General features: G+C 35.3%; 3 protein-coding genes, 1 long non-coding RNA gene and 1 other non-coding gene across 8 annotated transcripts; 3 read left to right on the plus strand and 2 right to left on the minus strand.

Annotated features, from left to right (window-relative positions):
• The first annotated feature begins 6628 nt into the window (after positions 1-6628).
• On the plus strand, positions 6629-6700 carry TRNAT-UGU. The gene has a single exon. It is a non-coding gene; the product is annotated as a tRNA-Thr (tRNA).
• A 4799-nt stretch (positions 6701-11499) lies between these two features.
• On the plus strand, positions 11500-11792 carry LOC109154315. The gene is made up of 2 exons (XR_002049679.1): positions 11500-11601; positions 11683-11792. It is a non-coding gene; the product is annotated as an uncharacterized LOC109154315 (long non-coding RNA).
• A 13367-nt stretch (positions 11793-25159) lies between these two features.
• LOC109154313 (probable disease resistance protein At1g59620) lies at positions 25160-42032 on the plus strand. 2 transcript variants are annotated; one of them, XM_019302136.1, is made up of 4 exons: positions 25160-27472; positions 27556-27806; positions 41571-41574; positions 42022-42032. In XM_019302136.1, exons 1-2 carry the CDS (start codon positions 26471-26473, stop codon positions 27781-27783), a joined length of 1230 nt encoding a protein of 409 aa, XP_019157681.1. In that variant the 5' UTR covers positions 25160-26470; the 3' UTR covers positions 27784-27806; positions 41571-41574; positions 42022-42032. The 2 variants fall into 2 exon arrangements, with proteins under 2 accessions (XP_019157681.1, XP_019157680.1); XM_019302135.1 differs by lacking the exons at positions 41571-41574; positions 42022-42032 and adding an exon at positions 29094-29132.
• LOC109154314 (potassium channel KAT3-like) lies at positions 28036-32784 on the minus strand. Its single transcript, XM_019302137.1, has 9 exons — positions 32572-32784; positions 30995-31210; positions 30563-30782; positions 30163-30480; positions 29381-29617; positions 29172-29270; positions 29055-29087; positions 28510-28932; positions 28036-28355 (listed from the first exon to the last, which is right to left on the minus strand). Exons 1-8 carry the CDS (start codon positions 32766-32768, stop codon positions 28702-28704), a joined length of 1551 nt encoding a protein of 516 aa, XP_019157682.1. The 5' UTR covers positions 32769-32784; the 3' UTR covers positions 28036-28355; positions 28510-28701.
• Positions 34049-39500, minus strand: LOC109154311 (potassium channel KAT3-like). 3 transcript variants are annotated; one of them, XM_019302132.1, is made up of 12 exons: positions 39191-39500; positions 37246-37461; positions 36934-37153; positions 36532-36849; positions 36211-36447; positions 35549-35647; positions 35441-35473; positions 35138-35323; positions 34793-34873; positions 34588-34648; positions 34333-34494; positions 34049-34209 (listed from the first exon to the last, which is right to left on the minus strand). In XM_019302132.1, exons 1-12 carry the CDS (start codon positions 39394-39396, stop codon positions 34106-34108), a joined length of 1923 nt encoding a protein of 640 aa, XP_019157677.1. In that variant the 5' UTR covers positions 39397-39500; the 3' UTR covers positions 34049-34105. The 3 variants fall into 3 exon arrangements, with proteins under 3 accessions (XP_019157677.1, XP_019157678.1, XP_019157679.1); XM_019302133.1 differs by having other exon boundaries at positions 34333-34488; positions 34588-34647; positions 34789-34873; XM_019302134.1 differs by having other exon boundaries at positions 34333-34488; positions 39191-39499.
• Positions 42033-60948: the final 18916 nt, after the last annotated feature.

A 60948-nucleotide genomic window follows, 5' to 3' on the forward strand; every position in this document is an offset into this window, starting at 1 on the left:
GACACTAATCTTAGTCTCACAGGGTTCAGTGATGCTGACTGGGCCGGAAACGCCGATGACAAAAAAAAGCACGTCCAGTGGGTGTTTCTTTATAGGAAAAAATCTAGTCGCCTGGCTCAGTGAAAAGCATAATTCAATCTCACTCAGCACTGCAGAAGCTGAGTATATAGCCGCGGGAAGTTGCTGTACACAGCTTCTCTGGATGCATCAAATGCTTTCTGACTATGGTTTAGATCAGAAAAATATGACCCTTTTTTTGCGACAACACCAGTGCAATAAACATCTCCAAAAATCCGGTTCAGCATTCCCGAACGAAGCACATAGATATTCGCCATCACTTCATTCGTGAACTAGTATAAGAAAAATAAATAAATTTAGATTACATTTCTACTGACAAAAATCTTGCAGATGTATTCACGAAACCATTGGACAAATCCCGATTTGAACTACTTAGAGCGGCTCTTGGAGTTTGCAATCTCGCGGACTAAATTTATCAGTCAGGTATCCTTTAATTTTTTTATTGAATTTTTTTTTCTAACGAGTTTTTTTTTTTTTTTTTTTTTTAATTTTGTGTGCCAATCAGATTTCTTTTGGCTGGCCGAAATTTTTATTGTCCAACGTTATTTATGGACCATCTTACCTTATATTAGTCAATCTCCTAAAGATTCAATTCAAAACAAACACCTACTTTTTCTCCTACTCACACTCAATAGCCTAAACATAATCACCTACATCTAAGTCTTCTAGCCATCCTATCACTACACGACTTTTAAGAAGGCCATCACCTCAACATTAATTTTTTGTCTCCTCTCTTGCCTCCACTAAGCCGAGACCACACTCCATCATCATCTTCAACCTCTCATCTTCTCACCATTGTTACTCACAAAAGCTTCATTCATGGAGAACCCGTTCATCACATTCGTCTCTTCATATGCACGGGCTCATCTCTTTCGCCAAATCATTGATGCCAATTCTCCACTCTCTCCTGAGGCTACGGATCGAGTTCTTGCCACCATCAAGAGCATGGATTTAAGCCGTATAAGGAAGAAATTATTACCTCTCATGATAATGTTTATCAATATGATGATCGTCTAACTCAAAAGGGCCACTATGATGATCGAGCTTCCTGACATTCCTCCACGTGCTCCACTAGTTTCTGCTCCATCTTCATCTGCTGACCCTGTTCTGCCTCTCAACCGGGTTCCAGACTGGTTCCCAAAGAGCCTTAGACGTTAGTTGATCGTAGGCAGATTGTGGTTACACTTGAGGCCTCAATTGCTCAGATTCAACACTCCGTGGCTTCTCAACAAGCCACTATTTCTGGCCTAGAAAACTTACGTGATGCTCAGCTTAAGGAAATTTCTCGCATGGAGGAAATACATGCTCGGATTCTGGCCGACACTGGCGTTGGTTCTTCTGGTTCAGGTTCTGACGACGATGATGATGATTCGGTATCGGGCACCCCGTCTGCATGTTAAAAATAATCCACTATTATGATGTTCACCTTCCTTACTTTGTCATTTATTTGGTAAAAAGAGGGAGTTTTTGGAGTAAGGGGGAGTATTCTTGGAGTATGAAGGTATTGGTTTTTGGAAGCTTTTAAGGTATAATTTTAGTAAATTTTTATGGAAATAAAAGGATCATTATGTTAGGGGGAGTAGTAGTCTTTATGGTACTTTTGGATGATGACATATGTATGGTATGTTTTTGAGCTACTACTCGCATGAACAAGATTGATGGTAAAATCTTCTACTTTTACTTATGTTATCAACTGCTGCTCTTTCGCTCCTACTGTGTATGTTCTACTCGTGGTTGTGGTTGGATACTTGAAGAAGTTTAAACAGGTATCTTGTTGACATGTGGTCCAAAAGGAATTAAGTTTATTGTTTTCTTTTCATATTCTTTGTTCAGTACCTATACTAAGGGCTCTAAATAAAAACTAAACTGATTATGTTTAAATTTTTGCCCAAAGTTTTTGATAATTGAGTTTTACCAAATAAAATGTCAAAGGGAGAGATTGTAAGTGTAAAATTATTCTACACGTTAAACCTTATTGGCTATTTTATTTAGTAGTGTTGTTATTAGAATTAATTAAGGGTTGTTAGTGTTAATCTTCCTTTGGACCACTTGATAACTATCAAAGTATTTTTGAGTGGACAATATGCATTGTCAAATGAAAAGAAATTCAGCAACATCGCACAAAAGGAAGCTTTCAAACAAAGAACATGTGGCTGTGATTTATTTGAAAAAGAAGGAGCTAATATTAAGGATCAGAATGAGGCTTTAATATTTGCTATAAAAAGGAAGCTACACCAAAGAGGAAAGTTGTCAACTTTGAGACTACAATTCTGATCACATACTTTTCTTACAAAGCTTCTTAATTTAATATGATATGTTATTCAATTGTTAAGAAGAATTAATCTGGGATACTTGATCTGTACGTGGTACTGCTGAAGCATTTTGTGAAGATTGTTCTGGCATACGTGTTTCAGTCCTGAATAGGTGTTAGAAAGAGTGGTAGTGGTAAAGGCTGGAGGCCATTTATATTTACCTCTTGTAATACTCCTTTTGGTGAACATCTATAGTGGATTGGGCAGACGTGGGTTGCCCCGCAGACGTAGGAGGAGTTCCGAACTGCGTAACAATTCTTTTGTGTTTTTACTTTATTTTATGCTTTCTGTCTTCGTTATTTATATTTGTTTAAACAAATTAAATTAATAAACGTAACTGGTGCATAACTTACAAAACAAGTAAAAATACGTTACATCTTGCTTTCAAGACTCACTGTGCAATTTCACATCTATTCCAACATCCCACATTTTTTATTTGTTGTAAAAAAAATAAATCAAAAGTATAGAATACGAAGCATTACTCAAATTCCTTACCCCAGGAAGAATCCCCAACCCTAAGGGCCCCCCACATTCCGACTCGACAGAGCATGTGGGAGGATGTAAATCACGGTGACTAAATGGGTTAGTAGACAAGGCCAAATGTTGGTGCGCACAAGAAATCTGCCCACTTTGGACATAATTCCCACACTGCCGTCGCCAAGGTTTGAACCTTGGTCTCTTACTCCAAATGTTGCCCACTAAACCATTGAGCTAAGCCCGTGTGGGACACTACTCAAATTCCTTTTGACAACACGAGGAAGAAGTATTTTGCCCAACTTCAAATGTTGGTACATGTCGTTGCAATTTTGATTTGTTAGATTTTGACTCTATAAATTTTTAAAAGAAAAAATGGTACTTTTCGCCATAAATTATATGCTTATAGTGATTTTCTTCCTTAAATTATTCGTGTATTCATATTAGTCCAATCAATTATTTTAAAAGTAGAGATTTTTCCCCTTTTATGTTAAATGGGCGTTAAGACTTAAAAATATGGGCAAAATATGTATTTCATTTATTTTTTCTTCAAGTGCATATTCTTTTGCCTTCAAGTGCACAACTTCTAGGCAGTATTTGTTATATCTTGTGCATTCTTTTCAATAACATATAACTAAATTTCTAATGAAATTTGTGAGATTTTTTTTTGGGAAAATTGTAAAAATTGCCCTTCTATAATATGACAATTATCAATATCACCCCTGAATTATGAGTGGTGTAAATGTTGCCCCTCAATTATCAAAATAGTGCACATATAGCCCCTCCTGTAACGGACCTGTGGTTCGCCACCGCTGTCCATTGCTGGTACTTCGAATCGAGGGAGGGAAAAAACAACTAAATTACATATTTAATCCGACTTAATGGTGTCGTACACTAACGGGGAACCACATGTTCGTTACGGGAGGGGCTATATGTGCACCGTTTTGATAATTGATGGGCAACATTTACACCACTCATAATTTAGGGGTGACATTGATAATTGGCATGTTATAGAGGGGCATTTTTTAAATTTACACCACTCATAATTTAGGGGTGACATTGATAATTGGCATGTTATAGAGGGGCATTTTTTACAATCTTCCCTTTTTTTTTAAGAGCAATGAAATTTGTGAGATTTATAAACGATTTGTATGGGTAATTGGTTTAATAACACTTAGTTGAATAACCTCACTTTTTGGTACCATGAATTGCATCAATTGCACGTCTATTTACCTTCGAATGTCATTTTTTTTTTTTTTACCTTCAAGTGCATTTTTTTTTTACCTTCAAGTGCATGGTTTTCAACCTTCAAGTGCACTAATAACCGCATTTTCGCATGGGAAGTGCCATGTGCACATGATCCTAAACCTATATCTACTATACTAATAAGAGCCCAAGAGAGTTAGGCCTATAATGGATAGAAAAAATGGCGGTCACAGATTTTAATCAAATGAATGGCTCAGATTGATTGAAAGATTGATCAGATTTAAATTTTACACTAAAATTTCCTAAAATACCCACACACCGTTACTAATTCCGTTAAAATTTTAAGAATTGCCGTTAGTTCACCGTTAACTTACTCATTAATTTCAATAGAAAAAGGTCTTAGGTTCGAATCTCATCCCAATCAAAGTTGACATAATTAGTACTCTATTTTACTCTTATTAAATTATTATATAAATAATAATTTAGTAGTTACAACAAAAAATAATACATATGCATTTCTTTAATTTATAATTATGTGTCCACAATGCCCTTATTAAAAAAAAATTATTCATTATCAATAAATTAACTAAGAGAAATAATTTTATTAGTTATATTGTCTTTATTTTTCTTCAATATAAAAATTTTTTATATTCAAATTTATTAATTGATTATATTCGCTACATTATCCTTACAATGTCTTTATTCAGTAAAAAAAAATTATTAATTATCAATAAATTAATTAAAAGAAATATTTTCATTAGTTATATTGTCTTTATTTTTCTCAAATGTAAAAATTTTTACATTCAAATTCATCAATTGATTATATTCACTACATTATCTATTATCTTTTTTTGTGCACCATTTTTCTAATTAAATATCAAAGTTATAATACAAAATAATGCTATATATTTATTTACCAAGTATTTTATTAATACCATGAAAAAATTAAAAAAATATAATTAATAAAGTCAACCATATTAACTACTTGAGAGATTTTGTGACAAAGAGAGTATTCAAATCACACAACAAATTGAAGTGAGAACTACTTCGCAATGTCCTTGTTTGACAATCAGCAGTTAGGGGTTAGCGTTAGCGGATTTGACCAGCGAATTTATTTAATTATTAACATTGGGTAGAAAAAATGACCGCCAAATTATTAAATCAAATGAATGGTTCATATTGTTCAGGTTTTAACTTTTTTCTTTTAAGATTTTCTAATTTATCCTTAATTATATGATTATCCATTTAATTTTTCCGTTAATTCACCGTTAGTCTAATTCTAATATTAAAGTCTAATATAGAATTATAACTATACCATTAATCTAATTCTAATATTAAAGTCTTAATAGAAGTTAACTACAAATCCTAAAGTCGGAATCTCCTCAAACAATATTAGTATATATTTAATATTTTATGCCCTAATTTTTATTTGTTCTCCCTTATGTTCCGTATTTGGTTTCAACCATACCTATACAATTATTTTATTGACAATTATAATCAATCTTGACTATATTATCTTGCATTTGTAAACTTAGAATTACCTATTTAACTCGCACCGGCTTAGCTCAATGGTTTAGTGGATAGTATTTGGGAGAAGAGACCAAGGTTTGAACCTCGGCGGCAGCAGTGCGGGAATTATGTCCAAAGTGGGCAGATTCCTTGTGCGTATCAGCATTTACAACCTCCCACAATGCTCTGTCGGGTCGGAGTGTGGGGGGCCCTTGGGGTTGGAGACTCAACTTTTGGGAGAAGAATTACCTATCTATGCATGAACAATTTCAATATAATCCTGCCTTAATATACTTTAAAGTACTTATTTAAAAAAAAAAAAATTAGGCATTATCCCAATCGCGCAATGCGCGTAAAAAACTAGTATATATATAATGGTGCATATGATATTGTGGTGTATTATTGTTAAATAATAATAATAATAATAATAATAATAATAATAATAATATTATTATTATTATTATTATTATTATTATTATTATTATTATTATTATTATTATTATTTTGATAACCATTGGTATTATCGATCGTCCCAAAATACTGCGTACTACAAATATACAATTATGTCGTTGTTTTGGCCCTTCATGTCTGGTCGTTCATAGCAATAAAACTATAAAATTAGTTAAAAGTTAAAACCAACGCAAGATTCACTTTGTTCCCATCTTTGGGAATTTCCCTATACACCCTCTAAGCTAGTGGGTAAATATGTCAAGTTGGTCAGACAATTTATTTGGTAATTACAAGATTTCAAATTTAACTCTTCATAGGAGTTGTTTATTGGTCTTCTTAATTTAAATCGATCAAGTATGAGTAACATAGACTAGTTTAAATATCACTCCTAGTTCCGATCCCCAGCCATTTCTGGAGGTCCCAATTTTGACAGGAACTGCTTTCATCAGTTTATGTTAGTCTCAATCGTCTTTGCTTTTGCATATGGTTTTCTCTTATTTCAGTAGTTTCAGTTTTCGTATTTGTATCCAATCGAAGCTATAACAACTAACCTGTTCTGTTCCGTTTTCATATTTGTATCCAATTCTCATGCATACCCAGCCCTTATAGCTCAGTGGTAGAGCGTCAGTCTTGTAAACTGAAGGTCTGTAGTTCAATCCTGCATGGGGGCACAATACATAATCATTAAGATCTTACAAAATACAACTTATTCTATCCATTTAGCCTTGCTATACTTGTAAAAGTTTGGATTTTCCATCCTTTGATATGTATGGAGTAATAAATGAACTTGATTAGAGGTCGGCTTTGGTCATGGGTTTGAACTTCAGGAAGCGGTATTGACTTGTTGAGTTTTAGAAAGTTGAAGAAATACTACATGTAACAGGGTCAGTAGTATTCAAAAAAAAAAAACTATAACACCCTCTACTCTAAAATCCAATAATAATGAATTGAATGGAATTAAAGATAATTAAATTTATTTCTAGGTAAAATTTCAAGCTTAAGTCTCATGAATGAAATAACATGCACAATTCTTCTTGTTTGTAACCTAATAGCAGTTCAATTCTAGATTAATCAAAATTTTATGTAAGTATTAGAGAGGGCCGGGAGAGCCAAATAGGAAAGGGCATGTACGTGGTTTAGGAGTTCATGGTTTAATTTTCCTATTTTTGAGATAAAAAAATAAAAATAAAAATCAGCTCCCATTATTACTTCATTATTCATATGTAACATTAAACATACAGAGTAATAATTAATTCATAAACCCAAAATAAAATAATTCCAAACTATATATTGAGAAAGAGGATATAGTTCAAAAACCAATAATTAATTATGAAGAGATGTTTCAGTAGCTTCACCCAGGCAATTTGGTCAGCATAATAACAGGTCAAAAGCGTAATATAAATGTTCATTTTATCCTTGCTTGAAAGGGTCAATTTTTTCTCCAATGAGAAATTGACGGAGAATGAATCGGAAGGACCATTTTTGCAAAAAATAATAGTCGTTGACTGATATTGCAAGGTTTGAAAGTCGTGGATCAATCCTGATAGTGTTATTATAATCGTGAAACCAAAAATTCGAAAAACTCATTGTCAACAAAATATTTATGTTTCATTTATTATGGTATTGATGGTAAAGAAATTGTAAGAAAAACTAATTACAATAGCTGAAAGCTAAATCTTTTTTTTTTTTTTTTTTTTTTTTTTTTTTGAAACACAATACCAATTATGTCCAATGCATTTTTTTTTTAATTTATGCTAGATAATAATATTTCTTATCATAAAAAATTAGAATTCTATAGGGATAAGGGTCAAATAAGCCCTCAACAATATGTCAAAATGCAATTAGACTCTCGAACTAAAAAAATGCTTCAATTAAACCATTAAATTGATTATTACTTTGTTTTTACCTGCAAATTGAGATGATTGTACAAATTTAAGAAGTTATGGACTTAGGATGCGTTTGAAAACCTGTAAAATGACTTCTGGAAAATGTTTTCCGGGTTTCTAGTGTTTGGCAAGAGGGAGAAAAATGAGGTCAATGGAAAATGATGTTGTAATCAATGAAAAATAAGCATGTTTTGGGAGAAAATGACTTTCCCTTTCTTTTGGGGGAAGTCATTTTCCAATTCTCATGCTTGGTATGTATATCATATAGTTTTTGTGTGTGTGATGTAGATATACTATATATATATATATATATATATATATATATATATATATATATATACACACACACACACACGGTATGTATTTAACGAGTGCTATTTACAAAAATATTTTATCAAAAATATCAAATGATTAAAATGGTGAAGTATACAATTGTTACCGTTTTTCTATTCATTTTCTGAAAAAAATGAACCAAACACTCAAAGACAGTTTTCCGTTGTGTAGCCAAACATCGAAAATTAAAATATTTTCTGGAAAAGGACTCATTTTCCGAAAAACATTTTCCAGAAGTCATTTTCCTACCTTCCAAACGGAGCCTTAATTGCATACAAGTAAATAAATGAATGACCTAATTGAAGCTTTTGTTTATTTATGTGGCTAATTGCACTTTGGCAACACAAGGAAGAAGTATTTTGCCCAACTTCAAATGTTGGTACATGTCGTTGCATTTTTTATTTGTTAGATTTTGACTATAAATTTTTAAAAGAAAAAATGGCACTTTTCTCCATGAATTATATGCTTATAGCGATTTTCTTTCTTAAATTATTCATGTATTGATATTAGTCCAATTAATTATTTTAAAAGTAGAGATTTTCCCCTTCTATGTTAAATGGGCGTTAAGACTATTAAAAATATGAGCAAAATATGTATTTCATTTATTGTTTCATTTCTAAAAAATTATTGCTTATATGTAAAAATAAGAATAAATGTGAAAAAAAAAAAAAAACCGATACCATTTGTAAATATTATAATTATATTTATAATTTTAAGCTAATGCTAGTAACATAATTGAAACTTAAACACAAATAATTCATTATTGCTAATTTTTGTTGAAGTCTTAATTTTGTTACTAGAATTAATTTGAAATTATAATTATAATACTTACAAATAATGTCTATTCTTTTTCGCCATTGATTGTGGTTTGCACATACAAGTAATAATTTGTTGGAGAATTAAAATGACTTGAAATACCTATTTTGCCCTATTTTAACTGTTGGGGAAACATCATCACTTTCAAAATAATTGGGTGGCTAATGTGGATACATGAATAATTTAAGAGAAAAAACACTATAAACATACAATTCATGGAGAAAAAGTGTCATTTTTCCTTTTTAAAATTTAATATTTTTTTTTTTTGGGGGGGGGGGGGGGGGGGGGTTTGTAAATTAGGCTATAAAAATTTGTGATTAAATCCTTTAGCTCCATTTTATGCAGTGATTGTAAATATATGACAACTATGCATAAATGTAAAGGAAAAAGGGAAAGAGCAACACTGATCTAATTTGTAGTGGTTCGGCAACACCTACTCCACTACTTAAGGGCACTTCCGTTAAGATTGTTAACTCTACTCTCCAAGTCACCTATTCGATTGTGGGCATTACTACAATCCTCGATGAACACCCCTCATCGATTGGTTCACACTTCTCACAGTGGTGATGACACTTTCATGAATCTCAATCCTTCATAGCACCAGGTGAAACAAAACACCAACCTTAACCCTTGTCTCATGAGTCCCTTGCACATATCTAATGACATGCACTTTTACGATCGTCACCCCTTTGTAGTTAGGGTACAACAAATTCACCATTTTGTTACCAAGGTTGTTACTATGTCACTGTAACCACACTTGATGTATAACCCGCCTCTTACAAATTAAACCCAAGTATTTACACCATTTGAAATATGACTTAATTAGATACACTTTGTACATGCATGTCTTTATAATAGACTAAATTAAGCCTCATTTTGGAGTTCAATATATTAAGACTCATCAATCTTGAACTTAGAAAGGTTTATGGATGTAAAAGGAGAATGAACATCTTTCAATTCTATGTATACATACTAGAAGCTTTGGAAAGATAGAAAGTAAAAGGTTATAAGATCATATATATCTTCTAGTATGAATGAAGAAAATCTTTGTGGAATACTGGAATGGGTAAAGGTGAAAGAACATGATTTTCTTAATTACCTCAAATTCTTCATAAAAATATGTTAAGAAAGGAAGCTTGGAAGGTTTTAGAATGGTGAAATGAAGAAATCATTTTTAAAACAATCATTTAAAAATTTATTTTGAAATTTTGACTCAAAAAATATAGATATATTCACACAATCCGTGTGTAGTAACTAGTGAGTTAATTCATTCCTCCATACCATTTTGTAAGCATATTATTTCTCATCCTCCACACAAATAATTGTTTTACAAAAGAGCTAAAATATTAGGTCATATATGTACGCTCCCATGTACACACATGTCATAAAATTACTTTTGTATGATACGGCTGTTTCATTCTCACAGTGAATTTGATCCAAGGTGGAGATTGTTGGAAAATAATAATTTTGGTGCCTGAAATCCTTGAAGAATTAGTCTTCCATTCGCCATGCAACATCAATCACGTAGCATCTGCATGCGGCATGCCGCACCATCCATCACCCATGTACTGCACATGTTCCCATTTTTACATGCGCAATTCTCTCTTTTGAAATAAGAAAGTGTGGAAAGTTTTGAAGAGGAAAGTGTGAAAAGCTCCAAAGAAGAAAGTGTGGGAAGCTCTAAAGAATTAAGTGTTGGAAGCTCTAAAGAATTAAGTGTTGGAAGCTCTCATCAAGTATGGTTGAAAGCTCGGAAGTGTGTGAGGAAATATCTGAAGAAGAAGGTGTCGAAATCTCTGAATGCATTCAAAGAATTGAAGAGGAAAGTGTTGTAAGTTCTAAGAAGAAAGCGACTTGAGGGATTTTTAAATTGTGGGCTTATTATAAACTTATAAAGCCAAGGTATGAAACTTGTGGTTAAACTCCATATTACTTTGTAGTTTTATTTAAAGAGTTCATTCCAACTTTAACTCATCAACTATCTTATTTGTACTTCCAATCATCCACTTCAAAATCAATCAAAATTTGGTACCTGAGTTTTTACAGCTTGCCACTTTAGTCCTATAGTCTGGCACTAAATTTTGTTCTTGTTGGGCTAAAAGTGGCAAGTTTTCAAAGTCGTTAGGTATTAATTGTAATCAATTTTTGAGGTTGATAAGTGATAACCACAAAAGTGGAAAATCCAATAGACGTCTTGTTGAGGGACTAAACCCGGAATCCAATAGTTGATATATGCATCATTTATTGTAATTTTGTCCAAAGAGAATTAAGGAGGTTTTCCGATGTGTTGCAATTGAATTTGAACTTCAGTACGTTTATCTTTCAGCTTTTAGGTTCCTGGCTGAGGTTAATAAGATCATCATTGCTGAATCAGTTCTTTGTTGCTTTTCATGAGTTCATGCACCGGCTAATGGCGATGAAGTTGATAAGCATACCCCAAGTGTTGAAGAAAATTGTGAAGGAAGTGTTGAAAGCTTTGAAGAAGTAAGTGGTGAAAGTTCTGAGAAGAAAGTGACTGAGGAATTCAAGAAGCCAATGTATGTATACCTCTGGAATATCTACATCAAATCAAATCAAATTCCTTATTTAAACTTAATAATTTTTCTGTCATTACTAAGGGAAGTGCAATGACAAGGCTCTGGAGTCTGGACTAGAAGGAACACTTTTTTCGTCGAGCCCCGGGTAACCAATACCCAGATTGTGCTCCGGCTAATACAGAGTTTAGCTTCTATCAAATCCCGTTTTGGCGATCTCTGCCGATGCCGGTTGTTTCATTCACATGGTTTGCAATTGAGAACAGGAAGAAAGCTTTAGAAGAACATAAGGAGCATTTTGCCATATATGTGTGTAGAATCCAAAGAATATTCAGTCAACATCAACATATTTCTCCTATTTGCTTGGATTATATGATGCATGTGGTGTTTCAATGCCAAAACTGATAAATACTTTGAGATGGTTTTTGCTAACAAATATGCATACGGTGCTGTGGGCCTGTGGCAAGGGGTGAGCCTATAGTTTGTAATACTTAATTGTTAGGATCAAATAAACTATTGTTGATAACAAATGTATAACTTTATTTTCATATTACTTGTTGTCTATAAGGATGTCAATTGGTTCAACCTGGTCTATTTTAGACCAATGCTATCGATAATTAATTAATATATTTCACTTATAATATAAAAATTATAATAAGTTTTTATTTGTCATTATTTATTTTCATAAAAATAATTTGTTCCGTAATAAATTTGTTAAAGTTTTAATAAAAATTAAATTTAAAACATACCAAAAATGAGTTTACCTACAAACTCTTTTATATATTTTGTTAAACATCCATTTTGAAACAAAAAATAACATTTAGCAATTCGCGTTGTCGGGTTAGCCCACTATTTTTGGAATTAGCCTGTTCGAGTCATCAAGTTTATTGGCTTCGAACTAATCAAGCTGGTTTTTTATTGGTTTACTTTTTTTTTTTTTTTTTTTTTTTTTTTATTACCTCTAATTCTTACAATTTTTAGTCTTATCAAACCAACTCATCGATTTCAAGCTAAGAGTAACCACTTAATTGTAATATCATGGATTTGGTTCTTAGCTCTGCACTCCACATCTCACATCCAAACAAACAAAAAATATATTGGAGGTTAGGTCAGTTGGTTCGACCCACTTCAAAGTCTTGCTCCAATGACAGTGTGTGTGCGTTCGAATTTCACAGGGAACTTGGGGATCATTGAGAGACCTTGAGCGATATGTGCACAGTGTATGGCAGAGGTGAGAACCCAGAGACTGATAGAACAACTTGTCATTTACCTCATACATATCCTCTGACATGTTTGGTAGAGAGTGATTGCAATTTATTTCTCGCTTTTTTTTTTGAAAGCTAATTTATTTCTCACTTAATTTCAAGAAGTGAAAATTTCCATAGTTTGGTTAGGAGGACTTGCAATTATATGAAATTACAATTCTTCAAATTTGAGGAATTGCAAATCCCACCTCCTCCCTAGGAATTGCAAGTCCATAATACATGGAAAGAAATTTTGGAGTGTGAAGACCAAATTGCCCTTCCTAATAATCATATATCTTTCCCTTCAATTACAAGGGCATTTTGATTTTTATATTATTTATTCCTTTTTAATTCCTATACATACCAAAAACTTGTGCGAGACCGTCTCACGGATCTCAATCCGTGAGACAGGGTCGAATATTTGATTATCGAGGTCAAAGATTTGATTCATTAATTAAAGATTCGACTCCGTCTCACACAAATTTTTGTCAAACTTATAATTACTGACTCTTTGTTATAATGTAATATCTATTCATACATTAACTTGAGACCTCTCATTTGGATAGCATACCCTATATCACAAGGTATTTGGCCAAAATTTAAAATTAGTCTAGCTTAATAAGAGATACCTACCGAATTAGCACCTTCCAATACTGACAGTCCTAATTGGAGAGCCAGTCAATCCAAAAAGACCAGGTCAACAATAATTGTCGGTGGAGTACATACTTCTCTAGTTCTCCATTAATTCTGTAGACTTGTAGACCTTCCCATCTGCAGATATCTCTCTCATCACCTCTGCGATACTCATTTCTGCAAGGCAAGGTATGTTTCATAACTCCATCTCATCATCTCTGCAAGGTATGTTTCATAGTTTCAATCTCCAACATGACTAATTTTTTTTTTTTTTTTTTTTTTATTTTTTTAGTATTTTTTTTACTTTGATCTGTTAATCTGAAATTAGGCTTAATATAAATGCATCCTCTAATATTCACATAATCTAGAAACTGTTTACAATCTATATATGCTGAATTAGACATTTATGATAGAATATTGAACAGAAAGAAGCTCCATATGTCAGCTAGGGAGTTGTGTTAGTTTCTATGAAATGGTTGGTTGTGCAAAGTTCGATTGTGGCTGAGATTACCCTTTACCAGCTTTGAAGTCTAAAGACAACTTTTTATCATGATTACTACTTCATCTAACTTGTAATTGAACTTCAAACATAAGTTCACTATTGTTAGACATTATATGGTAGAATTATAGTCAATATGATCTTAGGGATTTTGTGTATAATATCTTAGGGATATTATTGATTCTTTAAAATAGATGTATCCTCTTGACTCATAAATATGAAAAAACATTGAGTTTATCATGGTATCAAGAGCTCTGTAGGAAAAAAAGAAAAAACACAGAAACAAATGTTTTTTATTCCTCTCTTTCTTCTTCTGCGCTCATGGCGGCGTTTGGGTTGGGGTTGTCGCCGGCCGGTTGTCGTCACCGCCAGCAGAAGTAGAGTCGCCGGTTGCCTATCAGCCGGACTGCCAACTTCTACGCGATTTTGCCCGGCGAGTGTCCCCCACGCACTGGAATCATCCACCGCCGGAGTCTCACGCGCCGGCGCGTGAGCCCTCCTCCGCCGCCGGAATCGACTTCGGCGTTCTCTCCCGGGGTCGCCTGGACTTCCTCAACACTACTGTAGGCTCCGTTTTGACTTTGGAGATCTCGGTAATATCTTTCTATAATCCCTTTTGGTCAACAGTGTACTGCCTGTTGTTTGTGCAGTTCTTGACTGCTAGTTGTTTGGTTTGTGACTGCCTGTTGAAAGTTTGGTTTGTGTGGATTTCGAGGCTTGCCTGCTATTTGTTTGGTTTTGTAGTTTGGGTTGTCTTCCTTTTGTAGTTTGGGTTGTCTTCCTTTTGGGTTTCAATACTTTGTTACTTTTGTTGATGACTACTCTCGTATGACTTGGTTATATTTCATGAGAATTCGTTCTGAATTGCTTTCTCATTTTCGTGCTTTTTGTGTTGAGATACAGACACAATTTAATATTCATGTTCGTGTATTAAGAAGTGACAATGCTAAAGAGTATTTTTCTCAACCCTTTTCCTCTTATATATATGCTTGAACATGGCATTTTACATCAATCATCCTGTGTTGACACCCCATCTCAGAATGGAATTGCTGAAAGAAAAAACAGGCACTTACTAGAAACTGCTCGTGCTCTCCTGTTCCAAATGCAGGTTCCAAACACTTTTGGGCTGATGTAGTTTCTACTACATGTTTTTTGATCAACCTATGCCATCTTCAGTCTTGCATGGTACAACACCCTATCAGTGTCTTTTTCCTCACAAATCTGTTTTTCCTATTCCATCAAAAACATTTGGATGTACGTGCTTTGTGAGAGATGTTAGGCCTCATGTCACAAAGTTAGATCCAAAATCTCTAAAGTGCATCCTTTTGGGATATTCTCTTGTCCAAAAGGGGTATAGGTGTTATTGTCCATCAACGGGAAGATATCTAGTGTCTATTGATATAATTTTTCATGAAGATGTTCCCTCCTCACCTTCTTCAGATTCTGAAAACCATGGGGATGATGATGATGATGTTCTCATCTATACGGTTACTACCGCTTCCGCTTCTATTCCACCTTTCCGACCACCGATCACTCAGGTATATTCTTGTAAACAACGGTCTGTTCCAAAAATAGTTGACCCACACTTCTTTGGTTCCAGCCAATATGCCTGGTTCATGTCCTGAGCCGGTTTCTTCGTCGTATGATCAAGATGACTTGCCAATAGCCCTCCGCAAAGGTAAAAGATCACGTACTTATCCTGTTTCATCGTTTTTTTTCTTATACTCACTTACCCCCTATTTCCTGCTCTTTTATTGCCTCTCTTGACTCCATACAAACCCCTAAAACTGTCAAACAAGCCCTGTCACATTCTGGTTGGCGTAACGCTATGATTGAGGAAATGAATGCTTTGGATTTCAATGGTACATGGGACTTGGTGGCTTTACCTACAGGTAAGAAGGCCATTGGGTGCAAATGGGTGGTTGCAGTGAAGGTTAATCCTGATGGGTCAGTGGCTCGATTGAAGGCACGTCTTGTTGCAAAAGGGTATGCTCAAACCTATGGTATTGGTTACTCTGACACATTCTCCCTTGTTGTAAAATTGACCTCTGTTAGATTGCTCATCTCTATGGCTACTACACATGATTGGCCCCTACATCAACTAGACATTAAGAATGCCTTTCTACATGGTGATCTCCATGAAGAAGTCTACATGGAGCAACCACCTGGGTTTGTTGCTCAGGGGGAGTATGGTAAAGTTTGTCGCCTTCGCAAGTCTCTATATGGCTTAAGACAAAGCCCTCGTGCATGGTTTGGAAAATTCAGTCAAGCAATTGACAGGTTTGGCATGGTGAAAGGGAAATCTGATCATTCTGTTTTTTATAAGCATTCTAAAACAGGTACTATCTTATTAGTTGTCTATGTTGATGACATTGTCATCACAGGTAGTGACACCGCTGGTATTACATCTCTTAAGACCTTTCTTCATAGTCAATTTCTGACTAAAGATCTTGGAACATTAAAGTACTTTCTAGGTGTCAAGGTAATACGGAGTAAGAAAAGTATATTTCTCTCCCAAAGAAAATATGTACTTGATCTATTGACAGAGACAGGGAAATTGGGAGCTAAGCTATGAAATACTCCAATGATTCCAAATTCACAGTTGACATCAGAAGGGGAGCCATTTGATGATCCAGAAAGATATAGGAGATTGGTTGGTAAGCTAAACTATCTGACTGTAACCCGGCCTGATATCGCTTACTCAGTTAGTATTGTAAGTTAGTTTATGGCATCTCCAACTGGTGATCATTGGAGAGCTGTTGAACAAATCTTGAACTACTTGAAAGGGGCTCCAGGGCATGAAATTGTATATCAAAACCATGGACATATGAAGATTGAGTGTTTTGCAGATGTAGACTATGCAGGGTCTAAGGAGAATCGGAGATCTACAACCGGATTTTGTGTCTTCTTTGGTGGGAACTTGATCTCATGGAAAAGCAAGAAGCAGAATATAATGATGTCTCACGATCAAGTGCAGAGTCAGAGTATAGAGCAATGACACAAGCGACCTGTGAAATAATGTGGATATATCACATTCTGAATGAGATAGGACTCAAGGCTCCTATCCCTGCAAAGCTATGGTGTGACAATCAGGCAACTCTCCATATTGCAGCCAATCCTGTCTCCTATGAACGAACCAATCACATTGAAGTTGATTGTCATTTCATTCGTGAAAAGATACAACGAGGCTTAATTTCTACAGGATTTGTGAAGACATAACAATTAGGAGATCATTTTACAAAAGCCATGGATGGACCTCGAGTGGATTACTTATTTAACAAGTTGGGCATGATTAATATCTATAATCCAACTTGAGGGGGAGTGTTAGACATTATATGGTAGAATTATATTCAATATGATCTTACGGATCGGACTTTGTGTATAATATCTTAGGGATATTATTGATTCTTACTATAGTTAGTGTGTATAGCCTTGATAGATGTATCCTCTAGACTCATAAATATGAAAAAACATTGAGTTTATCAACTATCAAATTTATTAAGAGTTAATTCCATTTTTGGTCCTAGATTTATAGGTGGCAGTTAGGGCTGTGCAGAAACCGAAGAATCCGACCCACCCGCCCGACCCGAAACCCGACGGACCAATCCGTGGAGCGAACCGTATCCGAAACCCTTACCCGATCCGATGCAACGCTAGAAGACGGACTGAAGGGGTTCGGGTGGGAGGCATTAAACGCCACCCGAACCCGTCCGACTACCCGATGAAAGCCTAGGGTTTTTTACGCTACATAAGACGACGTCGTTTGGTGTATGTATATATATCACTCATTTCCAGCAAGCGCAGCCGTGCTCTCACTCTTGACTCTTCTAGACTTCTTTCATCTCTCATCTCTCCAGTCTCCACTCTCGTTCTCTCTTTCGCTCTGGTCTTTGAGAGTTTGAGACTTTGAGTCTTAGACTCTTAGTGTCTTACTCTCTAAGACTCTGAGAGTCTTAGTCTCTGTTTGTTAGTCTGGTGGAAGCCCTCTTCGGAGCATCGGAGTAGCGAGTGGCGGAGTGTTGGAACGGTGGAAGCCCTAGACCCTAGTCCGGTCACCGGAGTCTGGTGGAACGGTGGAACTGTGGAACGGTGGAATAGTTGATTCGAAGCCCTTTGTTCTCGAGGGGGAGTCGAGGGATTAAATCTGAGAAACGAAGTAATTACTAAACCCTATTTACATTTCCGTTATAGATTATTGTGTATTTGTCTTCTTGATTAGGGTTTCTAATTTTTATGATTATGTGGACTGTGATACTTGTAAATCCGTTGAGAAGTTCCGGATTGCATGTCACTAGTCCTTTGAGTTTGAATTTGTGAATTGTTTGATTAGGGTTTCTAATTTGTAACCTAATCTCAGTAATCTGTGGACTCACTGTACTTGTAAATCCGTTGAGAAGTTCCGGATTGCATGTCACTAGTCCTTTGAGTTTGAATTTGTGAATTGTTTGATTAGGGTTTCTAATTTGTAACCTAATCTCAGTAATCTGTGGACTCACTGTACTTGTAAATCCGTTGAGAAGTTCCGGATTGCATGTCACTAGTCCTTTGAGTTTGAATTTGTGAATTGTTTGATTAGGGTTTCTAATTTGTAACCTAATCTCAGTAATCTGTGGACTCACTGTACTTGTAAATCCGTTGAGAAGTTCCGGATTGCATGTCAGTAGTTCTTTGAGTGTGAATTTGTTAATTGTTTGATTAGGGTTTCTAATTTGTAACCTAATCTGTGGTGGAAGCCATACTACCCTAGCCCCTTGCCATTGTGTGTTAAATACTGAAATCCATATAAATGTTAAGCATGATGGTATTTCTGTCAATTCTGTGGAAGCCATATAAATGTGGGAGTGTGTCTCACTGTCTTGTACTCATGTGTGAGTGTGTGACTGAAATCCATATAAATGTTAAGCATGATGGTATTTCTGTGGAAGCCATATAAATGTGGGAGTGTGTCTCACTGTCTTGTACTCATGTGTGAGTGTGTGACTGAAATCCATATAAATGTTAAGCATGATGATATTTCTGTGGAAGCCATATAAATGTGGGAGTGTGTCTCACTGTCTTGTACTCATGTGTGAGTGTGTGACTGAAATCCATATAAATGTTAAGCATGATGGTATTTTGGTGGAAGCCATATAAATGTGGGAGTGTGTGACTGAAATCCATATAAATGATGAGCATATAAAGTAGCATACACCTACTTAGCTTGAATGCCTGATTATGGATTTCATTGTAAATTGTAAATTGTAATTTGTAAGTTGTTAGTTACTTACTTGTAAATACTTGTAACTGTTGTAAGTTGTAACTGTGAAATTGTAAGTTTATGGATATGTGACCCTTAAATCATTTATGTGCAATTCTGCATACATGATGAAATGTAAAATTCACTGAATTCTGCCTGTTTAAGTGTTTAACACTTTAATTGATACATGTGTGTATGTGCCAATTGACAAAGCCCATTCTCTGTTGATGATTTTGAATGAGTGATTTCCCATTCTGTGTCACTGATACTTTCCCCTTTTTAGATGGAAAGTGTTAGTGGTGGGACTGGTGTTACTGGTGTATCTGGAACCCAACCTGAGTTGGAAGCACCTGCTGTAGAGACTGTTACTCCTCAGTCTCAGCAGCCTTTGCCTCCACCTGTTCCAAAGAAAAGGAAAGAGGTTGAATCCAGGGCTCCATGTTGGGATCACTTTGAAAAGATGAAAGACAGTGAGGGCATTGTCATCAAAGGAAAGTGTATATATTGTGCAAAAGTGTATTGCTGTGAGAGCAAGAAACATGGGACTTCATCTCTAAGACTTCATGTGGTAAACTGCCTTAAAAATCCTCACTCTAAGGAGACAAGGCAGTCCCTACTCACATTCCAACCTGCACCTTCTTCTGCTGGAACTCAAAGTAGTGAAGGAACTGAAGGGGTGTTGGGTACTTGGGTGTTTGATCAGGACTTGATAAGGAGAGCCTTAGCTGAGATGATTATTTTAGATGAACTTCCTTTTAGAATTGTTGAGGGACAGGGTTTTAGAAAGTTTGTTTTAGTTTGCTGTCCTAGGTTTAAAATCCCTTCAAGATGGACTATCAGTAGGGACATTTTCAAGATATTTTCTGATGAGAGGGTCAACTTGAAGAAGTTTTTTAGGACTAGCAGTCAGAGGGTAAGTATCACAACTGATACTTGGACCTCAGTCCAGAGAATAAACTACATGTGCATAACTGCACATTTCATTGATAGTGAGTGGAAGCTGCAAAAGAAGATTATTTCATTTGTTCCTATATATTCCCACAAGGGGGAAAGTATTGCAAAGGCTTTAGAGAGTTGCCTTTTGGACTGGGGTCTAAAATCAGTGTTTAGTGTGACAGTTGATAATGCTTCCAGCAATGATACTGCCCTAGGTTTCTTGAAGAAGAAGTTGGGTTCTTGGGGTTGTACTTCTGTTAGGTGTAAGTATTTGCACATGAGGTGCATTGCTCACATTCTTAACTTGGTGGTACAGGATGGGTTGAAAGAATGTGACAGTTCAGTTAAGAAAGTCAGGGATGCTGTTAGGTATGTGAGGAGCTCACCTGCTAGGTTGCAGAAGTTTAAATCACTAGCTGATCTAATTGGGGTGGAAGCAAAAAATTCTCTGTGTCTAGATGTCCCTACAAGGTGGAATTCCACATATATGATGCTTAATACTGCATTACTGTTTCAGAAGGTATTTGAAGCCTATGATGATCATGACAGTTCATTTAAATCTGATTTGGGTGGAAGTGTACCTGATTTCTTAGATTGGGAATCCATTCAATCTTTGGTTATGATTCTGAAATCTTTTTATGAAATGACTGTTAGGATTTCTGGATCATTGTATGTGACTTCTAATACCTTCTTCTCTGAGATTTCTGATTTGTCTTGCTTGTTGAAAAATATGGAGGAAGCTACAGAAGATAGTGTTAAACTGATGGGTAAAAATATGAGGGCAAAATTTGATAAGTATTGGGGTGAGCCTGAAAAAATGAATTTTTTGATATTCTATGCAAATATCTTAGACCCCAGGGACAAAATTGAGTATATGCCCATTCAGTTTAACCAGTTATATGGTGAGGAAAAGGGTAAAACAATGTTTGATAAGGTGATTGTTGGCCTTAAGGAGTTGTTTGAAGATTATGTTGCATGCTTCCCTGTCCAGTCTGTTGAACAATCTGAAAAATTTTCTCCCTCAATAACAATATCTGATTCTGTTTCTGTTGGGAGACCTCAATCATTACTGAAATCTCAGATTAAGAAGCAAAAATTGGTGAGTGGGGATTTGTCTAGGAAAAAAACTGAGTTGGAAGTGTATCTCTCTGAGGTTATTGTGGATGAGGATGATTCATTTGACCTTCTAAGATGGTGGAAGCAACAATCTGAAAGGTTCCCTGTCTTATCTAAAATGGCAAGGGATATTCTAGCTGTTCCAATATCAACTGTTGCTTCAGAATCAGCTTTCAGTACAAGTGGAAGGGTACTTGATGCCTTTAGGAGTTCCCTAACTCCTAGAATTGTTGAGGCATTGGTGTGTGCACAGGATTGGCTAAGGTTAAGCAACCAACCAATCTCAATTGAAGAAAATATTGAAGATGTTGAAAGGATAGAGAAAGGTATATACTTCTAACTGTTTACTCAAATGATCTGTTTACTTATTTACTTATTTGATTTGTGATTACTTATTTACAATTTACTTATTGAATTTCCATTTTGTTTTTGTACTGCAGAGTTGTGCTGCACATCCAGCACTGGAACTGGAATGCCTACAATTGTTGTATGTTTACTTATTTACTTATTTGATTTGTGATTACTTATTTACTTATTTGATTTCATGATAAATTTATGCCTCTATATGACTGTATCAGTGTATCATGTATGTGTATCAATGATTCAAATCAATGTCCCAAGTGAGGCTGGGAAGTTGGAACTGGAAACTGGAAACTGGAAAGTGCTCATGGCTAGGTAACATTTTAAATGTTGCTGCCATTGAGCTCAGGTATCAGTATAAATAGTTAAATACTGTATAAATAGCTAAATCTTCTGAGTTCTGACTCACTATACTTATAAGTTATACACTTATACCTGTAATAAATGTTCTTTATTGTGCTATGATGATGCTTCCACCAGGTTCTCTGAATATATAGAATTGGGTTTGGTATGTTGCCTATGAAGTGTGGTGTATGCCATACTCATTGAGTAGTGTTCCCCCAATCCTAAATTGATATGGAAAAAAAAAATATCTGAGCACTCATTGAGTCTTTGCTATTTAAATATAATTCATTAGTTGTCTAAGCATAAGTATTATTCTGCTATGATGATGCTTCCACCATTTCTCTGAATATATAGAATTGGGTTTGGTATGTTGCCTTTGAAGTGTGGTGTTTATGCCATACTCATTGAGTAGTGTGCCCCCAATCCTAATTTGATATGGAAAAAAAGCTATCTGAGCACTCTTAGAGTCTTAGTCTTTTACAGTTTCAGTTTGTGTGATTGTGTCAATTCTAACTAACTACAAATGTTTTGAACTTATTGTGTTTTTATGTGTTCACTTATCAGGAAGAAGAATAGACATAGAGTACTCTATATTATATTAATCATATATTCATATATTGCTTTTGGAGTTTTGGATATCTGGCTTTCTTTTGCTGATGTGCTGACTGCTGATTTGAGAGTGGAGACTGATGCAGTGCTGCTGTTGCAACTTGCCTGCTTGGAGTGCTTGCTATGAACAATTATAATTCTCTTTAATTTTGTAACTTCTAACTTTCTAAGTTGTAACTAATCTGTTGAATGTAGATTATATGTAAGCTAATTTGTATTTTGCTCATTATATGTTTACACTTTTATAAGTTTACTTATGTTATTTACTTAATTTTGTTGTTAAGTAGTTAGTAATTACTAGCTAGTGGCTTTTAGTACTTAAGTAGTTCATTAGTTAGGTACTTAGGTGTTCCATCATCCATGAATAATTGAATTTTTAAATTTTTTACATTCTCATAAAACCGATTTACAATTCGGATATCCGACCGATCCGAACCAATCCGAAAATAACTATAACCGATCGGATTGGTCAACAAAAAAAAACGGTTAGGGTGATCAAAAGACAAATCCGAAATCCGGCCGGGGGTCTCATTCCGCAATCCGAACCGTCCGATCCGTCCGACTGCACAGCCCTAGTGGCAGTTCACTTTTAATCCCTTTTTATCAGAACATCCACATTCAATTGGTCCTAGTATTATTGTGGCATAACCATTTTTGGTCCTCCTTCACCAAAATCGTTGAAATGTTGTTAAATACAAAGACATTTGGATCATTTTTATACAAAAGTGAGTTGACTCCGCTATATTTTTATGTTTATTTTTTTGAAAAAATCCGTAATTGAATATCGAAATGGCTTTGTATTTAACGGTATTAAAACTGTTGTGTTGATAAATGATCAAAAATGGTCATGCTACAATAATACTAGGAACAAATATGGATGTTCTGATAAAAATGGACTAAAAGTGGACTGCCACCTATAAATTTAGGACAAAAAATGGAATTAACTCAATTTATTAAGAACAAATTGCACTTTTGGTCCTGACTATTAGGGTGTTGATAATTTGAGTACCTGACTTTCAAAACTCTCAATTTAGTCCTTTAACTATGCAATTGTTAGCAGATTTGGTCCTGCCGGCCAATTTTGGCCGGAAAAATTTAAATCATTTTTAATTAATTAATTAGAGGGGTAAAGTAGTCGTTTCACACTCTTCCTTCTTCTCCATTCTCCCCCCTTCTTCTTCGTTGCAGCGACGGAAGATGTTTTTTGTTCAAACGCTTTGTGATTTTCGTTCCGGCGACTCACACGGTAGTTCCTTGCTTCCCACGCGGAGACGGTGGATTTTTCTGGCGAATCGAGGGAGGGAAGTAAAAGGGATAAAGCTCATGTCAGACATAGCAACTGCTATATAAAACCCATCACCCGAACCCAGGGAAGTTGTTCCCGACGGCAATGGCTAGGCACTGCGCACAGTTCACCAGCGACAAGGCATATTTTACACAACCCAGAAAAAAAAAAAAAAAAAAAAAAAAAAAAAAAGGAGACGATGAAGATGATGATGAGCAGAGACCTTGAGAGAGATTTTTCAGGTCCAAATTCTCTCTCCCAGAGAGCTAACAATCCTTCTGACTGTGCCTTTCTCACAGCCGTCTTCCTACTTCTCTACGCCACTATCGTCGCCGCCGTAGGCGCGACGGTGCTCGGCGGAGGTTAAACTCATCTCCGACTTCGTCTTCCTCTTCCTCTACGCCATTGTTGTTAGCCTTGTTTCTTCTATTCTCTCTCTTGTTTTTCTTGCTCTGCAATTACAGGCTGTCCTCATAAGCGTCGTCGATGATTCCGTGGATGAGCTGCCGGTTGGGCGACGAGTCTCACCTCACCAAGTAGCTCATGTAGCAGCTGAAACAGTTGTAGTTGAAGTAGGAGGGTGGTTGCCGGCGCCGACTTTTCTACTCTCCCTGGAGTTTGCAGAAGAGCAGGTGATGATATAGGCCAATATTTCTTTATCTTCTTGGCAGAGGGCGGCGGCGACCGGAGGAATTCCACCCCCGCCCCTTTTATTTTCCCTTGCAATTACTTTTTTACCCTCATAAAAAAAATTCGAATCAAATTACGTTTTTCCGGCCAAAATTGGCCGGCAATTTCACCTGCAGGACCAAATCTGCTAATGATTGCATAATTAAAGGACTAAATTGAGAGTTTTGAAAGTAACGTACTCAAATTATCAATACCCTAATAGTCACAGGACCAAAAGTGCAATTTGTTCATTTATTAATTTCAATCATAATTGAGACTAATAACTCTAATCTGAGTTTCAGGAACACTTTAGAGTGGTTCAATGGATTTTGATGGTGTAGCCACTCTAATCAAAATAGTAGAGCAAGACCTTATGGAGCCCAAACTATTTTCGATTCTTGATGCTGGAGGAATGGCCTTATCGCTGCATGAAATGGTCGAGATGCTGTCTGACAAGCTCCGCTTTCTGCAATCCTTTTTGGAGAAATATAAGGTGGAAGCTGATAAAAACTGGGCTAGGGATATGGGCAAAACTATCCAAGAGAAAGTTGAAGATATCTATAAATATCATGACATAGAATCTAAGCTGACACGAGTTTATTTAGCGGACAGGGCAGAGTGTGTGTTTGAAGCTAGTAAAGAACTTCTTCGAACCTTGGAAATGATGGAAAGAGATATTGAGGAAGTTGTAGTATGGGTCCTGGTGGAAAAGAGAAAAAGAACTGCTTCATTGGATGTTGGGTCATCAACTAATGCTTTAGAGCCTGAAAATGAAGTGATTGTAGGATTCGACGAAGATGTAGAGACAATAATTTTCTGGCTCACTTGTTCATACTTTTGGAGGAATAGTAACATTGATGACAAGGTTTTGAAACCCGTTGAAAATCAAGGGTTGAAACTAGAAGTTATCCCACTTGTTGGGGAAGGAGGCATAGGAAAAACTACATTAGCCGAAAGAGTCTATGAAGATCCAATTATTATTGCTAGCTTTCACATTCGAGCACGGGTAGTTGTATCTCGAGTTCATAACCTCAAAGAGATGCTCATTGGTCTATTACGTTGTATTTCACCAATCACTGGTGAAATCTACAACACCAGTTATGCTCAGATAGCAGAGCAATTAAGCAAAAGTTTGACGGGCCAGAAGTATTTGATTTTCCTAGATGACATATGGACCACTATAGCATGGGATGCCGTCCAAAGGTGTTTTCCAGATAATTCTAATGGAAGTCGAATCTTAGTAACTACTCGGTTCATAGAGGTGGCTAAATACTTAAGTGCAAATCCCTACCATGTGAAGTATCAAAATCTAGAGGATTGTTGGGAATTATTTTCGAGGAAGGTGTTTGGGCAAAGTCATTTTGTTCCAAAGGAATTTGAGTTAATTGGGAGACACCTTGTTATTTTTTGCAGTGGATTACCACTAGAGGTTCTTGTAATTGCTGGACTTTTGGCAACGGTCAAGGAGTCGTTAGAAATATGGCGAGATGTCAAGGAAACTTTGGATGGAGTTCATATAGATGATAATAAGAACAGAATTTTGGTAACACTTTCATTAAGCTACAAGTACTTACCTAGTCACCTGAAAGGTTGCTTTCATTATTTTGGTGTGTTTCCAGAAGACAGTGACATTCCTGTTAAGAAACTAATCAACTTATGGGTTGCAGAGGGATTTATAAAGCCACATAACAATATGATTTTGGAAGAAGTGGGAGAGAGTTACTTGCATGATCTCATTAATAGAAGTCTTGTTCAAATTAATGAGCTAAGTATTGACGGCAAAATTAGATCTTGTAAGATTCATGATCGAGTGCATGAGTTTTGTGTGAGCGAAGCGAAAAAGGAGAATATTGTGTGCATTATCAATGACAATCATGCTCCAGAAACTAGTTGTTGGTTAAGCTGTCAAACAAGTCATTGGCCAATCACTCAAGTGAGTTATGGGAATTGCACTACCGATAACATCCGTTCCATTCTTTGCTTTGGTAAAGATGTATATATACCTTTCAAAATGCAGGTTGATATACCCATGTTTGAAAATGCTGAGAGTATTGGATTTATCATTCATTAAATACTCACAAGGCATGCCTAGTGGAATAGCGGATTTGATCCATTTGAAATATTTGGCTTTAAGTACTATTGCTTCTCTTTACAAGCTTCGATTTTCCAAGCTTCAAAATTTGCTAACTCTCATAGTTACTTCATGGATGGAAAGTTTTCGTTTGAAACTGCCATGTGATATTTTGGGTTTGCCACAATTGAGGCATTTGCGTGTTGACAAGAGATGTTCGCAATATCTCCCTTGCTTCGTTCAAGAAAATCTACAAACTCTTCATTGGTTGAAAGTTGCTAGCTTTGACCAAAAAACAAACTTTAGAATTGTTCCAAACCTGAAGGAACTAGGAATTTACATTGAAGGTCAACTGGCGCCAAGCTATCTAAAGACCCTTGTCTATTTACATCAGCTTGAGAAGTTGAAATTTGAAATTGGAAGAGTTGAGCGCTTTTATCTTCCAACTGGTTTTCCACCAAACCTTAAGAAGTTGACACTTCGTTATACTTATCTTCCATGGAAGGAGATGGACATAATTGGCAGGTTGGCGCACCTTGAGGTGCTTAAACTGAAAGATTTTGCCTTCTGTGGCTCAGAATGGGAACCAATAGAGCAAGGCTTTCGAAGATTAAAGGTACTTCTTATTTCACGTTCTGATCTCAAACATTGGAATGCAAGTTCTGATCATTTCCCGGTTTTGGAGCGCCTAGTCTTAAGATATTGCTGGGAATTGAAACGAGTTCCAATTAATTTTGCAAATATTGGAACATTGAAGTTAATTGTTCTAGAAAGTTGTTATTCTTCTCTTGTGATTTCTGCAAACAAGATTGAACAGAACCACCAGAAGAGGGAAGATCGTAAACTTCAAGTTCTTGATCTCGGAGCTAAGGTTTTGAAATATCAGTTTTATATTCTGATTGTATGGATTGATTTATTTTCTTTTCTTATTCTCATTTTGTATTATATTTTTAGGTTGGTATGCCAATTAATGAAGGGTCTGAAGAAGAAAGTGTTAAATTGCCAAATAATGAGTGGTCTGAAGCAGAGAGTTTTAAATTGCCAAATAATGAAATCTGCGATGAAGTAAATCTTGAATTTTCATCTTATCTGAGTCATGAAGAAGAAAGGCCAAAAGCTTTAAGGAAGAAAGTGATGAATGCTTTGAAGAAGAAAGTAATGAAAGCTTTGAGAAGAGAGTGACTGAAGAATTCAAGAAAGCCAGGGTACCTATGGAATATCTACATTAGATTCCTTAATAACGAATTATATTCCACTTTTGTTTAAACTTAATATCCTCTGCCACATTTTTACTTAATATTGTCTGCCACTGTTTTTTTTTTGAAGATGGTTTTGATGTGTGTTGTGTTTTGATACCTAAACTGGTAACTACTGTAAGATGGTTTTTGACAACTGTATTTGTAGTCAACAAATATACAAACAATCGTTTTCTCTTAAAGCACATATATCTTCCACCTCAGAGCCATTAGCCATAAGAACTTTAGTTCCTTTCTTCCCAAACCTTTTTTCTGCATTCAAGACATAATGAGATTTGACACGTGCATATAATGTTTCATTGCATAGACCAGTCATTTTAATTCATACTTGATTTTTTTTCATTAAATTATATTCATCAGTAATTAAGGATTTGTTACCTGCAATACTCAAAAGCTCTTGAATTGAATCGGGAAGGTGGACCAGCTTGCCTCTATGTTCTTCTTTTAGTTCATCATGTGGATGATGCCCGTGCAATATCACTCTTGTCGGAAATGTTCCTGATGATGCAATAGTTGTTTCGTTTATCAAGAAATTAAATAGTACAAGATAGGAGGAATCAAATCGGAACTTCTCAGTAGCTGTAGTGTGTAAAAGTATTCCTCTTAGAGCATTTTTGTTTCCTATTTTGAACAATGTGGCTAGTTAGCTTACTGTTTTCTTGTTGGTTTTGTCCTTCATAGCTTTCTGCTCCCTCATTACTGTTTGGATCTCCGAGAAACTCTCTTAGCATAGGTATCTCTTCCAACTCCTCTTTTCGTAGTTCCTTCAAATGCTGAGCACAAGACATTTTGTCGGGATGGTGAGTTGAACATAAGGAATGACTAAATAACAGTGAGTAGATGGTTATATACAGGAGTGGCCGCACTGATGAAATCTTGTCACAGTTACCTGACGAAAATTGGAAAGAATTTTCTTCCCGTCATCAGTAGGAGGCTGCAGCAACTGCTTGAAGTGATGATGACTGATGCGGATGACCTGAGAAAGCCTCTTGCTTCGCACTGTGAATGGCTGTGGGATATTAAATATTACTCCCAGTTCCCCAGCCATTTCTGGAGGTCCCAGTTTTGACAGGAACTGTTTACATCAGTTTATGTTAGTGAATAATCCCGTTTGCTTTTGCGTATGATTTAACTTTTCTCTGCTTTCAGTTGTTTCAGAATTTGGAATTGTATCGAATCAAAGCTATAACAACTAACCTGTTCTGTTCCGTTTTTGTATGCTAAAACATCCTGCAGTTGTAAAAGGTTGTAAGGATACTATGTTGCATAAGTAGAAGCTAGGGAACCAGAAGATCAAAGAAGAACAATACAAACCACTGCACCAGATACAATGACATAGAAATCCGTTGGTATTTCGTTTTGGATAATGATATCAACTTTGGGTGGAAAGTATTCTGCTTTTAGTTCAGATACCTGTGTAACAACCGTAAAAACACCTTTGTTAATTTTGCAGATCAAGATTTGGAACAAGGATGAAGTCCATTAATGCTAGTCTGATGAAGATGGTAAAAAAAACATGTTACCAACTGAAGAATGAAGTCCTTAGATACACCCTTGAAGAGGTAGGTGTTTTCAAGAGTTGAACAAAACAGGTGCTGAGCAATGGCAGATCTTATCGCCTTTGGCAGGTCTTCCAGCACTTCTTGCTGCAACTCTGCTGTCTTGAATTTCAGTGTCATATGAGCCAGCATTTGTTCCTTCAGCCCTTCTGGAAGTCGATTCTTGCTCGCGTATCGCAGTATATTGTTGATGGCATCTCTCTGCACAAAAACAACCAACTATTAGAGCAAGATCCCACCATCATTTCCCCACGGGTAGCTCAGTTGGTTCCTGAGTGACAGATTGTGGGCAAGAACATAGGATTGAGCCTTGAAAGTTACAAGAGTGGCTCCGTGTAGACACCAGGCATTGATTGGTCCTTCCACCTAATGGATTGCTGAGTCACGGTCGCTGAATTACCGTGATTTACAGCTCCACAATCCTGTGCCGGAGTGTGGAGACCCTCGGGGCGAGACTTTTTGTGGACAAGGATGCAAGATCGAGCCTTGATAGCTGCAAATGTAGGAGTTTCACCCTCCTGTGGACTGGCTCCTTGTGGACACCAAACACTGGTCCTTCTACCTATGGACCGTTGAGTCACTGCGATTTACACCTTCACAAACCTTTGTCACGGTGTGGGGCCCTTGGGGCGAGTGATTTCGCCTTTTGTAGGCAAGGGCAAGACTCCACCCACAAATCACGCAGGAATGAGCAAGTAACATGTTTGCAATCATAATTTGTGTGAAGAAAAAGGATAAGTACGTACCATAGCAAAAGTTCTCACTGCACTGTGGACAATGAGATTGGTCATATTTCCAATCAAGTAAGCTATGAGGCCAATGTTGAAGAGCATGTAGAAAATGGTGAAGACCTTCTCCACATTATTACGGGCACACAGATCTCCATAGCCGACTGTAGTGAGAGTGACAAGGGACCAATACACAGAATAAGTGTAACCAAACCACACACTTCTATCTTTGAAATCATGAACCTTAAATCCAATCCATGTATTGTATGAATCATGGTAGTGTGTTGCAAGCCAGAAGTAGAAGCAGCCGGCAGAGTGGACCGCAAATAAAGTCACCTGAGATAGAGAACTCTCACCGTCAAATTAAAACTTTTAGTTGAGACAAAACACATTTTTTAATGTATTGTACTATACATACGCATATTAGTTTGAAGGTTCTTGTCCAGAAGTAGCTGAAGCGAGTGTCCTTCTCTAGTCGGGAGAAGAATACACTGACTTGACGGAGCCGCCATAGTCGAAGCAAGTTGAGAAAGCCGAACACTTGATCATGGTGCACTTTGCCGGTGATTAGGCCGTATATGGTTTGGAAGGGTATAGTTGAAGCTATATCCATGGGAAAACCTAGATGTGTAACATACCTTCAAGCAACATGAAATATTGCTTTCATGATCATATATATGTTGTGCTAAATAAGTCCATTTACTTAGACTAATCAGATCGAGTTTTTTTATTTGAAATGATCTTTTCGACTTTTCATTTGGAGAATCTGAACAATTTTTAAAAAATTTTTTTTTTGTTATTTTTATGACTTATCGAAAATGGTCAATAACATTAGCTACCAGTAGATTACCTCAAAGCAATTTTGTTGTGATCATCCACAAGCAAATAAGTGGATTTGTCCAAGTAAGCTACAAAGAAAGTGAGGATGATATCAACACTAAAGAAAGCATCCACCACTAAGTCAACGGGCTGGAATGACCCCGTTGCCACCTTTCTAAATGCGAGCTCGAATGGGGATGACCATGCAGAGTACACCACTAAGATCACAAGAAATACTTGCCACACCCTACAATAATAGTAATTTGATAAGTTGTGAGTAAAATTATTAGTATCTAATTAAATGGCAGAATACCAAAATCAAAGATTGAATCCAGGTATAATATGAATAACTACTATTGATATTAAGGCTACTTGGAATACAAAATGATTGAGATAATAGCATCGAGGTAATTTTACGTTTTTTTTTTTTTTTTTTTTGTTTTTTTGTTTTTAATTACATGGAAGGGAACACTCAAACTATTTTACGTTTATTTTGGTGCGGTGGCTTGTCAGCATGTTTGATTCACACCCGTTTGATTCAGCATGTTTTTAAGTCTTGAGTTGTTTTGCTTGGCTTGTCAAATACTATTGAGTTGTTTTCCATCATATTTCTATCCCTAATTAACCATAGAATGATGAATTAGTTTGTTTTTTTCTTTGTCGTATTTTAGAAAAAGAGAAAATTTCACTTTTAATCGTTAACTATTATGACATTGTCACCTTTAGTATTAGGTATCAAACTTTAGTTTGATGTTGTTTATTCAAATGAATTTTTTTTTTCATAATTAATATGTTTATTAGTTACTAAATATTTTTATTATGTGGGATATTATAAATAAATTTGGCAATATATTGATTCCTCCGTAATGTTTATATTTGGATCCAATTCAAAGTGAATCAAATAAAAGAAAAATTATTCATGCTACATACAACATTATTAAGTTGTTCATAGTTGACCAACTTCAATGACATCGGTTCGACTTTTACTATTTACAAAATATGTATATGATTTAACTTCACTGATATCAGTCGGACTTCTACTACTATTTACAGAGCATGTATATATATGATTTAACTTCAATGACATTGGTTCGGCTCTCTACTATTTCAAGGTATACTATAACATAAATATGAGTTAATTTTGCTTTTGGACTTGTGACTATTGAAGTTTTGTTAATCTCAATCCACGACATTCAAAAATGTCAATTAATTAGTACATTAACTATTCAGTTTTTTTAAATCAATTTTTGGTCCATTCGGCCAAAACTCACCAGAAAATATTAATATATAAAATAATGAGGGTATTTTAAAGGAGAAAAGATAAGTAAAATGACTAAAATATCTTCTTTACTTCACCTATTAATATTTTTCGGTGAGTATTGACCGACAATTTGACCGGAATAACCAAAATTAATAAAAATTGAATATTAATGTACTAAATTGATAATTTTAAAAGTCATGGATTAAATTAACAGGGTCTCAATAGTTATAGGACCAAAAGTGAAATTAAGTCTATAAATATTAATATTTCACCTAAAAATTACCTTTTTGTGCTAATTAAATTAAAATTCTTGAAAGAAAAAAAAAAAAAAAAAAAAGTGTACATACCGGTATCTACGGTCATAAGGAGCAATGACAAATCTTCTAAGCTGAGCAGATCCTTCACCCATAACACTACCAAAAGCCGGCAAGAGGCTGCTGGGAACTGAGGCCAAGTTTCTTATTTCTCCGCTAGCTTGTCGCCGGTACATCGGAGACCTCGTTTCCGGCACCGGAACCGGCGATCGTGCTTCCGGTTTGCCCATCTTTCAAAACCGAGACTTATCCTTCTTGTTTTTACGTACACATTTTTTGTCTGGGATATATATATATATATATATATATATATATATATATATATATATATATATATATATATATATATATATATATATATATATATATATATAGTATGGTGCATGTGATACTGTGGTGTATTATTGTTAATTATTATTATTATTTTGATTTTGATAACCATTGATATTATCGATCGTCCCAAAATATTACTACAAATATATATATAATTATGTCGTTGTTTAGGAGCTTCATGTATGGTCGTTCATAGCAATAACACTAACAAATTAGTTAAAAGTTAAAACCAACGCAAGATTCACTTTGTTCCCATATTTGGGAATTTCCCCATACACCCTCTAAGCTAGTGGACAACTAAGTCAAGTTGGTCTGACAATTTGTTTAGTAAATACAAAATCTCAAGTCCGATTTTTCATGGGAACTGTTTATTAGTCTTTTTGATTTAAGCCGGTTAACTATGAATAACTTAGACTTGTTTATATAATTGTGATCTTTAAATCGGCTATGGTTATTTCAAGGTGAGCTTCACCCAAAATGTACATTCGATTAGTGGTTGTATGTAAGTTTTTTCATAGAGAAAATTTCAATTTTGGTCACATGACTATAGGGCATTGTTAATTTCAGCACCTGACTTTCAAAAATGTCAATTTAGTACCTTGACTATGTAATATTTATCAATTTTGATCACTCCGGCTGAATTGACGGTCAAATTTGACTTAAAAAATTTAATCAAACATTTAGTCTATAATCTGAGGGGCAAAATCGTCTTTTGATCCTTTCTAGACTAAATGTTGGATTAAAATTTTTCGGTCAAATTTGACCTTCAATTTAGCCGGAGTGACCAAAATTGACAAAAATTACATAGTCAAGGTACTAAATTGACACTTTTAAAAGTCAGGTGTTGAAATTAACAATGCCCCTATAGTCATATGACCAAAATTGAAATTTTATCTTTTTCATAAATCAAAGTTAATGAAGTCGGTCCACATTAGTTATAACTAAAGCTAGGTTTTTTTTTTCCTATAATTTTAATTCGAATTGACACCTCCACATCAGTAAAAAAACTATGATAAAGAATAACCTCACAACCACAAGATTATAAAGTTGACTCTCCTAAACACTCTATCTTCTTGATTTGAGTCACTCAACTAAAGTTACAAGCCCTTGGATAGTAGTCACCGGTTTTCTAGTCACTCAAAATTCACCTCATTCCAACATCTTTTTTTTTTTTTTTGGTGAATTTATGCAACTGGTAGTACTGTAAGATGGTTTTTACCAACTGTAAAAGTAGTCAACAAATATACAAATGATCATTTTCTCGTAAAGCACCAATATCTTCAACCTCAGAGCCATTGCCCATAAAAACTTTACTTCCTCTCTTCCCAAACCTGTTTTCTGCATTCAATCCAACACAAAGAATGAGATTTGACACCTCCATAGTTCCATATATACAATGTTCCATTGCATTATTAGAATAACCTTAGCTTTTTCTTCAGTAAATAAGGACTTAATTGTTACCTGCTATACTCAAAAGCTCTTGAATTGAATTAGGAAGGTGGATCAGCTTGCCTCTACTTCCATCTTTAAGTTCATCATCATTTGGATGATGCCCATGTATTATCACTCGTGTCAGAACCATCGTTCCTGATGGCGATGCAAATGTTGTGTGGTTTCCTGCAACTTATATATCAAGAAGATTAATGGTACAACATATATAGAAGACATCAAATTGGAACTTCATTCTCCATCATGGCTAGCTAGCTGTGAGCTTACTGTTTTCTTGTTGGTTCTGTCCTCCATTATTGCTTTCTGGTCCCTCAGCTTCTGCACTAACCTGCAGATTAAAAACCAAAAAAAAAAAAAAAAACATCTTAGGAAAGTATATGTTGTCTTTACTGTAGTTGTTGTGTCTGATGATTTTGGTTGCATGTTTGTGTAATGGCTGTACACACTCTTGTGCAGGTGAACATTATTTTACCTCGTTTTCGTTCGGGTCACCGAGCAAGTCTGTTACAATTGGTATCTCATCCAATTCCTCCTTTTTTAGTCCCTTCAAATGCTGAGAATGCATGAAAATTTCTGTCAGGATGGTAAGTTGCTAGAACAAAATTGAATGTCTCAATGACAATCAAGAAATTATTTTCTGAATCATGCAAGATAGAGAATTTGTTGGGCGGATCGAAGGCCTGAAGGGCTAAGTCCAGCATCAGGTGGCTGGGGATTGTCGGGCAAAGGTTTGAAGGGCCAAGTTCAACACTCTGCCTTTCGAAATGTGCTGGCTTTTGTCGTAACGGTAAGCGTTTATCATAACAGAACTGTTTACCTGACAAAAATTGGAAAGAACTTTCTTGCCATCTTCAGTGAGGGGCTGCAGCAATTGCTTGAAATGGTGATGGCTGATACGGATGACCTGAGAAAGCCTCCTGCTTCTCACTGTGAATGGCTGTGGGATATTAAAGATCACACCCACTTCCCCAGCCATTTGTGTAGCTCCCAGTTTTGACAGGAACTGTTCAGATCAGATCAGAAGATCATATCATATAGTTTGCTAGCTCGATCGATCTTCTTTCAATTGTTTCAGTTCTTGTTATTGTATCATCAAGATGATCAAACTGTAACTACTAACCTGTTCTGTCCCATTTATGTATGCTAAAACATCCTGCAGTTGTAAAAGGTTGTTTACTACGATGCAGAAAGAAAGGAGAAGATTAATTGCAGCAATAATAATACTAACCACTTCACCAGATACAATGACATAGAAATCTGTTGGTATTTCATTCTGGATAATGATGTCAACTTTGGGTGGAAAGTATTCTGCTTTTAGTTCACATACCTGTGTAATCACCATATATTGTTAACATCTCTAGCTTGCAAATCAAGAAAAATGGATTTCGAGAGGCAACTCCAGTCAAGTTGGTTAGATGTTGACTTGGTAATATAACCACAATGTTACAAGTTTGACTCCCAGCGGGAGCAGCCTATTGGCTTTCTTGGTTTGAACCGATCAGCTATAGACAACTTAGACTGGTTTATCTACTAAGATTTAACGTAGTGCACACCTTCAGATAGTGCCTGCAGGTTTCCTCATAACTCAAAAAAGATATGGATTCCCAGAGACAACTCCAACCAAGTTGGTCAAATTGTTGTCTTGGTAACCACAATGTTATAAGTTTGACTCCCAGGGCGAGCAGCCTATTGGCTTACATATTTTGAATCGATCAGGAGATCAGCTATAGACAACTTATGCTGGTTTATCTACTGAGATTATATTTACGCAGACCGCAGTGCACACCCTCAGATAGTGACTGGCGGCAGGTTTCCTCATAACTCAAAAAAGAAATGGATTTCCATGAATGCTTGTGTGATGAATTGAAGATGGAAAGAAACATATGTTACCAACTGAAGGATGAAGTCCTCAGAGACACCCTTGAAGAGGTAAGTGTTTTCAATAGTTGAACAAAACAGGTGCTGAGCAATGGCAGATCTTATAGCCTTGGGCAGATCTTCCAGCACTTGTTGCTGCAACTCTGCTGTCTTAAATTTCAGTGTCACATGAGCCACCATTTGCTCTTTCAAACCTTCTGGAAGTCGGTTCTTGCTCGCGTATCGCAGTGTATTATTGATCGCATCTCTCTGCACACCAAAACCAACCATTATTATAACCTTTCGTATAGGTCTAATGACTCTGACACCAAATTGAAGTATGCACTTATATACCATGGTGAAAGTTCTCACTGCACTGTGGACAATGAGATTAGTCATGTTTCCAATCAAGTAAGCTGTGAGGCCAATGTTGAAGAGCATGTAGAAGATGGTGAAGATCTTCTCTCCAGTATTCACTGCATATAGATCTCCATAGCCAACTGTAGCTAGAGTGACAATGGACCAGTAGGTAGAGTAAGTGTAACCAAGCCATAAACTTCTATCCTTAAAATTTGGAACCTTAGATCCTATCCATGTCCTGTCTGAATCATGGTAGTGAGTTGCAAGCCAGAAGTAGAAGCACCCTGCCGAGTGGACCGCGAATAAAGTCACCTATAATCATCCGTTAAAAGTTTTTTATATTCAATCTGTTTCGTTTTAACTAAAAGTTTAAACTATAAGTAAAATTGTACATACGCATATTAGCTTAAAGGTTCTAGTCCAGAAGTAGCTGAAGCGGGTGTCCTTCTCTAGCCTTGAGAAGAAGGCACTGACGCGGCGGAGCCGCCACAGCCGAAGCAAGTTGAGAAAGCCGAACACCACACCACGGCGAGTTTTGCCGGTGATTATGAGATATATTGTTTGGAAGGGAAGAGTTGAAGCTATATCCATTGGGAAACCCAGATGTGTGACATACCTTTAACCAATAACACGAAATATTTTAATTTCTTTCATGATCATTTAAAATTGTACAAAGTATAAGATTGAGAAGTGAAGGTGTAGTGATACCTCAAAGCAATTTTCTTATGATCATCCACAAGCAAATAGGTAGATTTGTCCAAGTAAGCTACAAAGAAAGTGAGGATAATATCAATGCCAAAGAAAGCATCCACCACCAAGTCAACAGGTTGAAGAGACCCGGTTGCCACCTTTCTAAATGCGAGCTCGAATGGGGATGACCACGCTGAGTACACCACTAAGATCACTAGAAATACTTGCCACATCCTACAATATTAATATAATGTTAAAATTGATTTCAAATCAAATCAATTAAAAAAAATTTAAATCCCTCTGGTCAAAGACAAAGAAGGGTGGATGGTGGTTTTTTTTTTTTTCTTTTTTAATTTTTTTTTTTAAAAAAATAATTTTAACTTATTTAAAATTATTAAAATAGATTTACAATTATTCTTTTTAAATGTTACGGTCATGTCATGAGCCAATGCCCACTACTATAGCTGACTTTATGTTTAATTGTACGATTTTCGATTATTAATGGACTCAAAGACCTAATTGCAGTTTTACATGTAGTTTGATCGTTAGTCTATTTAATTTTATTCTTAATTTTTTTTTTTAAAAAAAAATCAATTGATCTGAAAGAATGGATTCTTGGTTTGACTTTTTTGTTTTTGTTTTGTGAATTATTGTTTTCATCCACTTGGTTTTCAAATTTACGAAAGTCAATCCAATCTAAATCACGTACACTCGTAGTAGAAATAATTACATAGCCAAATATACTTTATGTCCAAAATTGATTAATAGTCAAATATACATAGTCAAAAAATATTTATTACACTCGTAATGGCCCGGGACATCTTATAATTCTTATTTGTGTTGTCATTAACGTTTGGGAAAATTATCGGTTGTTATACTGTGCACCATAGTCTGAAAACGACGTTGTTTTTTTGTAAAGAAACGACAACCATTAAATTTTAACAAATTACGTAATTTTTGTGTGTTAATAACAAAATTAAACTACATTGTATCTAATTCACATTGTGTGAATAACTTATTTCACATTTTGTGTTTATATTATCAAATGAAGCTGTAATTGAATTGAAATGATACTTTAGTTGTGTTGAAATGAAACTGCAATATGTATAAAATGAAACTGAATAACATGTCTTACATATTGAGTATATATATTGTCAAATAGAACTATAGTTGAATTGAAATAATACTTTAGTTTTGCTGAAATGAAACTACAGTATGTATAAAAAAAACTGAATAACATGTCTCACATATTGAGTACGTGTATATTGTCAAATAAATAAATAAATAATTAAATAATTAATTAAACACAACCAATGGTACGGAGAGGGTGAAATTAAAAGTGGAATTGAAATTGGGTGACTTTTAATTTCAATCATCGTACCACTGGTTGTGTTTATTTATTTATTTATTTATTTATGTCATTAGTTTGTGAGATGGAAAAGACAATATTACCCATGTTAAATGGAGAGTAAAATTTTTCGGCAAAAATTAAACGGAAAATGCACCTGAAGGACTAAATTTGCTAAGAAAGTTATAGTCGTGGACCAATTCTACAAGTTTTAAAAATCGTGGATCAAAGTTGTTAGTGACACCATAGTCGTGAGACTAAAATTGTAAAAAACTCTACAAATAGAACTAATTACGTGGAATGGGTGTCATTTCTTTTAATGAAAAGAAATGACACTGTTTTAGACCATGGTCCAGTGTAAAATTTGCTGAAAATTATATTAATGATGTTTTCTAATCAACTACTAATAAATGCTGCTCCATTAAAGATTATCTCGCTATTTTCTATTTTGAGTAAGCAAAATTTTTACAAGCAATACTGTAGGAAAAATCCATAAATATCTATTTCAGCTGAAAATTACTGCTTTTTTTTTTTCACCTGTTTTTTTTTAAAGATTTCTTTGTGCTAATTACAATTCTTGAAAAAAGAAATAAAATAAAAAGAGTTTGAAGGTACCTGTATCTACGATCATATGGAGCAATGACAAATCCTCTGAGCTGAGCAGATCCTTCACCCATTACAGTACCAAAAGCCGGCAAGAGACTGCTGGAAACTGAGGCCAAATTCCTTATTTCGCCGCTGGAACGTCGCCGGTACAGCAACGGCATCGGAGACCTCGCCTCCGACAACGGCACCGGCGATCGTGCTTCCGATGAGCCCATCTTCCAATTCAAAACGGAAACTTCTTGCTTACCTTCCGTTTACATTTGTTGTCTCATTAGTTCATTGGGACGATGAAATAATGAATAATATATAGCATGAAGACATAGACGTGGGGTTATTATTATTATTATTATTAAATAATTATTTTTGGGTGATGAGGAAAACTCGCAATCATTACCCGAGAGTATATACGGTATAAATCATACTCATATGCAATAGCCAACTGCAAATCACATAAGAGGTAAATTGCACTAAAAGACCATACATAATTGATTCGACCAAGATGATATTAATAATAATCGAATTCGTGAAGTTTTAAGAGATTCATTTTTGGTTGGTCAGGGAAACAAGCTATACAATTAGTTAATCTCAAAGATAATACATTTTTCAAGCTACCATATATGCATGATTGATTGGTTGACTTACTAGCCAGTGATCCTAAAATGACGGTCAATTAATATTTTTATTTTGTTATTATATTTGAGTTATATTTTCAAGCTACCAGGTTACCAAGCCTAACACAAACTGAATGATTAGCTTTTAGTGCAAAGGATTTAATAAACGAAAGAAAGGTACGCGCGCGATAAAAGATTTAAAGATGTAAGAAACGATGATGGAAAGGTACGGTGTGTTACTAAATAATACTACAAAAATATTATTTTTTTTTTTGAAGAAACTACAAAAATATTATTAAGAGTTAATTAATGGTTACATGACTAGAGCGAAATTACTAATTTGGTCCTTGACTATTTTTTTGGACCAATTAAGTTCCTCAACTTTAAAAATCTTAACAAATTTGGTCTTCCGTTTGTTTTGCCGTTGGACATCTGTTAATCCGGGACCAAATTGATAATTTCACTATAATCAAGAGATTATTTTAGTAATTAACTTTTCGGAGAAAATAGTGCATGTGATGACCGAAATGGTCCTTCGACTATAGCAAAATTACCAAATTGGTCTCAAGTTAATAGATGTCTAATGGCAAAACAAACGGAAGATCAAATTAGTTAATATTTTAAAGTTGAGAGACTTAATTGGTAAAAAAATAGTCAATGACCAAATCGGTAATTTCGCTATAGTCAAGGGACCATTTCAGTAATTACCTCTATTATTTTTTAAAAATGTAACAATCACAACAACGAAATATATATATATATATATATATATATATATATATATATATATATATATATATATATTATTTGACTTAGAAATCATGCTAACATAAGCAAATGTGCAACTGGGAATTGTTAAAGCTATGATGACTGAAAGGTTGCATTATTGTTGTTTGTTAATTACAATGCCCTATCCAAGTCAATGATCAACAGTTGAGATGGCACTGCACCAAGAGCAAATTTGACGACTATACATATATAATGAATCAAACATATATGTAATCCAGTTTTTAATCTTTTCATTTGATTATTCAATATTTGTAGTATTAGTTATATATTCTTGATATATTATATATAAGTATCATATTTTTTATTTGTTAATTTATGCTAATATGGATGATATATATATATATATATTAACATATCATACAAAAGTAATTTTATGACACGTGTGTACGTGGGAGCGCACAAATAATGGCTTTACAGAAGAGTTAAAATATTTTTTGAGTCAAAACTTTCAAAATAAGTTTTTAAGTGATTGTTTTAAAAATGATTTCTTCATTTCACCATTCTCAAACGTTCCAAAGCTTCATTTCTTAACACATTTTTATGAAGGATTTTAGTTAATTAAGAAAATCATGTTCTTCACCTTTACCCATTCCACAAAAATTTTCTTCATTCATACTTAAAGATATATATGATCTTATAACCTTTTAATTTCTATATTTCCAAAGCTTCTAGTATGTATACATAGAAGGATGGGACAGAGCTATTAGGCCTCCCGGGTGTGAGGAAGGAGATGTGAAGAAAGTGGTAAAATGACAGTTTTACCTTCATTATTGACTGCCCACTAACAATACATTAACAGAGGACTAAATTAGGTAAATATTGTATAGTTGAGGACTTAATTGGGTAAGAATGGTAGTCGAGGACTAAATTTGTAATTACGACATAGTCGAGGGACCATCACTCTTTAGTCTATTATAAAGACATGCATGTACAAAGTGTATCTAATTAAGTCATATTTCAAACGGTGTAAATACTTGGGTTTGTAAGAGGCGAGTTATACACTTATACATCAAGTGTGGTTATGGTGACATAGTGGCAAGCTTGGTAACAAAATGGTGAATTTGTTGTACCCTAACTACAAAGGGGTGACGATCGTAGAAGTGCATGCCATTATGATATGCGCAAGGGATTCATGAGACAAGGGACGGGGTTGGTGTTTTGTTTCACCTAGTGCTATGAAGGATTGAGATTCATGGAAGCTAAGTGTTATCACCACACTGAGAAGTGTGAACGAATCGATGATGGCTGTTCATCGAGGGTGGTAGTAATGCCCACAATCGAATAGGTGACTTGGAGAGTAGATCGAGTTAGCAATCTTAACGGGAGTGCCCTTAGGTAGTGGAGTAGGTGTTGCCGAACCACTACAATTTCGAACAGTGTTGCTCTTTCCCTTTTTCTTTTACATTTATGCATAGTTGTCATATATTTACAATCACTTAGAGTTGCATAAACTGGAGCTAATTTATATTGGGGCATAAATTGGAACACAAATTTTTATAGCCTAATTTATAGCCTTATAGTTAAACATGTTAGACAATAATGTGGCTAACATAAACTAAAGTAACGAGGAACCTGACCTCGTAATAGTGGAAGCTTCAGGATCATCTGAATATCCGATCCCTTGCCATAGTCGTTGGTATTGCCACTGGATGGTAAACCTGCAGAACAAAGGTTAGTGTTTTGTCTACCACTTCTCTCCCGAATACCTGATGGTGCGTGTATTCTGAACACAGGAGCTGTGAGAGGACTGTTTTGCTTAGAAGCCTACATGACATCAATATAGGCAGATATTCAGTTAAAGCTAAATTGAATATCCTAAGTTGCCTAACAGATTAAATCACTAACTGACCTAATCTTCTACTTGCACCACAACCACTTAATTAATACAATATATTATCATATATTATATTAGGGAAAATACTTACATTCTCCCACTTGGTGCAAGTACTGACACAACATTCATCAGAGAACAAAATACATGAACCATAGTAATATGTCCTCTACTTATCAAGTGAGTAATATCTTCTATGATCACATGCATTTAAATTCCCTTAGGTTCTTTATGAACAAACCCTACGTATATTCTTAGTCCCTTAAGGCATGTTTCTCAAAATTTATTATGTGCACAACTGAAAGAAAAAATCATCCAAATCCACTGTATAATCTCTAAAACCTTAGAAGCATGCCTTAAGTACAGATCTCTTAATGTTAGCATAATGCTAACTGTATTCTATGACTTTTTTATAAGTTAACTTTAAAACACTACCTCTAACGGCTAAGAGCTTGGAGTTGACACGCCTGTCACTCCCACTCATCAAAATAGCCAAAAGATAATCAGTCACAGAAACATTCCAATACTTAGACAACAAACCAAAAAATCTAAGTCAACAAATTTGGAATATTAAACATACACCATAACTTCCCAAATAATCTCAAGGTCCATCTCAAAATTAACTGAACATTATGAGTCTTACTTATATGTCTTGCAAAATTGTTTTGAGCCTTACAAACCAAGATGACACAAGATCAATTTTGAAGAAACTAAAGACTCTATTAATTGCAGAATTTATTAATTGGCAATGCACCACAAGTTAAATGCTTTCGTTCTAATTATTCCTTAATATTGTTACGACATTTTCATAAATATGTTGCACAACCAAACGTTCAACAAAATGAACGTATGAATCTATAAGAACAAAATCTAAATTAATACTTGTGGAAACTTTTGGACTTATTATTAGACGCACAATCCAATTTGGAATGTATGAAAACAATTAAATTCAGCAACTTTAGTGGAGTATTTTAATGATCTTTTTCTAAATGATCATTCTCACTGATTAAGATATTCTTTAGCCAAATTAATGCTATAACACTCATAATTGATTTTACCAACTAAATAATGAAGATATAATTCCCCACCATTAGTTGGGCATACTAAATAACCAATATTTGGTCCCAATTATAGTCCAACTAAATGAATAATTAATGATGACAAATTCTCCACCATAGTTGGACAGACTAAAGTAATAAAATACACCTTCCAAAACCCAGTTGGAATTTGGCTCAAAAGATATATTTTATTATTGGAATCCAAAAGAAGTATATCATAGCAAGCAACTTACTATAGTTAGTCCAAATAACTAAGTAAGCTTCGTGAAACAATTAATAAAAGGTGCTTAATTTTTGGGAAATAACTAAATACATGTTTTGCCCATGCAAACCATGAAACTCAGAATTATAATTGAACTAAATTTATAAATTCTAAGAAATTGAGATAAAATTATTATCTAATGGGTTGATGAATTTATTGACATAAAACTAGCTTGCATGTGGACTAAAGTTTTAATTCTATTAAATCCAATTAATAAATCCTTATGATAATATTTTAATCTCAATTACTAAATGGCCAGAAGAATCTAGTGACATAAAACTTGTCTGTGGGCTAAAGTTTACTCAATTAGATCCAACTGAAATTTTATGATGAAACACTTATCAAATGAGTTGAAGAATCAAGTGACATAAAACTGGCAATTTATATCCTGCACCAGGGCGCGCATTGAATTGTGAGCCTTGATGCAAAACGACGTCGTTTCAGATTTTTTTTTTTTTTTTTTTTGAAATTTTGCTACCCTGTGTTGACGGTTAATTTTCTTTAAAAAAAAAAAAAAATCTCATGTTAAAAAATGTACATAATTTATACTAGAACACACATAATTGTATACATGAATGTACATAATTGTATCAACAAAATACACATACTTTTTTTTTTTGAAAGATAATACATATAATCTAACATAATACATAATATATATAAACTTTTAACATAATAAACATCAACTCTTAACATACTACACATAAATTTCCTGTTTCGGATGTACATAATTGTATAAAAAAGATGTAAATGTACATAATTGTATAAACAAATACACATAATTGTATAAACAAATACACATAATTGTATAACAAATTAAATGCACATAATCACGTCAACTCCCTACATAACTTACCAAAACGACGTCGTTTTGGGAGGCGCGAGGCGCACAGTGCTACGTGCGCCGTGGTGCATGGTATAACGATTGCATAAAACTTGCATGTGGGCCAAAGTTTTAATTCAATTAGATTCATTATAACTATTATGATAAAAACTTAAGAAATCATGTTCTTTTTCTTAATCCCTATGGGCAAATTAAGAAATATGATCTAAAGTTTGCATCATAAAATTAAGCTTCATGATAGAGATTGAAATTACTCACAAAGTAAATCAAAGTCTTTATTTCCTATCATACTAATAAAACTATTAAACTACATTCCGATACATAATTGCCTGTGGACTAAATTATGATCATAGTTCAATATTTCATCCTAATTAATCATACAAATATAACAAAATTGCAATAGTTATGCTGTGCAACCGAATGCACCATGCGCATGGTGCATACGATGCAAAACGACGTCGTTTTGACTAAAAACGCGCGTCCCACTTAAAAAAAAATTCAGGTTCGATTCTCGGCAATAGAATTATTGTGGATATATAGTTATGAATTTCTAGATATATAGTTATGAATTTATGGATATATAGTTATGAATTTATGGATATTTAGTTCATTCATTGTGGATATTTAGTTCATTCATTGTAGATATTTACTTCATTCATTCACTGTGGATATATAGTTATGAATTTCTGGATATATAGTTATGAATTTCTGGATATATAGCTATGAATTTATGGATATTTAGTTCATTCATTGTGGATATTTAGTTCATTTATTGTAGATATTTACTTCATTCATTCACTGTGGATATTTAGTTCATTCATTGTGGATTTTTACTTAATTCATTCACTGTGGATATATAGTTATGAATTTGTGGATATATAGTTATGAATTTATGGATATATAGTTATGAATTTATGGATATATAAAAATGCTATTGCCGGGAATCGAACCTGATTTCTTCTTTAAGTGGGACACGCGTTTTTTTAACCAAAACAACGTCGTTTTGCATCGAATGCACCATGCACCATGTGCATGGTGCATTCGGTTGCACAACATAATTTGCGACAAAATTGCTTGTGGGCTAAATTCCAATCATATTACATACAACTAGTATTTTCACCCGCGCGATGACGGAATGGAATTGTTGTAATATATTAAGAATATTTAAATCTTTTCTGACAATTTCAAATTTAATCCTATACTATAGTTATTAATTATTACGATTTATTCTATGTTTATAATTCTTACGTTAATATTCTTACTATTATTATTAACACTTAACTACTTTTAAATATTAATTTTACCACTTATATTATTATTATTATTATTATTATTATTATTATTATTATTATTATTATTATTATTATTATTATTATTATTATTATTATTAGTTCCTTTTCAAGTTTTGTTAGTATACAATGGCCGTGAGGCACACAATAATAATATAACCATAATTAAATATTCTTGTATTGCATTCCGTGAGTCACAATAATAATATAACAATAATTAAATATTCTTCAATTCTAATATTCTTCTAGGATTTCTATTACCATCATTAATTATTCCCTAATTTACCATAATTAAATAATTTGACCAATTATAAAGAGAGATTATCAAATAATGCACGGGACAATTTTTTAATTAAAAAATTTAAAAATTCATTAATAAAACATAAGGTTCTCATAGTTTTTTCTTAGAAACTATTTAATAAAGCATTTTTTTTTTAGAAATTGGTGGGCCAAACCGCCTACGACCGTTTGCGGTGGATAGATCTCGAAAAAATACGCAATTTCAAAAAAAACATTTGTCCAAAACTGACAACCGAGTCAAAAGTTATGCCTTGCCGAACATTTGACACATCACAACTTTTACCCAGAATTATTGTATGAATGGGAAGGTAAAAATCAATATATTTTATTGGGAAGAGAGATTTTTTAGGGATTGGGCGGGAATTTAAAATTATAAGATTTTGTTATTATATATAGTATAGATGTACAAAGGGAATTGTATTACACTATTTTAAAATTTTAGAATAGAATTTTTACCCAGAATTATTATTGTACGAATGGAAAAGTAGAAATCAATATATTTTATTGGGAAGAGGGATTTTTTAGGAATTGGGCGGGAAGTTAAAATTTCAGGATTTTGTTATTATATATAGTATAGATTAAATAGATTAACTAGAACTGATATGTCTAAAGCTTTATGTGATCCAACAACTCAATTTATAATTTTAACTGATTAAGGATGCTGTGGCTACTCCCCAACTCATTAAAATTATAAGATCACTAGACAATTATCTTTGCCATCTTTATGTGATTGGAACTTTAAGACAATTTTTAGTAAATTAAAGATGATGTGGCTACTCTTTAATTAAACTAAAATTGTAATCACTTGGCAAAAGGGGAATTTAAATCCTAACAAACGAATTAAACCAGCACATGATAGACAATTATTAGGTATACTCCCAGAAAAGTTGATCGAGACGAAGCTCGGTTAAATACCAACTTCTTAGACAGAGTAGCGTCGCAAGGGGACTAGTAGCAACAAGGCTTTTAATAAGTCAGGGCCATAGAACTAGTATTCCTCCCCAAGGAACTTCCCTAAGTCATGCGTTCTCATGTTTGAATTAAAAATTCTTTGGGAGATCTATAAGTTTGTAGATTCACCTATGGATAAGGCTTTAAATTGATGAACTAAATTAACGGACTCAATGTGCTTAAATTCAGGCACTACCGCAACTAAAGTTTATGCATAGGTCTAACTTAATAAGGAACTAATATAATTCCATCCTAAAGTATGCATTGCTAAAGGCATAATAAAAAAATAGAATATTATGCAGTGGACAAATATGCATAAAATTAAACATTAAACTCATATATTCCAAATGTTAGTGTTTTTATTTTCTCCAAAACACCCCAACATATAATTGACAATATTATTATGGCAAACTAAGATAGGGTGTAGCTTGGTGTCTGTTTATTGTTATAGAAGACTGTTTGATCAGGCTCATCAACAAACGCACTGACACTAAAGATCTGATAAAGGAAGTTGTTTCCAAAATGCTGAACGCGGTTTGAGAAGACAGTTTTGGAAAGAAAATCAACGAATCTGTTTTGGAAGGTATGTACCGAATCTTTAAGATTGCATTCTTCACAATTTGTCCTACCATCTACAATCAAAGATATTTTTGGAGAGTGTTCTTACCAAGGAAGTATAAGTATCCTTATTCGGTCAAGAATTAGGGTTACAGTTTTTAAGAAGACGAAAACACTCCATGCTACAGAGAGAATCATATCTTTGATTATCATGCCTTTTCTCAAGAGTATAAGTTCTTGGTGATTATGATGAAGAACTTGAGAAGAACTATCGTTGCTTAAACGAAAGGACGCGAAGATCACGCAGTTGCGGGAACAACATGGGACTGCGTCATTGAAGCGGACTGCATCAGTTAGCTCTCCAATTGAAGGGATTTCATTGGACTTCTGCATGCGTGGCTCTCCGTCTTCAACAATCCACTAAACCTTTGTAGACTGGGTACGTACCTTGTGTGGGGCACTTGGGTGAGATTGTTGTTTCTCTACCTTTGTACATTGGATTATGAGTTAGTGGATTGAACGCCTCGGTGATCGTCCCCCAGATGTAGATACACACTGTATCGAACTAGGTAAACATCGTATGTGTTGTTTTATTATCTGCTCTAGTTTTTCCTCTACAAACTACTCTGCAATCTAACTAACTGACGGACAATTCATGTCTCCGATTTAGTCAGTCCAATCCATCAGTCGATTATCTCTAATAATAATCTTAAACTGAGAAAATGCAAAATTACACCAAACAAATTGCATAAATTCAAACAATTTTGAATATGAGCAATAACCTCAAAGTATACAATTAATATTCAAAACTAGTATGACTTCGAGTCAAAAGAAATCCAAAATCCAAAATTTGAATAATAATGTAATAGATATATACTTTGAAAGGTTAAAAACTATAAGCCCACGTGAAAATTTTTTAATTGCATAAAATCAAAATTGTTAGAAATGAATTGAATTTACAAATTCTAACAATATCAAACCTGTTGTAATTCGGCCTATCAACTCGTTGGTTCTTGCGTGATAATTACACGGTAATTGCCCGGAGATTATATATATAAGATTATAAAGTGTAGAGATGTAAGAAGAGAAGAATGACACAAGATGTAGAGCACAAAACATGAGCACATAATTTCTATTATCAACAAATTATGATAATCATCTTTTGACTAAATTTATGATGTCAACATGACAAAATCCTCTCCAAATATGGCTTAGTACAATTCTGTGCTGTTTATGGAGTGGTATACTCCTTTATAAAAATGATCTTTGACTTATTGTCATACATGATATGATTGATTTAGATATTATTGGTTTGAAAGCTAGAAGCGAATTATATCATATCAGTTTGCCCGAAGCAAACGAGAGAATGGATCGTATCATATCAATTTGCCTGAAGCAAACAAAGGACTAAATTATTTCATATTAGTTTGCCCGAAGCAAATGAGGGAATGAATTATATCATGTGAATTTGCACGAAGCAATTCCCAAACCAGTGAGTGAACTAATGTAAAGTTGAGGATAAGGATTTTTGGGAGATCTTGAAGATATATTTTATTTGACAAGCTTCACAGCTTTCCTATGATTGTTGTGTACCCTTGTAATATCAATTGATATGTATGCTTTCATATCTGATTATATATTTTTTTCTTGTTAGGGACATCAGTTTTATATGCTATTGTGGTTATCACAATTTGACCTACTGCATATCATAATTATTTCCCCTAGAACCTAGTACGTGGTATAAAACCAAACATTTCCCATATGCGTTTTATTCACAGTGTGCAGTCTTTTTCCTATATCACCACCATAGCGTAGGGGTGTAAACGAGTCGAGCCGAGCTCGAGCATGGGTATGCTCGAGCTCGAGCTCGTTAAATGCAGCTATGCTCGAGCTCGAGCTCGTAACTGGATGCTCGAGCTCGAGCTCGGCAATTATCGAGCTGCTCGAGCTCGGCTCGAGCAGCTCGATTGTTCGAGCTCGAGCTCGAACTCGATCTTGAGCTCGAGTTCGAGCTTGATTTTGAGCTCGAATTCGAGCTCGAGATCAGGCTCGAGCTTGGGTTCAAATGCGTGCTCGATCTTAACCTTGAATTTGACGGTTTAACCTATTTGATTTAAAATTTAAACTGCTCTGTTTTATCCATACATAAATAATACAAACTTCAAATCAAAACACTCAAAATAATTTCGCAACGAAGTAAAAGATAGTGAAGACACAAGTCTGTTTGTTCAAACTTCAAAACATTCAAAATAAGTTTGCAAATCACAACAAAACACAAGTCAACAGTAGTAGTCCTTGATTCCTTGTACATATATATTTCGTCCCGGATATGTTCAAAACAATAGGGCTTTTAAGTTTTGACTTTTGAGTTTTAAATTTTAATTATTATTTTTATATATTTTAATTATATAATATTATATATTATATTGTATATTATACGGCTCGCGAGCCGGCTCGACGAGCCACGAGCCTAGAGTATCTAGGCTCGGCTCGTGCTCGTTTAATGGCCACTAATAAAATATTTATAACAAAACCAAATGTATACGTTATAATTTGTAAATTAAAATCTCACAAATCTTAATTGCATAATTAAACTTAATATTATGCATTTACTTGTGATTGAATGCGTAAAACTATCTAAAGAGTATGAACCGACTAAAGAGTGTGAACTTACACCAAATATTCATTTATTCATACTTAACCAAATACTTAACATCTCATACTTTCTGTTAATGGCAACCCTCATGTTTTCCCCTTAGCAAGTTTTGAGTTTTTGAACATGGTATCAGAGCGTCACCAGAGTTACACCGCGACAGTCGTGGCGGAGACCGAGAACGGCGACGAGAATTTCACTAATCAGGTTCCCTCGAATCAGATTCCGACGAATCCAAGTTCTGTTCAACGTGCATAAGAGTTCGACGATCCTATGTATCTACATATCTGAGAATCCTAACCTTGTCCTTGTCTCTCCATCGCTATCGGAAGTGAATTATGTGTCTTGGAGCAGATCGATGAGGATTGCTCTTGAGGTTAAGAACAAATACGGATTCGTCGATGGAAGCATAGTGAATCCTGGAGAATTCGATCCTAGGTTTTCGATTTGGAGAAGATGCAACAACATCGTATGCTCGTGGTTATTCAAATCCCTCAGCTCCACGATTGCAGAAGGAGTGTTGTACTTAGTTGCGGCTGAGATTTGGAATGTCCTTAAAAAGAGGTATTCTCAGGTTGATGCTCATAGAATTGCTGAGTTACAAAACGAGATTTACAGGTGCACTCAAGGTAGTCTTTCCATTAACGAGTATTTCACAAAATCTAATGCTCTGTGGGTGAAAATGAATGCTATGAGGTCTATTCCTAAGTGCGAATGCATACCAAAGTGTTCATGTGCTCTCATTAGTAATATTCAAAAAGAAAAGGAGGAAGATCAAATAATTCATTTTCTGGAAGGACTGAACGAAGAATATGATAACATTTAGTCTGGGATATTGGTCATGGAGAAGGCTCTTAACATGGCTCTAAAGATGGAGAGAAAGCTCAGAAGTTCTGGTAATATGAAAAATCCTGATTTGATTCAGTCGAATGCTGTTCAAAATACACCAGACCACTATGCAGAAGACCAAACTGTTATAGTTGCTTCAACTTCTTACAACAAGAAAAGGTTCAATAACAACTCAGGGAAGAATGTGCCTAAATGTACATTTTGTGGAAAGCTTGGACACATAGTGGAAAAATACTAGAAGAAGCATGGTTTTCACCCAGGGTGGATTCCAAGTTACAAATCTAAAGACAAACAAGCTCAGGATTCTCAGCAGGTTTCAAATGTCTCTGTGAACCAGGTTGGTGATGTTGGCCTTACTGCTGAACAGTTTCAGAGACTTTTGACCTTGTTGCAAAATCAAAATCAAGGGAGCCATTCATCCAATAGTGCAGCTGTAACTGTGTCTAATACTGGAATCAATTCATACTTTAGAAAACTTATAGAGAAACACAATGAAGGCAAGTTCATTTCTAACCCCCATGTCAATACTATTCTGAATTCTCTTGATGTCTGGATCTTAGATTATGGTGCAACAGATCATATTACTTGTTCCTTGGATTATTTTGAATCTTACCATGTAATTCATGGGATATTGGTGAAATTTCCTAATGGGGAAACAGTTAGTGTTACACATATAGGGGACATCATGCTTCATATGAATATATTGCTGAAAAATGTGATGTTCATTCCATCCTTTTTCTTCAATATTATTTCTGCTAGCAAGCTAATAAGACAATCAGGTTATGAGATTATTATTGGGGCTGATTACTGTAATATTCAGGGCCATCTTGGGATGGTGGATGGTTTTGCAAAAGAAAAAGATGGACTGTACCTGATTACCAACACCCCTGTCAAGAAGAAAGCACACTTTACTGATAATACTTCATTGTTGATGATCATAGTAGGTTTACTTAGCTACATTTAATGAAACATAAATCAGAGGTCAGATCCATATTTCATAATTTCTACAACTATGTTTCTACTTAGTTTGATGCCAAGATTAAAATAGTTAGAACAGACAATGGAAGTGAGTTGTTAATGAATACATTCTTTAATGAAAAGGGGATTGTTCATCAAAGATCATGTGTGTATACACCCCAACAGAATGGGGTGGCAGAAAGGAAGCACCAACATATTTTAAATGTAGTTAGGGCTTTAAAATTTCAATCTGGACTTCCTGATGCTTTTTGGGGTCATTGTGTCTTGCATGCTTCTTATCTCATAAACAGGCTGCTCACTGAGGTCCTAGAGGGTAATACTCCTTCTCAGATATTGTATAGAAAGGGTGTTGATTACAGGCAAATTGAGGCCCTTTGGATGTCTATGTTTTGTTGCCACCATCTCACATGGAAGGAACAAAATGCATTCAAGAGCTAAGAAATGCATCTTCTTGGGATTTCCTACCGATCTAAAAGGATATATAGTGTTTGATCTCATTGAAAAAGTTGCTTTTGTTTCCAGGGATGTGACATTTCATGAGCATGTCTTCCCATTTAAGGGAAAAAACTCAGAATCTGAGTTTGACACTCCTTTATCAAGCCTTTTTGATCCTCCACTGCCTTTGGTTCCAACTTATGTGGAAGTAGAAGCTACCTCATTAGTGCCAGCCAGGAGAAATATTAGTAGCAATGAAGCTAGTGAAATGGTCAAAAATACAATGTTGAGTGACCATCCTATAGAAGGACATTTTGAGTAGCCACACCTTGCCATTCATTCACCAGACATCCATAGTGGACAACCACAGCCTGGGGGCTATTCCAGTGATCATAATTACAATCATGAGGCACAACCACATTCTGAGAATGACTTCAGCAGTCTTGATGATCATAGTGACCAACAGTAGCCCAGGAGTTCCATGAGAGTGAGAGACTATTTTTGTCAATCTGCCACATCCAATAAAGCAGATGCTAGGACTCCACCTCACTCCATAGGGAAGTTCATTTCCTATCAGAACTTGCCTCCTGCTCTCAGATTTTGTGCAACCTCTATTTCTTCTTCTCATGAACCCCAGTCTTACCAAGAAACAGTAAGACATGTGGAATGGAGGAAAGCCATGGAAGCTGAGATAGAAGCATTGATTCAGAACAACACTTGGACCTTGACAAATTTACCAGCTGGTAAGTCATCCATTGGTTGTAGATGGGTATACAAAGTGAAACATAGAGCAGATGGCTCTATAGAAAGATATAAGGCTAGACTAGTTGCCAAGGGCTACACTCAGCAACTAGGTGTGGACTACATTGAAACTTTCTCCCCTGTGGCTAGAATGACTACAATCAAGACCTTTTTGGCTGTGGCTGCTACTAAGGCCTGGGATATGCAGCAACTTGACATCAATAATGCATTCTTGCATGGAGATTTGGAGGAGGAAGTGTATATGGTATTACCACCTGGTTTTCAAAATAATAAGCCCAATCAGGTGTGCAAACTCATGAGGTCATTATATGGCCTAAAACAAGCAAGTATGCAGTGGAATGCCAAGTTAACTAAGGCCCTACAAGCTCATGGTTTTCAGCAATCATCAACAGATCCCTCTTTATTCACCCGACAGACAGGGACCTCCTTCATTGCATTATTGGTGTATGTTGATGATATCTTATTGGCAAGAACAGATTCGATCCAAATTGATGAATTAAAGCAACTATGGGATAGGGAATTCAAAATCAAAGACCTGGGCCATTTGAATTATTTTTTAGGCATTGAGGCCTTCAAAACTCATGATGGTATTAACATTTGTCAAAGGAAATATGTCCTAGAGATTCTGGAAGAATATGGTTTCTCGGAGGCTAAACCAGTCAAAACTCCTGCTGTCACAAGTCAAAAACTTACCAACTCTGATGGAATTCTGCTTGAGAAACCAGAGATATTTAGGAGGCTGGTTTGAAAACTTCTGTACTTAACCAACACAAGGCCAGCCATATCATATACTGTCCAACAACTAAGCCAATTTGTGGATAAACCAAGGATGTTCACTTGACAGCAACTCATAGGGTGCTAAGATATTTAAAGGGAGCACCTGGAAAGGTCTTTTCTATTCTTCAAATCCAAACATTAAGTTGCAAGGGTTCTAAGATTCAGATTGGGCAACTTGTGTGGAAAGCAAGAGATCTATAATTGGATATTGCATTTATCTTGAGAATTCCTTAGTTTCATGGAAAACTAAGAAGCAAGCAACTATTTCTAGATCATCATCTGAGGCAGAGTATAGAGCTTTAGCTTCAACAACTTGTGAAATACAGTGGCTGTTGTACTTGCTAGCAGATCTAAAGGCAGAAATCAACACTCCAGTGGCTTTGTATTGTGATAATAATTCTGCCATTGCCATAGGTGAAAATTTTGTTTCCCATGAATGAACTAAGCATATTGAAATTGATTTCCATGTGGTTAGACAAAAGATCAATGAAGGGATAATCAAGCGGCTTGTTGTTTCAATTCTTCACAAAATAGACTACAGATGGCTCTACAAAAGCCTTGGCCAGGCTAACTTTTGATATCTTTCATGACAAGCTGGGCCTTCAAGACCTTCGTGCTCCAGCTTACGGGGGGTGATGCAGTAAGCCTCCACGTACAGGTCACTTAAAACAACTTAGAAGCAGCCTACCAGCTCACTGATTCCACAGCTCAGGCAGCCTCAGTTTTGATACTTCACTTTTCATTTTCTCTGTAAACCAACATCTCATACTTTCTGTTAATGGCAACCCTCATGTTTTCCCCTTAGCATGCTTTGAGTTTCTGAACAATTGCCACTAGATGGTAAACTTGCAGAACAAAGGTTAGTGTTTTGTCAACCACTTCTCTCCCGAATACCTGATGTGCGTGTACTGAACACGAGAGCTATGGGAGGACTGCTTTGCTTAGAAGCCTACATGCCATCAATATACACAGATATTCAGTTAAAGCTAAACTGAATATCCTAAGTTGCCTAATAGATTAAATCACTAACTGACCTAATCTTCTACTTGCACCACAACCACTTAATTAATACAATATATTATCATATATTATAGGGAAAATGACACTTTTCCCCCCTGAATTATATGGTTATAGCACATTTTCCCACTGAGTTGTTAATGTAAGCACATTAGTTCCCTCAATTATTTTAAAATTGGCTGTTTCTCCCCCTGATATATTAAATTGACATTTTTACCCTTAAAGTAAAACATTTTATTTATTTTTCTTCTCCAACAAATTATTACTTATACATAGGGATGATCAGGGTTTGATTTGAACTGAACCGGACACTATAGCAATTGAATTGAAAGTTTCCGGTTATGATTCAGATCCAGAACCCAATATTTGGATTTCAGTTTATTAAAATTATGAATCGAAAAAATTGGATCCTGAACCGTGAACCGGCAGTTCCGGATCCGGTTCGCGATATTGAACCGTCTTTATTTTAAAATTTTATTTTTTATTTTTAAAATAGTCTAAATTCAACAATAAATGTATTTTATTTTTTTTCAGTTCGGAACATGAATAGGCCTTTCCGGTTTGTGATTTTAATAAACTCTAAATATCAGGTTTTGATTCTAAATTGTAATTGAAATATTTCAGTTTAGTTGCTATAGTGTCTGTTCGGTTTGAACCGAATCATGGTCACAATTTGTTGGAGAAGAAAAATAAATAAAATATTTATTTTAAGGGTAAAAATGTCCATTTAACATTTCAGAGAGAAAAATAGCCACTTGAATAATTCAGGGAGAAAAAGTACTATAAGTATTTAACTCAGGAAAAAAAAGTACGTGCTATTTTTCCTATATTATATGGATTAATATTTGATACACCGCCAGTGTATATATGCTATACACTGGCGGTGAATGAGGAGATGACACATCATTAAAGAATAAAATCAATGTTAATTGGGTCCTTTTTTGCAAAATATCTAAGACTTGTATTCTTTTAGGAAACTCTTTTATTTATAATTAAAAAAATATATCTACTTTCCAAAAACATATTTGTTACTTAATTATTATATATTTAATTATCTAATTAGAAATAATGAAAACCATTCTTTTATTTTTAATTATCACGTATCACAAATATCAATCCGGTACGTATCACTTATAATAATAATAATAATAATAATAATAATAATAATAGTAATAATAATAATAATAATAATAATAATAATAATAATAATAAAAAATTTCTTAATATCATTCCTTTAAAAAAATTCAACATACATTCATTATCTAATTATTTCTTCTTTTGTTTTAAGAAATTATTTCTAAATTATTATATTTATAACTAAATTACAGCCTTAGTCACAACTAGAAACAATTATCACATCTTGTAAGAATATATATATATATATATATATATATATATATATATATATATATATATATATATATTCAATAATGTATAAAATCAACACTTAATAAAATATTATGTAATAGTCAAATTATATCTTAAAACTTATTAAAAAGTTATAATGTAATACACTCCATACAACAATACCCAATAATGTAAAAAATTAAATTTGCAAACTATGACGATGAAACATAAAACGATACATTTCTTATGTCTTCATTATTCTCATCAAAATCAGTTCTTTTCATTTGTCCCAATTGGCGATTCTTGTCCATCTGCAATTAAATTCTATAATAAGAGATTAAAGAGAATTATTATTATGAACATTAGGGATGTTGGAAGGGATAGCATTCAACATGGCCTTTAATTGGTATTAAACCAATTGTATAACACCTGTAACGGTCACCACTAAGTAGGATTAAACTCAGAATTTAAAATTGGAATTAAAACAGTATTAATTCCGTAACAGATGAGTTTAATCTGTACAACAGGCTGAACTTTCGGGTTTCAGACCGTTGGGGTGCAGGTTCACACGAGAGCACACGGACCAGGCAACACGAGAATACATCTCTCGTGTGCACTGTCGTGACTATATCAGATGGAAAATGATAGGCATAACTTAGCCCGTAAGGCCAGCCCATTTCCGGACGACATTCGTGCCCGCAGGTGCCGGCGCACGCGAGCTCGGGCTTGAATCAAGCCTTTTCGATGTCCTCTAGTTGGATTTTGATTTGCACCCCCCCCCCCCCCCCCCGCGCGAGAGAGCCTCTATGCTATACAATTCTACAAGCTTGAAAAGAGCTCATGTATATAAGGGGGGCAAATCTTGTTTCCAAACCAATGTGGGACAAAGTCCTACCTTTTCCCTTCATTTCCCAACTTAAATGGGTCTACTTTGAGAATCAATATCTCATTCACCCATTATCCGTTTTGAGCGTACAATATATCAATCTCTTCGTCTTACTACGAAGAATCCGAATCCACTTTGACCCGACCCAAATCGGAAGTGGACCCCACTGATAATTGTACCACAAAATAGCCACTTAATATGCCATTTTATGCCATTTTAAGCTAATTTTTCCAACAATCCCCCACATGAATGAAAATTGATTTTCGGGGTAGTTTTAAAGACGGAAACAACTGTGTTCAACGGTCGATCCCTGCATAGGATAGGTAGGGTCACACCCTTTGAACCTTCCCTCGTGAAGATACATTTACTCTACTGACTGTACGGTAGAACGCGATGTCTTTGAACCGACTGCCGTTTGTGTAGACGATGACATATCTCACACAGGAACCTCCCAACCATGCTTTGTTCTCATGATTGTGCCCATTTTGGTCGTGGGTCACCATTCCTGGTTCTGCAAGAGTTTGTGAAGAATTGTGCCCGTCAATTCTCCTTTGAAGCGACCATCACTTCTCTCTCACATAGGTGATTCTTTCCCGAGTATCTCGCATACTCACATATGTCAACCGACATTCGAATCACTAAAGCATTTAACATGCTAACCTTGTGCGGGAGCCACTGTTTCTAACGAGGAGTGGTAGGGAAACCGAGACCCCCACAGTGACACGCTCCGTTCCATAATTTAGTTGTCCCATTGAACCTAGGTGCCAGCTAGGTTGGGTGTCCACTATAGAACTTATACCAATGGCTTTAGACCCATTCCTCGTCTCAACTTCTCCACAGCTACTCTACATAACCCTTTGGTTAGCGGATCCGCTATATTGTCTTCTGACTTTACGTAGTCAATCGAGACAACGCCAGTTGTGAGAAGTTGTCTAATGGTATTATGTCTACGACGCACATGTCTAGACTTACCATTATACATATGATTCTGTACTCGTCCAATTGCAGCTTAACTATCGCAATGCACACACATTGGAGGTACAGGTCTTTCCCAATTAGGAATATCCTCTAAAAAATGGCGTAGCCATTCAGCCTCTTCACAACATTTGTCCAAGGCTATCAGCTCAGATTCCATCGTGGATCTAGCTATCACGGTCTGTTTAGAGGATTTCCATGCAACGGCTGCACCGGCTAGTGTAAACACGTAGCCACTCGTGGACTTGGAGTCCTTAATATCGGATATCCAGCTAGCGTCGCTATACCCTTCAAGTACAACAGGATATCTCCCATAGTGCAGTCCAAGGTCTCGAGAATACCTTAAGTATCTCAGAACCTTCACTATTGCCGTCCAGTGCATGGCACCGGGGTTACTCGTATATCTACTGAGTTTACTAACCGCAAAGGCAATATCCGGCCTAGTACAGCTCATTAGGTACATCAAACTACCAATAACCCGAGCATATTCTACTTGAGAAATACACTCCCCGTGGTTCTTGGTTAGGTGAATGCTTCGATCCAATGGCGTCCTAGTCCCTTGATGATTATCCTTGTTAAAATTTTCAAGGATTTTATCAATATAATGTGATTGGCTTAACACCAGACCATCAGGTCTTCTAATGATTCTAATCCCGAGGATTAAATCAGCCAAACCCATATCCTTCATGTCAAATCTCGTATTTAACATGTTTTTGGTAGACTTGATCATTCGATCGTTACTACCAACGATGAGCATGTCATCTATGTATAAACAAAGAATGACATAACCGTCTATCGTTTCCTTAACGTAAACACATTTGTCACTTTCGTTTATTTTAAACCCATTAGTTAGCATCGCATGGTCAAACTTCTCGTGCCATTGCTTAGGCGCTTGTTTTAAACCATATAGCGATTTAACCAACTTACACACTTTCCTTTCTTGGCCCGGAACCACGAACCCTTCGGGTTGTTCCATGTAGATTTCCTCATCTAGTTCGCCATTTAGGAAAGCCGTTTTAACGTCCATTTGATGAACTTCCAAATTCCGCAGCGCGGCTATAGCAAGTATCATTCTAATGGAGTTTATTCTCGTCACGGGAGAATACGTGTCGAAGTAATCAAGGCCCTCGCGTTGCCTGTAACCCTTGATTACAAGCCTAGCCTTATACTTCTCGATGGAACCATCGGGTTTCATCTTCCTTTTAAAGACCCACTTGGATCCTAAGGGTTTACTACCCGGGGGAAGATCAACAAGTTCCCAAGTGTGATTCTGTAAAATAGAATCCACTTTACTTTTAATAGCCTCTTTCCACATTGGTCCTTCTGTAGAAGTCACGGCTTCTCCGTACGTTCGAGGCTCGTTTTCTATCAAACAAGATAGAAAATCGGGTTCATTTTCTAATAAACAAGTTAGAGTACTCGAATCGTACTCCGACAAGTAAGTTAGAAAATCAGGACCAAATGATTTTCCAACTCTCGCCCGCTTACTGCGTCTCGGCTCGAGCTCGGGTTCTCTCTCGGATTCCCCACTATCATTATCCATAGCTTCGTCAAACGTTCGTTTTGACGAACTCGGTCCCTCGTTGGACCTACAAGGAAATACATTTTCAAAGAAAGATGCATTCCTTGATTCTATTATCGTGTTCTCGTGTACGTCCGGATTATGAGACTCGTGTGCTAAGAACCGATAAGCACTACTATTATGTGCATAGCTAATAAAGATACAGTCCACCGTCTTAGGACCTATCTTTACTTTCTTAGGTGTTGGCACCAAAACTTTGGCAAGACACCCCCACACTTTCAGGTACTGGTAGGAAGGTTTCCTACCGTTCCACAGCTCATAAGGAGTTTTATCAAGCTTCTTGTGGGATACCTTATTTAAAAGGTAATTACTTGTCAAAATAGCCTCTCCCCACGCGTCTTGAGGTAGGCCCGAACTTATAAGCATCGCATTCATCATATCTTTCAATGTACGATTCTTTCGTTCAGCAACACCGTTCGATTGAGGTGAGTAAGGTGCAGTACGCTCGTGTATTATACCTACACTCGCACAGAAGTCACCAATAGGTGCTTTGTACTCACCACCTCGATCGCTTCTAACTTTCTTAATTTTACAATTAAGTAGGTTTTCAACTTCATTCTTATAAAGAATGAATTTTTCCAAGGCTTCGTCTTTGCTTTTCAGCAAATACACATAGCAATAACGTGTGCTATCGTCGATAAACGTGATAAAATATTTATTACCACCTCTCGTTTGTATCGATCTTAAATCGCACAAATCACTATGGATTAATTCTAGTGGTTCAGTTTCCCTTTCAACCGATTTGAAATGTACTTTCGTTAATTTTGCCTGAACACAAATTTCACATTTGTTATTTGTGTTAATTTGAAAATTAGGAATATGGTCCATGTTAATTAATCTACGTATAGAATTATAATTAACGTGACCTAGTCTACCATGCCACAAATTGGAAGACTCAAGCAAGTAAACGGAAGTAACTTTGCTCTTATTCATGATAATAGGCATTACATTGAGCTTAAAAAGCCCATCAGTTACATAACCTTTGCCTACAAACATTCCTAACTTAGACAAAA

The sequence above is a fragment of the Ipomoea nil genome, unplaced genomic scaffold, assembly GCF_001879475.1.
Source record: "Ipomoea nil cultivar Tokyo-kokei standard unplaced genomic scaffold, Asagao_1.1 scaffold2616, whole genome shotgun sequence".
Classification (NCBI taxonomy): Eukaryota; Viridiplantae; Streptophyta; class Magnoliopsida; order Solanales; family Convolvulaceae; genus Ipomoea; species Ipomoea nil.

Coding starts and splice junctions, on each gene's coding strand:
- LOC109154313 (XM_019302136.1), top strand. CDS start 26,471: ATGGGAATTGCACTACCGATAACATCCGTTCCATTCTTTGCTTTGGTA. Junction 27,473..27,555: donor TTCTTGATCTCGGAGCTAAG/GTTTTGAAATAT, acceptor TTATATTTTTAG/GTTGGTATGCCAATTAATGA.
- LOC109154314 (XM_019302137.1), bottom strand. CDS start 32,768: ATGGGCAAACCGGAAGCACGATCGCCGGTTCCGGTGCCGGAAACGAGG. Junction 29,618..30,162: donor CAGTGAGAACTTTTGCTATG/GTACGTACTTAT, acceptor GTTTTTGTGCAG/AGAGATGCCATCAACAATAT. Junction 29,088..29,171: donor TCATTGTATCTGGTGCAGTG/GTTTGTATTGTT, acceptor TTACAACTGCAG/GATGTTTTAGCATACAAAAA.
- LOC109154311 (XM_019302132.1), bottom strand. CDS start 39,396: ATGGGCTCATCGGAAGCACGATCGCCGGTGCCGTTGTCGGAGGCGAGG. Junction 35,474..35,548: donor TCATTGTATCTGGTGAAGTG/GTTAGTATTATT, acceptor TTACAACTGCAG/GATGTTTTAGCATACATAAA. Junction 35,324..35,440: donor ACATAAATGGGACAGAACAG/GTTAGTAGTTAC, acceptor TGATCTGAACAG/TTCCTGTCAAAACTGGGAGC.